Source organism: Perissodus microlepis, chromosome 3 (assembly GCF_051167445.1).
Source record: "Perissodus microlepis isolate ML-2025 ecotype Zambia chromosome 3, ASM5116744v1, whole genome shotgun sequence".
NCBI lineage: Eukaryota > Metazoa > Chordata > Actinopteri > Cichliformes > Cichlidae > Perissodus > Perissodus microlepis.
Window position 1 is genome coordinate 16943771 of NC_140463.1, and position 72089 is coordinate 17015859.

At 38.7% G+C, this 72089-nt stretch overlaps 3 protein-coding genes and 2 long non-coding RNA genes across 9 annotated transcripts in view; all 5 read right to left on the bottom strand.

The window, feature by feature from the left end:
- Nucleotides 1–3457: 3457 nt before the first annotated feature.
- Nucleotides 3458–34562, bottom strand: LOC146390220 (uncharacterized). 3 transcript variants are annotated; one of them, XM_084923270.1, is made up of 6 exons: nt 34353–34562; nt 34077–34218; nt 4713–5072; nt 3979–4065; nt 3782–3891; nt 3458–3699 (listed from the first exon to the last, which is right to left on the bottom strand). In XM_084923270.1, the coding sequence occupies exons 2-6, from the start codon at nt 34135–34137 to the stop codon at nt 3661–3663; spliced, it is 657 nt and encodes a 218-aa protein (XP_084779396.1). In that variant the 5' UTR covers nt 34138–34218; nt 34353–34562; the 3' UTR covers nt 3458–3660. The 3 variants fall into 3 exon arrangements, with proteins under 3 accessions (XP_084779396.1, XP_084779395.1, XP_084779394.1); XM_084923269.1 differs by lacking the exons at nt 34077–34218; nt 34353–34562 and adding exons at nt 5958–6085; nt 7916–8047 and having other exon boundaries at nt 3782–3888; XM_084923268.1 differs by lacking the exons at nt 34077–34218; nt 34353–34562 and adding exons at nt 5958–6085; nt 7916–8047.
- LOC146390221 (uncharacterized) lies at nt 15504–16795 on the bottom strand. The gene is made up of 3 exons (XR_014799808.1): nt 16689–16795; nt 15939–16292; nt 15504–15588 (listed from the first exon to the last, which is right to left on the bottom strand). It is a non-coding gene; the product is annotated as an uncharacterized LOC146390221 (long non-coding RNA).
- Nucleotides 34563–39659: 5097 nt separating the features above from the next.
- On the bottom strand, nt 39660–41928 carry LOC146390222 (uncharacterized). The gene is made up of 5 exons (XM_084923271.1): nt 41868–41928; nt 40185–40544; nt 39992–40069; nt 39786–39895; nt 39660–39707 (listed from the first exon to the last, which is right to left on the bottom strand). The coding sequence occupies exons 1-5, from the start codon at nt 41923–41925 to the stop codon at nt 39660–39662; spliced, it is 654 nt and encodes a 217-aa protein (XP_084779397.1). The 5' UTR covers nt 41926–41928.
- A 12892-nt stretch (nt 41929–54820) lies between these two features.
- On the bottom strand, nt 54821–63196 carry LOC146390223 (uncharacterized). Of its 2 annotated transcripts, XR_014799809.1 has the most exons (8): nt 62817–63196; nt 59036–59082; nt 58773–58868; nt 58531–58632; nt 57883–58236; nt 56806–56889; nt 56109–56209; nt 54821–55925 (listed from the first exon to the last, which is right to left on the bottom strand). It is a non-coding gene; the product is annotated as an uncharacterized LOC146390223 (long non-coding RNA). The 2 variants fall into 2 exon arrangements; XR_014799810.1 differs by lacking the exon at nt 59036–59082 and having other exon boundaries at nt 62817–63167.
- Nucleotides 63197–64152: 956 nt separating this feature from the next.
- LOC146390224 (butyrophilin-like protein 2) overlaps nt 64153–72089 on the bottom strand; it is an 8581-nt gene continuing 644 nt past the window's right edge. Inside the window, exons 3-10 of one of the 2 annotated variants that reach the window (XM_084923274.1) lie at nt 69119–69457; nt 68742–69023; nt 68236–68574; nt 67858–68139; nt 67352–67690; nt 66974–67255; nt 66726–66836; nt 64153–65106 (exon numbers count right to left, since the gene is read on the bottom strand). In XM_084923274.1, coding sequence (XP_084779400.1) covers nt 65078–65106; nt 66726–66836; nt 66974–67255; nt 67352–67690; nt 67858–68139; nt 68236–68574; nt 68742–69023; nt 69119–69457 — 2003 coding nt within the window. In that variant the 3' untranslated portion in view covers nt 64153–65077. Of the gene's footprint in view, nt 65107–66627; nt 66837–66973; nt 67256–67351; nt 67691–67857; nt 68140–68235; nt 68575–68741; nt 69024–69118; nt 69458–72089 lie in introns of those variants that run through there. The other variant, XM_084923272.1, reaches the window with a different exon arrangement.

A 72089-nucleotide genomic window follows, 5' to 3' on the forward strand; every position in this document is an offset into this window, starting at 1 on the left:
AGCTGCTGTCTCAATACCTCATTTCTCCAACTTATCAACCTGAACTATCTTCAGACCGTTTTTTTTTTTTTGTTTTTTTTTACTGCATATTGCACTTTTAGTCTCATCCAAGCTCAAAAATTTGACATTTTGTAAACACACTCTTTCGTTGTCAATAACAGAGGTGTCAGAGTGTTATATCATTATGTTGTTACCATGTTACATAGGGGAGACCAGGGATAGTTGTAACATTTTTGACATTTCTGTCTGTAAATTGGAGCTCTTTTAAGGTAGTGGATTCAAAATGTAATGCAAATGTCCCTACTATTAAATAGTGCAGCTATTTTCTCTGCAGCACAATTACCCATTGCATGGTATGGTCTCAAACACAAAGAGTGAAAGGTTACAATTAACCCCATAGTCTGGGTTAGTTGTAACATATCCTGGGGTGAAATGTAACACAATGAAATAAGGGTACTAACAAAACATTAACATGTAATCTTTGTTTATTCAACACATGAATGCACTTAGAGCCATTTATGTAGCTGTGTGTGTGTGACAGAATGCAGAAATCTAACTTTTGAACATATTCCAACCCCCCAAAAAAGACAAATTATGGAATTTTTGCAACTGAATATTTCATTAATTTTGGTTGGTCTTCCTTGAGTTTGGCCTCATTGGCTCAGTGGGCATTATAACCTACAACTCTTGCACCAACTTTTGAACATAACAATGAAGCTGAAAAAATGTAGTTGTTCACCAGCATCGCAATTCCATTACTTTTTATCATGTCTTACCTTGGTGTGGTTTGCAAAGTGCTTCAGAAAGATGAGGAAATCTGTTTTTTGCACCCATCCTGATTTATTTCCACTACCAGTACTTCCTACTGGTCCATCTCTGACACAGTTATCTGCATAATGTATGTGTGGGAACACAAACAGTGGGGGAATTGTGTTGCCAATGGCATTAACCGCATATATAAAAGCGACCAGTGAACCTCTCTCTGCTGATGTCGTTGCCCCAACTTGTTTAATATAAGTTAAAGTAATAGTGTGGTAAGTTGTAACATCTGCATTATTGTTACAACTAACCCAGACTGTTGCTGTTACAACTGAACCAGACTCCTATAGCCATGAACTAGCTAACATTACAGCCAACGGCTAAAAGATTAGCACTAAAGACCTACACAGAATATATCCCCATAGACATGCAAATAACACAATTTAAGTTTGATGAGTTTAACTGCAAAGCAGATAATGCTATTAGAAATTGAAATAAAGTAGAAAAACTTACTTTTTGGCATACAAATTACTTTTTTTCATGTTAAATTGTCTGTGTTTGACAAAATGTGCTGATTTTTCACATGTGATAGCAGAACTGAATTGGGCATGCACAGGATGAGTCACATCATTTGAAACTTAGCCCTGATTGGAGAAATTGGAAGTGTTACAACTGACCCACGTTACAACTATCCCCGGTCTCCCCTACTTATTTATTTGCTACTAAAATGTTTTGTTTTCAGTTTTTCAGTTTTTTTTTCAAATGATTCTTATGGGCAGAAATCTGTGCCATCAGAAACTGAATTTGAATAAGTTAAATTTGAATTTGAATTGCTCAGATTGGATCTGAATTGTAACTTGAATAAATGCTTTTGAAAACTGAATTTGAATTAGTCTAATTTGAAATTGAATTTATGGTTTGAAAATGATCATCACTAAATTGAAATTGAATTTTATATTTTGAAAATGAATTGATTTGCTTTGAAACTGCATTTTATCCTTTAAAAATTCAGCTCTCGAATAATTTCAGTTTCACTTCTCACCATTCAGTTTCAGTTCTACAATTCAATTTCAGTTCCAAAATTCAGTTTTTTGGAACTTACATCCGGTTCCGGTTCAAGCGCAGATTAATAGAACTACGTTTTACTAGCGGACCGAAAGTGTTACTGACGGGAATCTACAGCATCTTGAGCTGAATTAAGACTTCAGAAGTCATTCGTCATGTCGAATGACCAGCGGATAAACTCTCAGGTTGGTAATAAATGTATTACATGTATAAGAACAAGCGTCATGTTAACAAATGATAGCCGTAAGGTAACTTTTATGCTTATTGTAGCTGCTAGCTAAAAACGCTAATTTAGCGTAGTTTGCCCTGAATTCAGCTTTGACAAACAAATATGATCGACTGTTTCTAGTAGAATTCCAAAGTTGTCATCTTGGACCCTCTCAGAGCCCTGTATGCTTGCAGAGACCCCTACAGTAGGGAAACATGCAAAACGGTGTCCAAACCTTTGTATTTTAGCTTTATTTATGTCTTACACAGCATCCCAACTCTTTAGCTAACTTAATAACTTTAGCTAAAGTGAATAGTTAGTCTAATTCATTAGTGCAGCATTACTGGATCACCTCTGTTTGAAGTGATATAATATGATATACAACTATCACTGAAACAGCAAACTTTGTAAATAAGCAAACAACACTTCTCATTCTCTAAACGTTTGGCCACAGCTGTAGATTACACTATCAGTGCTTGTTCACTCTTGACAATAATAACATTTCTAAATTTACTTTGTGCATTTACAGGTAAACAATATCTAATATTTTATCTAAATGACTGCTTTGTCTTTGAAAAGGGTGAAGAGCCTGAGGCCGGTGACAGTCCAGTTCTACTCTAAGTACATCCTTACAGTGGCTCACAGGACAAGGCTACATTCCTGTCCTGCCAGAAGAGAAGAGAAACTTCAGAGTCTTCATGCAGTTCAACCACACCTGTCATATTCCATATGACAGGGGTCTCAAACTCCAGTCCTCAAGGGCCAGTGTCATGCAACTTTTCCATGCCCTCGAGGACTGGAGTTTGAGACCCCTGCCGTATGGTGTTCATGCTGTTTTCTACCCCACAGTTACAGCATGTCTGACTGCCTGTTCAGCATATGCAAAAATTTATGAGTTTAAGCATGTGATGACTAAGGCCTTCCATTATGGTGTTTGTCATCACATGTCACAGACATCTGGATGATCATTTGGAATAAACAAAAAACTAAAAACTTGTTACTTCATCTTTTATCTTTATTATTATTATTGTTCTTATTTTACACTTTTCATTGCTGTAGTGCATTTTAATATCCCTGAAACACAACAGATGTACAAAAACTACAAACAGAACTTTCATTCAGTACAATAACAAAAAAAACAACACTAAAAAAAAATTGGACTACCATCAGGCATAAATAAATAAAATACAACAACAGTAATAAAACATTATGATGTGATGACTACACTGATGGCACAACAAAGTTTATACAGACAAACAAAAGCAATAAATCAAGAAAAATCTTCATCTTCTAAATGCTTCTGTTAAAAGAAGGTGAATAAGCCAGGTTGTCAGTCAGTAAATAAACCAACTAAAAACATATTAAAAAAAATGATTATCACAAAAACTCAACCAAACAAAAATGATGCATAGAAAATTCTTGAAGTTTGGAGGAATCTGGTATTTAGCTCCCCGGTCCACAAAGTTGTAGGGTAGATTACATTAAATTCAAAAAAATAAATTAAATTTATTGCTGGACCTGAGTGTGGTTGCTGGTTTGAATCCCTGACCTGACTGCGAAGATCCAGCAAAGATAAATCTCTAACACTCTCAGCTCCATTAAGACCATTATTACTTTGAGTAAAGCAGCTAGACTTGTAGTGGTTGTGTCTCATCCTCTGGATGCTTCTGTTGAAAAATGTAGAGTAATGAGTCAGTCTGACAACACAAGAAGCAACAACATGTTTGTGTTTGTTTGTTTGTTTCTTACTTTTAGCTTCTGAAAAATGTGGCGAGAGAAATATGCAGCAAAACCAGCGAGAGCCACAACTGATAATAAGGTGATGACAGCGACGACCACAGGGACCCTGGATCGACCTGCTGATGTAGAAAACAAAAGAAGGTCACTACAAATACACAAAACCCCAAACAGGGATGACGCAGAAAAAAGTTAGACCGTCTTCTCACCATATCTCACGTCCTCAGGATCTGGAGTGTGGAGGCTTTGGGAAAGCAGCAGCGTTTCCATTGTCGAGGTTTCAGCAAAGTTTGCATCTAGACAAACACAAAAATCATTAGAGTCATAATCAGTTGATAAAAATATATGATGTAAGAACCAGAGTGTTTGAAATTTGATGTTTGAACTACAGAATGACATTGAAATGTCAAGTTGGTACTAATGTCTTTAATCAAATAGCATTCAGTTTATCAAAAGTCAATAAAAAGTTCAACAGGATGTGAATTTCTTTTTAAATTATCGTCACATTTTAAGTTCCTCACACAGTGACAGACACATGGCACAAACTTGCAGTGACAAGTAACAAGAAGATGCTTATTTTCCCACAGATCAAACTGATGATCTTTGAGTCTTTGTACAGTTTGTTTACTGAAGATCAAAATTAATTCAAACTTGTGCCCAACTCTTGTTTTAAAGTAATTAAAGACAAACGCTGTAGAGTTCAAAGAAACCATTTAAAAAATATATAATAATAATAATAATAAAGATAATAAAGCATTCACACTAATTACCATCAGATTCAAGCACATGATGACGAGTCAATGTAAACAAAGAACAAAGAAATATAACCCCTGGTACAGCTGTAAAACAAAACCAATAATCTTCTGTTTATTTGGTGTAACATTTACATATACATTCTTATCTCAAGTTCATTGATCACATGTGTATAAATGAATTGTCTTACCAGAGACGGTGAGTCTGCAGCTGTTGTAGCCGCGGCCATAACCTGTGTCCACCTCACACAGGTACAGACCCGAGTCCTCAGTCCTGAGTCTGGACAGCTGGAGTCTGAGTCGTCCTTCTCTGAGGGCGTCTTTGTCACTCTGGACTCGTCCTGAAAACTTTTTGTCCTGATCCTCTGAGAACTCGACACCATCAAAAAGATGATAAAAAGTCCAGTATTTATGGCCATTATTCAGGATACAGAAGACCTTCAGTGCTGAGATGGACGTGTCTGGTTTGGTGGTGAACGTCCACTCCAGTGTGATGTCGTGGTTCTCCTCTGCCTGATAGGAGCTCTGTGTCACATCCACTACAAATGATCCTGTTGAGGAGACAGAGAGGAGCAGACACACTCACAACTTTATACAACATCAGAACTTTTTTTCCTGACATGCTCCTGTCCATATTGTACATTACTGACATATATGTGAAATTTCAAACTAATTGAAAATCTTATTGTTTGCTGAGGATACAAACTTGGTTTGACTATAATAAATCAACATTGAAACTGAGTACAAACAAAATTGATAATATTTGGGAATCGCACATATTCGACCAATAGAAAAAAATAAAATAAAATATATATATATATATATATATATATATATATATATATACACACACACACACATACATGTACACACGCACGCGCACACATACACACACACACAGTATTGTCCCATTAGACTTCCTTGAATTATATATTGTGTAAGTGTGGGGAAACACATACATTCTGCAAAGAAGAGCAATAAGGATAATAAGTAAAACCACTTCAAGAGAACCAGCAAATCCACTTTTCCTTAAATGCAATATTCTTAAATTTAAAGACTTGGTTGACGTCAGAACTGCACAATGTACAAAGCAGCAAATAAATCTTTGTCCCACAACATCCAGAACTTGTTCCAAATAAGACCAAATACTCATGACCTGGTAGGAATGCTTATGTTAAGCAAGACAGTAGCAAGGACTAAATTAAAATATCCCAGCATTAAATTTGGTCTGCGAAATAAACCGTGCAGCTTGTGAATACAAAGCTGTGGAAGTATTGAGCTGCATTTCATTGCTTTCAATTCTTTGTAGGAAAATGTGAAATGGATGCAGTGATTTATTGAAATGTCTGCTAACATTCATGGAAATACAGTAAATAAGGTAAACACAGAGTCTGTGCAATACCAATGAACTAGAACGTAATAGAAACGTTATTTACCTTTAACAAAATCCAAGTAAAGAATTGAAGTCCACAGTGGGACCACAAGGAAAGGAATGAAATCCATGATGTCATCTTCTTAACAGTCTGTGGGGATCCAGATCTTCTTCTTCATCTTCACATTCAGGCTGCAGACAAAAATATAACTGTTACATCTCAACACACAGACATGCTGCATGTTCAGCAGCATGTCAGCCGCTACAATACTGACCAACTAGTAATGTTAGCTGGTGGCTGCGAGCAACAACAACAACAACCAACAGAAATCTACTAAGTTCAAGAGTGAGGGGAATCCTGAGCAACACCTAAAAATCTCTAAAACGATTGAAAACTAAACTGAAATCAGAAAAATACAACACAGTGAGCAGCATGCAGAGATAATTTACAGGAACATGCTTTAGAAATCCCCACAAAGCATCATAAATCTGTTTTTATTTATTCTGAACAGGAAAGTGTGGTCAAATCTGGCAAAATCAGACAAAAATCAAATGTTGCTGGATTAAAAAAAACTAAGTTTTTCTTTTCTAAATGAAATTCTGTGTAAGAAACTGACTGAACCTCTGTTACATGGAAACACCATCACGGTTTTCCAGCAGTGAAGATTTTACCAACTGTGTTTGCAGGAGCAGCTGACGTCTTCATCTCTGATAAACAGCACATTAGTGGGAAAAGCTTAAACAAATGGTTGGATTTCAGTTGAATCCAGTGACGTCTGTATAGATATTTATCTCTAGGACAGAAAAGTTACAAGCACCAAAACAGCAGTGAAGACTGAGGCATGCATCAATAATTTATAGTTCAGTTTGTTCAAGATTATGGGAGTTTGCTGGAGCTGAGACAGAGGCAGTATGGCAGTGAGTCAAACCAGACGCTCCGGTCTGATCAGTTTGTAAAAGCATTTGTTCTTCAGCACACTACAAACACAGGTGAGCTGATGCATGGCATCAGATCAGTACAGATTACAATAAGGTTAAAACCATTCTGAGATACCAATAACAGAGCAACAGCAGCCAACAGTATAACTCCTCATTCTATACTATAATTTACATAAATAGTTCATAGATGAATTCTTGGCCTCTCAGCAGAGAAAAAAAGAATGCTTCAGTGGGACAGAATGAGCCAAACATTAATCGTATCATATCAAGTTTGGTATCATAACTTTAGTTTCTGTGCTCTACATTCAGCACAAGTCTCTGGGGTGAGCAGTTCACATTGAAATAACTGCAAATGACCTGCAGCCTCTGTCTGTGTGGAAGATCGGGGTTTTCACAACTTTGTCGACACACAATCTACACTACAAGACACATCTGTCATTATTATTGCTTTTGAACAAAGATCCTCAGACTGAGGAAAGAAGAATGTAAGTTTTAAAACATCAGCTGTTGTCCAGAAATAATTCTGAGCAGATTTTATGTTTGCAGATTTATTTCCTTACGGTAATAAAAATATGTGTCTGAAATCTCTATTACATGATATTGGGATATAGACTGCAGCTCACTAAATCCTGTCTATCCATGTTATACTGTAGCTATATTTTATGTGTGTAATATCATTATTGTAACCAATGATAGTGACTGTAGCTGACTGAACTCTGGAAGTACATCACATTTTATAGTCTTGTTTTAGGGGTTGACTAACAGTATATGACTTTTTACCCGCAGTGGAAACCATAAATCATTTATTGGTCATTAATAATGTTTATGATTTAGCTACTGTAATATGTATTAACATCATAAATCGTGACACAGTCTTCTTCCACTCAAAGTGCATGGGCTGCTATTAGAAGTTAAAGGCGTCAGTAATATTTTGCAGCATAGCTGAGAATAGTTTAACTCTGGACCAACCTGCTGTGACAAACCAGCGATTATTTCACCCACTCCTTGCAGACACGACAGTCATAGTACCCACTAAAGTTAGCTTTAAGCTGAAAGCAGAGTTTAAGTAAAACATCGGTTTACCTTGAACAGGTGTGATTAAGAAAGCCGAGCACAAGATTAAAGTCCAGAGTGGAAAAGTGTAAGAAGACGAGCTGAGCCGGGACATAATAACAAGTGCAGAGACTGACAGGGCGACTCGGACTTCCTCCGCTCCTAAACGCGACTGCTGAGTGGCTGTCAGGGAGACGCTCTTATTAAGACGTCATGCGTAATTTTGGGGCGTGTCATTGGTCGCCATGAGGACACAACAAAAACATTCCCAGATCTCTTTTGGTTTATCCAGTTGCTAAAGTCCCACACCTCCTGTTTGCGGCTCTGGGACTGAGGTTTACTGGGTTTGCGCCCCGTGTCATGAAACAGTATGACTGAAGCTGTGTTGTAATCACCAGTGACATAGTAGCGTGTAGTATAGTCTAACAGAGTTAGAGAACAGCTTAATGAATTTCCTCAAAATTGATGTGGACAAATACCGCAACTCCATTGTTACTCCAGGTCCCAAATCGCTGCACAGTGCATGCCTCAGCAAAAGAAAATAATCCCAAGATGGAGAATTGAATGTGCAGTTGTATCACACACTGTTGATGACAACTGTGGGCTGTTATCTTTGTACCAGTTGCCAGAGTAAAGAGGGAACCCAGGTAATGTTCCCTCTAATTTTTCATGTATCTGAGCGAATACACAAACTCCCTGAGCGGTCCCTTGGACCACTGTGAGCAACAGCAGACGTGTGCACTGTGGTCACGCCAGCATCAAATCCATCCAGGTTACATGGTTTATTAAAATAATCAAATTACAGCATTTACATTTATGTTAGACTACTTTTAATTAACTGCTTTAGCCCACTTACAATGAAAATTAAAAAAAATCTTGTTCATGACCTGTGTAGTATGTTAACACTGTTGGAAGTAAAAATAACTTGAACTCCAATTTTGAAAACACGTGTTTAAAAAAAAAACGTGTTTAAAAAAAAACGTGTTTAAAAAAAACAAAAACAAAAAACTGTCATATGCTGTGGGAGTGTCTGAAACTGCAGTTCACTGAACAAAAGTTCAGTGAACTTTTGTTCACTGAACAAAAGTTCAGTGAACTTTTGTGCTGTCGCTCCCGTGTCGACCTTCTTCTCAGTTTTGGACTCATGCTCATGAGTTTTGCATTTGGGTCCTTATCTGCCTGCACAGAGCTAGTTCATGATAGAATCAGTGCAAAAAGGGCGTAAACACAAAGCGCGGACCCGCCAAAACATCAGAATCAGTGAGATGTCGCCTTTCTCACCCGACGGCACGGACACGATCAGGGCTGAAAGCCAACAGCTTTCCAAAACTGAGTCCAGAAATATACAAAAACAGTTCAAAACAAAAAAATGCTGGAGTCCAAGGAGGCAGTGTCCATGGAGATCAGAAGGTCGACGCGGGAGCGACAGCACAAAAGTTCACAGTTCTGTTCCTGGGTGGAAGACGGCGGTGACTCCACATCTCGTTGGCATTCAGATAAAGAGCTTTGTAGTCTTAAAAACTCAATGCACTAAAGCACTAAAACATCTTTGTGTAATAAACTTCATATTAAACCTTTGGGGTCCAGGGTCCAAAACAAAATATCCATCAAGGGCACAGGAGCACAGGGAACAGTCCAAAACCAAATGTCCACCAACAAGACAGGAGCTCAAGGAACAGTTCATTATAAGCTATTATAAGTTCAGGGGGTTGGCCCCCGGGGGCCGATGGCTCAATAGCTCATAATTGGTCTTCTGTAAATATATTGAAGGTCTTCACCCTCTCCACCAGAATCCCGCTGATGTATAATTGGGGGTCCTGGTGAAGAGCGTGTACAAGAGTGGACTGAGCACACAGCCTTGGGGAGTCGCTGTGCTCACTATCTTTGTACCTGATGTCATTGTACCAACTCTGACTGCCTGAGGTCTGCCTGTAAGGAAGTCAAGTCAAGTCAAGTCAAGTCAAGAAAGCCTACAGTGGCTTGCAAAAGTATTCGGCCCCCTTGAACTTTTCCACATTTTGTCACATTACAGCCACAAACATGAATCAATTTTATTGGAATTCCACATGAAAGACCAATACAAAGTGGTGTACACGTGAGAAGTGGAACGAAAATCATACATGATTCCAAACATTTTTTACAAATAAATAACTGCAAAGTGGGGTGTGCATAATTATTCAGCCCCCTGAGTCAATACTTTGTGGAACCACCTTTTGCTGCAATTACAGCTGCCAGTCTTTTGGGGTATGTCTCTACCAGCTTTGCACATCTAGAGACTGAAATCCTTGGCCAGTCTGATCAGCAGCTGAAGTTCATTCAGTAAACAGATGTGACAGAACAGCTGGATGTCTGTCAGTAATCAGCAGCTGATGTGAAACGTGAAGAAAAAAAAAAACTTAAATAATAACAAAAATAAAAAACTGAAATAATACAGACAGCATGAACATCTCTTCAATTTGTTATGAATACACTGTTACCATAAAACAATCTACAGCACAAAATATAAACCATTTAGAAATCATAATAAAAATCAAAGTTGGTGGAAGCAGGTCTTGATTTAGGAGATTGCTGCCATCTACTGGCTGATCTGCAGTTATGCTGTTTGATGAGACCCCTGAAGTTCTCAGAACATTTTATGTGCTGTCCAGTATCTGCTGCACCACCCATGGGAAGTATTTCAATCATCAGTGACTTCAAAGTTTGTCTCCTTCAGTCTCACAGAAACATAAAGGATCAACTAATTTAATTACTTTATATTAACAAGGTTAAATATATTGCATAGTTTAGAATATAACATATATTTAAACACTGTAGTCCAAAAAAACATATTCACCAATAGGGCTGCCGCAATTAGTCGACTATTAAAAATGTCGACAACTAATTTAATTGTCGACATGTCATTTGAAGCTTTGTAAAATCCTGAAAGACGCAGGAATAAGTAGTAGGATTTAAGAGTGTAATAACCAACTGAAACAGAAGAGGGCAGCACTGCATGTCCAGGGATGCCAGCTGTTAAACCCCAAAGAAGAAGAAGAAGCAGCGTCCGGTTTCATACCTGTGTCCAAATTTAGCGGCCTGGGTCGCTCAGACCCAGGGTCCCTGACAGAGACAATCTGAAAATTTCATTAAAAGTTTAATAAACTATCATCTTGTCTTTTTTTTAGTTAGCACATACCTTAAACACTTAAAGCTGTAAGCTAATGATAGTTACATAAGAGCAGATGCATGTTGGTGCAATAAGCTGTACGTTTTACGTCCAATGGATGATGATCTGATTAGTCGATTAATCGCAAAAATAATTGGTGACTAGTCGACTATCAAAATAATTGTTTAAGGCAGCCCTACTCACCAATAAAACATTTTCCAAAACACAAAATTGAAACTTTTTGTCATTGACATTGTGCACATGTGCAATGTTAAACACTGACCCTGGATCAGAGTCTATCGTTCAGTATTTAGTCAAACGTGTTGAGTTTGATGAGCAGCTCACAGCTGGAGCTCTGTGTGTTCAGTCTGAAGGTTTCAGGTAAACCAGCCTGTAGCTCCAGGTCGGCTGCACAGTTTGTGACAAACATCAGAGCTCCGTCTGTTCACATCAGGCTGCTCTCATCCTTCCTTCTACTACCACATTTATAAACAATATAATGAATGAGTGATTTTGTAAACTGTAAAGTTATTTTGTTTTTACCTTTGGTCTCTTCCTTCAGCTCTGGTGGTTGGAGACTTCCAGGTTGCTGAGTAGTTTCTGTCTTCCCAGGCCTTGATTCTAAGATAAAATAAAATAAAATAAAAATACTTTGTAATAAATTGAAAACTGATCTAATATTATGACAGTGAATTAAGTTGCTCACACAGTTTTATTTCTACCAAGTGGAAACTTACAAAACTGAAATATGAAACCAACAATGAAGAACCCAAAAACAAAAACAATGTTGTGATCAGAGGAACAGTTTGTAGCTCTTCAGTGTTGGTTTCATCACATGTCCTGATGAAGCTGCTCAGTAACAGTGTCACTGAGGTTGGACACTGTGGATTTCTGTGGTCGACTCAGACTCTGAGGCCTCCTTCAGGGATGTTACCTGGACCAGCAGCTCCATGAAGAATTAGCCTCACGTGTGTGTAAGCCACAAAGACTCTTGTGTTAAAAAGTCCAACTTAAAGCAGAAATGATCATGTTTACAGTCTTCTGCATGAACCAGTGTTGGTCTCCATGGATACTTTCATATCATCTATTCAATTCAATTCAATTCAATTTTATTTATATAGCGCCAAATCACAACAAAAGTCGCCTCAAGGCGCTTCATAGATACAGAGAAAAACCCAACAATCATATGACCCCCTATGAGCAAGCACTTTGGCGACAGTGGGAAGGAAAAACTCCCTTTTAACAGGAAGAAACCTCCGGCAGAACCAGGCTCAGGGAGGGGCGGCCATCTGCTGCGACCGGTTGGGGTGAGAGAAGGAAGACAGGATAAAAGACATGCTGCGGAAGAGAGACAGAGGTTAATAACAGATATGATTCAATGCAGAGAGGTCTATTAATACATAGTGAGTGAGAAAGGTGACTGGAAAGGAAAAACTCAATGCATCTTGGGAATCCCCCGGCAGCCTACGTCTATTGCAGCATAACTAAGGGAGGATTCAGGGTCACCTGGTCCAGCCCTAACTATATGCTTTAGCAAAAAGGAAAGTTCTCTGTGTAGACTTCCTATATGTCTGTGACTGTCTGTCTGTGTGATGCAGTTTATGGATGTAATTTAACTACACAGTTTTTCTGGTAATTCTATTAAAAATGCTCCAAAAGGAAACATCAGCTCTAGAACAGTGAAGAAGATCCAGTTCATGGACTCAAGTCAGTGAAAGTGGGGCTACAGCTGCTGGTGTCTGAAACTCCATCAGTCAAACAGGATATTTATAAAGACACTGTTGTTATGAAAGTGGAAACTAAAGATTTTTTTGAAAGCCTGTAACAATTATACACACCAATTTTATCTCAGGTTTGAACCATAATTAACGTTAACAGCTCACAGCGATCACATGTGTATAAATGAATTGTCTTACCAGAGACGGTGACTCTGCAGCTGTTGTAGCCGCGGCCATAACCTGTGTCCACCTCACACAGGTACAGACCCGAGTCCTCAGTCCTGAGTCTGGACAGCTGGAGTCTGATTCGTCCTTCTCTTTTTTTCCCCTTTTTTTTCCTCTTTTTTTCCTTTTTTTCCCCTTTCTTTCCTTTAGTTTTTATGCATCAAACACATGAACTGGTTTTATTGACCAAGTTTATTAAAATAAGGAAACTGTTTTTTTATTTGTCATCATACATGATACAAAATTCAAACAAGAAAAACATATATACAGACAGTGTACATACTAATATACATGTTTATACTCAGTGTTCGGGAGTAACGGAATACATGTACCGCCGTTACGTATTTAAAATACAAAATATGAGTAACTGTATTCCGTTACAGTTACCGTTTAAAAAGGTGGTATTTAGAATACAGTTACTTTGTTGAAATAAATGGATTACACGGCGGTACTTTCCTGTGTCATATTGTCGCAGGTCAGGACTGTTTGGGTTTTGTTTGACAGCTACGTTATGTTGTTCCAGGTGGCAGCGTTACGGTTGCCATGGTTACAGGGTGACGCTCTCTCTCTGCGTGTTTCCTGGGTGAGAGAGCGCCTTTTTGTTGTTGTTGTTGTGCTAAGCTAATAGGCAGAATGCTACAGACATAGCTCTAAAGAATGTAGCCTCATAGGCAGTGTAGTCCGTGCTGCAGGGAGAATGGACTGTCATACCCGTTATGTGTCTGTGAGCGAGGGAGGGAGAAAAAGGAAAAGTACGAGCTGTCATCGAGCAAAAACGGGAGCTGGAAGCATGTAAATATAATAATAACCACTGCAGCCAAAAAGAGTACCTGACGAGCCCAGTTGTAAGTGAGCTATTAAGACTCGACTGTACGCTGTGTTCGTGTTTTCCTCCGAAACAATAAGTTCCTTTGGAGCAACCTTTCAACGCCTCTCTTTGTCTCTGGCTAACAAAGTTGACCCAGATAACAAAGTAAAGCTAGTTTTCGGCCACGAGCCTGACACGGAACCCGCCGTATTAGCCAGAGGTCCCTTTACTACGGTTCAGAGCCGCGGACCGTCAGTAACAGTAATAAATCACAGCAATAGTACATTCACATAGTTGTAAACAGCATATATTAAGTAATCCAAAGTATTCAGAATACGTTACTCTCATCGAGTAACGTAACGGAATACGTTACAAAATACATTTTGGGGCATGTATTCTGTAATCTGTAATGGAATACATTTTAAAAGTAACCTTCCCAACACTGTTTATACTATAAATATAACAAGAATAACACTATGTGGGTAGATTTTACAGGATGCTGCCATCTACTGGCTGATCGGCAGAAATGCTGTTTGTCAGAAATCTGTTTTTTATGACATCACTGAAACCTCCAGTCAGAGTTTATATCGTGCTGTCCAGTTGATCTAGTCCTCCACTCATCATTCATAGCAAGTTTTTTAACCCACTTAAAGTGAATAATGTTAATGCTTTGGAAATCTTGTTCAACTCAATCCAGCTGGTTTATCTCAGAATGAGTTGGCAGATGAGTTGTTCAGCTTCAGATCAGACTGAAGCCCTGAATCTAACAGCATTGTTACCTTGTTCAGTGAGTTGGGTGTAATTTGTGTCTCAGCTGCAGGGGAAGGGCAGTGGGTTCAGGGGACCATGCCTAACCACGCCTTCCCTAATTCAGAAGCCTCTGAGGCCTGAAGAATCAGTGTGGGACCAGAGCTGAATGAAAGCCGATCAAAGACTTCAGCTCCAGACATTGTAAATAAAGTGAAATGTACAAACATGTTACAAGCCTCAAACTAGAAACTTCAAAACGGGTTTATCATCATGTTGTTGTGAAGAGTTTCTATTCACAGTCTGAGATCTGCAGCTTCCAGCTGTTGTTGTCAGTCCTGAGACTGGAGGCTAGGGTCCACCTACTGAAACCTTCATCAAGAACTCAGTGGTTGTGTGTGAGGAAGTCATCCTCTGTTTAAAATTGAAAGATAATTCAAAGATTGACTGAGTTATGCTAAATAAAATATAAGAAACTTTGAAATATGACTGAGAACAAACATACTGACAGAAACTGATATTTTATATTTACAGCACATAAAGAAAAATATTTTTTGTCTCTGACAGACTTACTCGTTTTAGACATTGCAGAAGAAGCCCACATCCACACAGGATCAGCAAGCCGCAGATAAATGAGACAATAATTACTCCCCACCCTGAAAAAAATTAATTCAACAGTTTCAACAACATTAAAAACATAATTCAGCGTTAATGATGAAAGCATTTTAAAGACAAGAAGTGGAATTAGAGAATAATCAGTTTTATTCTGAAAGGTCAAAACGAGACCTTATTTACACATTTGTGATAATCAGAAGGTCAGGATGTGTTTATGCATGATTTTAGTCTGTTTGGAGTATTTTTAAAGATGATTTTGGCAAAGATCACCTGTCTTATCTGTGCTGTACAGAGTGAATAAATGAGCTTCATATTTGTGTGATCTTTAAAGAATTAATTTGTTTGTTTGTTTTATTTTTACCTTTGACTGTGGTTTCTTTAGTCATGTATGGTGGTTGGATGCTTCCAGGTTGCTGAGTTGTTTCTGTTTTCTCAGACTTTGATTCTGAAATCAAAGAAAAATAAAAAATATTTCATATACAGTTGAAACTTTATGTAATATTTTGGCAGTGAATCAAGTTACTCTGATGCCATATATGATCCTCACAGAAAATTCAGATGTTTTTAGCATCCTGTTTTGGGACCCCATGTTGTCCACTCCATTAATCAAACAGGATATTTATAAAGCAACTGTTTATATGAAGGTGGAAACTTTGTAAAGAAACCAAAACTTTTTGTTTGTCTCTTCTAAAAACTAAATGTTAGATTTACAAAGGATCCTTATATGTTTGGATCCAGCCTTGATCTAGTTTAACAGCTGACAGTGATCACATGTGTATAAATGAATTGTCTTACCAGAGACGGTGACTCTGCAGCTGTTGTAGCCGCGGCCATAACCTGTGTCCACCTCACACAGGTACAGACCCGAGTCCTCAGTCCTGAGTCTGGAGAGCTGGAGTCTGATTCGTCCTTCTCTGAGGGCGTCTTTGTCACTCTGGACTCGTCCTGAAAACTCTTCATCCTCTGAGAACTCGACACCATCAAGCAGATAATACAGAGTTGAGGGTTTTTGATCAGTTATCAGGCTACAGCGGATCTTCAGTGCTGAGATGGACGTGTCTGGTTTGGTGGTGAACGTCCACTCCAGTGTGATGTTGTGGTTCTCCTCTGCCTAATAGGAGCTCTGTGTCACATCCACTACAAATGATCCTGTTGAGGAGACAGAGAGGAGCAGACACACTCACAACTTTATACAACATCAGACAGTAAAACACAGGAATAAATTAAATGTCATTTCTGTTATAAATCTAAAGAACTTCAAGGCCCCCACCACAGCCTGTCATATTTGTCCATTTATTCAGAACGCCATAATCTGCTCCTTGTTGTTTTGGCTACTGCTAAAGATGCTTTACGTTTCCAACATTTTGTTTCCAACAATCATGATGCCTAGAATCACATTTATTTTTTTTAACAATCGTTCCTTATTTGTTTACAGAAAGCAAAAAACAAACCGTACAAATTTAATAAATAATCATAAGTCATATACCCTGATCTGTGTCTGCTCTTAGCATAGATGAGTTTAAATGCTCAGCAGTTTTTGCTCACCTCTGCAGAGGACGAGTGTTAGAAGCAGCACAGCAGCAGAGAAGGCCGAGGGTCTGTGTGTGAAGATCACACTGATCTCCTGAAGAGCCATCACTCATTACTCTGAAAATCAACAAGCAAAACAAGCTTCCTGTTACTCTCTGCATCTCACAGCAAGCAGCCCAGCAGACTAATATAACATCATGTGTTTTATTCTAAATGTTAATGTTTCTGATCCTTTAACAACATTAAAGAAATCTTACCTCAAAGAAATATTTTAGTGACCACTGCAAATGAGTGCTGCCTTCTGAAAACTTTCAATTACAAGGAAAAGAGAACATTTATTTGAGGATTTTAAGTTCAGAGCTTCTCTGTGATGCGTTTAACATCTGTCTACTCTGAACAACATCTCCAGACTGCAGATCCTGTACTGTTGATCAATGAGTTCCTCCACTCTGTAACAATAACAGGAAAACAGGTTCAGTCCCAGTGAAGTCACATTCAAGAAGCTGTTTCAGTGTTTAGCTGTTAAGCGATTTCAAAATAGTTTATATGTAAAGAGACCTTTAGATCATCACTGATTACATAACAGAGGGTAATGATTTTAAATGTATTCTGGTCAGGCTTGTACTGAGACAAAAAAAATCAGCCTGGAAGTTTTTGTCCAGGCAGATCACCATCAAAAAAAAAAAAAAAAAAAGAATAAATAACTAATATATATTAATATATCTAGCTTTCAATGAGACGTGACATCATTCTCACTATAATCCATTTCTAACATACTGTAAAAAGAAAAGCTATGAAGCACATCCATTATTTGTAAGAAACTTTTTTTTTTTAATTTGCATGACAAATGGATTTTTTCAGTTTCTTTTTTATTCCTGTGACACAAAAAGTCCCCACACCCACAGATACTGTGAGATAGTGTATGTTTGTTTACAGTGTTTCTTGGCGCTTTTAGTCTGCTGACATGTCAGTTATTTAACATATTTTATTGCATTTATTTATTTTCAACTCCACCGTTTTTTTCTTTTTTCACTTATATCTGTGTTGCATACACATTCAATTCAGTTCAATTGAATTTAATTCAATTCAATTCAATTCAAAACAATAGAATTCATTTTATTTATATAGCGGCAAATCACAACAACAGTCGCCTCAAGACGCTTTATATTGTAAGGTAGACCCAACTGTCGCGGCCTTATACGTTCCAAACACCAAAAAAGTCCAAGAAAAGGCCGTGGGTGGCAACGGGAGGTTTGTTTTAGAACGCACTTCTGACTCCATTGTTTAAAAATCATATGCCGTTTATTTTGTGGAAAATTATAAACAGAAATCAGCCAAATAACTTCTTAAAACTTAAAATTAAACGAAAGTTAACTTAATTTGCTTTAACAACTTCAAAAGTGGTCAAAAAAATCATTTTCTAACCCTCCCGTCTTCCCATCTGACATTTGGCAAACAAAAAACCTCTTTACCACACCCATCCAGGGTGCTCTTAATCTCTTGATTAATGGGAGGGTCCATAAGCTAATAAACCAATCACTTTCCAAAAGCTTCTCCAATAAAATTACTTACAAATTTACATAACAAAACTAGGTCAGTATATTCTTACACCTTTAAAGAAAAAACAAAAAGGAATACAAATTGCATTTTATAAACATTCAACAAAAATGGCCACAACATTCCAGCCCCTAATTCCTGTGTAACATGAATTATATCTGTTATAACATTATATTATATCATCACAAAATGCAATACCAATAATTTTCTTCAGTAGTCCATATAGGTCTTCTTAAAAACCAAACAAAAGGAAAGGTCAATGTTCTATGATTTCAAGTCTGTTGTTCATGTGTTTGCTTTGTGTGTATTCAAAAAAGGTGTATGTTGCATAATGGAGTGTAGAGCAAAGTGAGTGTCAGTGTAAATGTAGAGCCAGAGGTTCCAGAACTTGGCTCAGTTGGAGGCAAACATTCATTGTTTCCTCTAGATGGCCTCCACCAGGAGACATATTTTGTTGATTGGCCTCTCCCGCTCATTTGTTCGTGTCTTAACTCTAACACGGCGAACTACTCCGTGTGCATCGGCCATGGTTTCAGTGATGTGGCCAATGGGCCAAGAATTTCTTGGTGCAGCTCCATCAACAACAAGCACAACATCACCAATGCAAAAGTTCCTACGAATCTTGTTCCATTTCTGTCGTTCCTGCAACATAGGAAGGTATTCTTTCACCCACCTTTTCCAGAATAGATCCACAATATACTGGGCTTGTTTCCATTGTCTTCGCAGATACAGATCCTCTTTTTTTAAATAAACCTGGTGGCAGCACAGGTTTGCCTTTTAACTGGAGCAAGTGATTTGGAGTAAGAGCTTCTACATCATTGGGATCGTCATAAGAAGGTGTGATTGGGCGGTCATTCAGTATAGCCTCCACTTCACAAAAAACTGTATGCAAGGTTTCATCATCTAGTACTTGCTGGTTTGTGATAGAGTATAATATTCTCTTTATTTCTTGCACCAAGCGCTCCCACACTCCACCATGATGGGCCCCATAGGGCGGGTTAAAGGTCCACTTTATGCCATCCTGTGCTAAACCTTTTTGGATTTTACTTTGGTTTAGCTCTAACATAGCTTGTTTTAACTCACGATTTGAGCTGACAAAGTTGGTTCCATTGTCTGACCGGATTTCTTTGACCTGTCCTCTGCGGCAGATGAGTCTCCTGATGGCATTAATGCAGGAGCCTGTATCAAGAGAATGTGCCACCTCAAGGTGGACTGCACGACAGGTTAGGCATGTGAAGAGAACTCCATACCTCTTAACAAGACTCCTGCCTCTCTTTACTTCTATTGGTCCAAAATAATCAACACCAACATAAGTAAATGGTGGAAGATCAGCTGAGATTCTGTCAATAGGAAGATCAGACATTTTCTGCTCACCTGGCTTTTGCCGTTGTCTTTGACACTATACAATCTCTGATTATTTTTCTAGCTGCTGAATTAGCATGAGGGATCCAGTATTGACGGCGAAGGGTTGAAAGCATGTGATTTCTTCCTCTGTGACCAATCTTTTTGTGAATATGCTGAAGAATAAGCTTTGAAACATGGCTTTCTTTTGGCAAAATTGCAGGATGTTTTGTTTCCTCAGGTAAATCCGCTTTGCTCAGTCTTCCACCCACTCTCAAGACACCATTAGCAAGTACAGGATCAAGCTTATACAGATGACTTGACTTCCTTACAGTGCCAGAGTTTAGGGCAGTCATTTCATCAGCAAAATGTTTTCTCTGCACAAAGCTCACTATAGCTTCCTCAGCCTTGGACAAATCCTCAGTTTTGAGCAGAGTGTTCCATTTATCATCTTGCTTAACACATATTTGACTTCCACAGTGCGTGTCCAGCAACTTCTGTCTTTTCCTTGTTTGCAGTTTAAGTCTTTCTTTTACTTTCAGGATCCATGCCACATACCTTTTTAATTTTGTCCAGCTGGAGAAGTACAACAGCAGCTTAGTAGTGGGACACACATCTTCTTTCAGCACAGCTGCACACATCAGGCCCTCCCTTTTATTTCTGGGTCAGCTTCCAAATGGAAAGATACACAATTCATGCCTACAGGCCAGTGAACAACAGGTTTACTGAGAAATTCTGGACCACTGATCCAGGTGGAAGATTTCAGGAAACAGCCAACTGTCATTCCTCGAGAGGCTGCATCAGCTGGATTCAGCTTTGAACTGATGTACCTCCACTGCTCAACTTTTGTCAAAGCATGAATGATGGAAACTCTATTAGCTACATACGTTTTGAACCGTGTGGTTGTGTTTGCAATGTACTGTAGCACAGTTGTGCTGTCAGACCAAAAGACTGACTCACTCATATTAAGATTAAGTTCAACTGATAGCATTTTGTCCAAGCGCACAGCTAAAACTGCAGCAGCCAGCTCAAGACGTGGGATGGTGACTTGTTTTAACGGCGCCACCCTTGCTTTACCAATAATAAAGGAAACACACTTCCTGCTTGCTATTAGACAGCCTAAGATATGATACAGCACCATACCCAGTTTCACTGGCATCACAAAAGTGATGCAGCTGTGCACTTTTTATCTCCCCAAATCCTTTGGGTGTGACACATTTACTAATACTAAACTTGTTAAGAAGAACTAAATCCTCAACCCATTTTTGCCATGTTTGTGCCATTTCTGCTGGTATTGTCTCGTCCCAGCCAAACCTCAGTTTACATAGATGTTGCAGAATTTGTTTTGCAGGCAGAATGACTGGAGCTAAGAAACCCAAAGGGTCGTAAATGGAGCTGACATTGGACAGAATACCACGTCTTGTAAGTGGTTTGTTCTTGTTCACAATACTGAATGTGAAAACATCATGTTCAATATCCCATTGCACACCGAGAGCTCTTTCTGTGGGTAGCTGATCCCGACTAGCATCTTTACACCTGTGGCTCTATTTTCCTCCGGGATCTGACAGAGGACAGAGCGATCACTACATACCCACTTATTGAGCTTAAATCCCCCCTTGGCACACACCTCAGTAAGCTGCTGAAGAAGTGAGATGGCCTGCTCAACAGACTGAGTAGATTTAAGACAGTCATCTACATAAAAACTATGCCTGATTGTATGTATAACCTCCTCTGGGTACAGATGTTGGTTGTCATCAGCAGTCTTTAGTAGTGCATAGGTGGCACAGCTGGGGGAGGATACTGCACCAAAAATGTGGACTAGCATTCTATGTTCCACCAGCTGTTTTGTGATGTCACCATCGGGCCACCAGAGAAAACGTAAAAAGTTTACGTGTTCCTCAGCTACTCTGACCTGATGAAACATCCCTTTAATGTCTGTCATAAGCGCTATTGGACCCTGCCGAAAGCGAATCAGCACACCTAATAAAGTGCTAGTCAGATCTGGGCCTTGTAATAGCTCTTTGTTCAGTGATGTTCCAGAAAATGTTGAAGCACAATCATACACAACACGCAGTGTTTTCTTGCGGGGGTGGTAGACCCCATGATGAGGTATATACCACACCTTTCCTTCCTCATTCTTCAAGTGTTCTTGTGGTATGATTTCTGAAAGTCCCTCCATACTAACATTGTGCATGAATTCTTTGTATTCTTCAAAGAATAACTGATCCTTCTGAAACCGTTTTAGCAGATATTGCACCCTCTGCTGAGCCACCTGCTTGTTGTTTGGCATTCTTACTTCAGGTTTACGAAAGGGTAATTTCAAGTAACAATGGCCATCTTTAAGTACAGCTGACTCTGACATTATGTTCATGAACTGTTTATCTTCTACAGACATTTCTGCACGCTCATTACACTGGTTCTCCACAAAATCTTGATTATACTGCTTAACCAGCATTTCCTCTAAACTACTTATAGAAATGCGGTTTACCTGGACAAAACTAGCATCATCCTCATCCTTTTCACTACCCTGATTGAGTGGCCCATTGACAACCCAACCAAGACGAGTTAGCACAGCATAGGGTCCATTACCCTCACTGTTAACGATTCTCCAAGGTTCCAGCGCTTTGGGAGAATTTACACCAATAAGCAGCCCAATGCCAGCATTTATCGGTGTCAACTCAACATCCTTTAAGTAAGGCCATTTTCTTAAGTTTTCTTCTTTAGGGATATTTTCTTTAGTGACAGGAATAAACTTTTGAGTGTACACATCAGGCAACCTCAAATACTCATTCTGTTTCAAAGCAGCTACTTCCATACCAAAAAGTTTATAGCTACTTACTGGCCTTTCCTGACCCATAGTCTTTAACATGATTTCCACTTTCTTTCCAGATGCATTTAACTGCATCATCAACGCCTCAGTGCAAAAAGTTGCAGAACTGCCGGGATCAAGAAAGGCGTACGTCTCCACAACCTTCGTCCCATTTTCCAACTTCACTTTTACTGGAACAACTGACAAGGCGCATTCATTAGACCCGGCCCCAGTATGGCTACCAAAGTTCAAAGAAACAAGAGCATTTGAGACTGATGATTCTATACATTCAGCTTTAGCTGCTTGCCACTGCCGTTCTTTTGAGTCTATGTGGAGAACAGTAGGGTGATTTTTGTTACAGGTGTGGCACGTCAAACGATGTGGACAAGCTTTACTCATGTGGCCTCTCTGTAAGCAACCAAAGCATAAACCTTTACTCTTAAGGAATGTCACCTTTTCTTTGTTGGCTTTTAGTTTGATTGAGTCACATACGTCCAAAAAATGAGTTTGGTCACAAAACAAGCACCGAGTTTGATCTAACCCTTTATCTTCATGGCTTATCTGAATCCGTTCCGGTTTGTGTTTGTCATTGTTCTGTTCTGAAACTACAGCAACAGAAGTAGCAAAGCTACTGCTTTTAGTTTTAAGCGGTGTTTTTGATGGTTTTGAAGCTCTCTTTTCTTTTGTGTTTTGACTCTCTCCAAAAACAGGATCTAATGCAGCTCTTGTTTGCTTTTCAAGAAAATCAAGAAGATCTTTAAATCCTGCTCTGCGATTGCACTTTTCTGTTATATCAACGATTATTAGTCGCCATTTATCACGAAGTCTAAAAGGCAACTTTGAAACAAGAATCCTCATATTGGTTGAATTTTTCAGCTCATCAAGAAACCCAGCTTCATCCATTGTGTTGAAGCAGCTTCTTAGAAAAAATGTGTAAGCTCGTAATGCTGAAGCATCATCAGACTTTAAAACTGACCAGTTAAGAGCCTTGTCTATAAATGCAGATGTTATCTTTGCTCTGTTACCAAAGTTCCACTCAAGCTGCTTTTTTGCCTCAACATAAGCTGTCTGTGGACTCATGTGCATGCAACTTCTCACTAAAATTCTGGGCTGTCCTGTAGTAAACTGTTCTAAATAATAAAGCCTATCCTGCATGTTATCAGTTTTAGTTTCTATTCCTTGCTCAAAAGCCTTAAGAAAGGATCTAAAACGCAAAGGATCACCACCAAAAACAGGAATTTCTATAGCTGGAAGCAGTGACAACCTCTGTTGTTTTACAAGCACCTGAGTAATCTCATTTTGCTTTCTCATAATCTCTGTTAGGGCACTGCTGTGAACACCAACCTGAGAAGAGATTGGCCTTGGGCTTTCCCCTTCTGGTTTAACCTTAGCAGGTGCATGTGTCTCTAGGGGCATTGGCAAAGGAGAATGAACTAAAGGGGCTTTCTTTGTTCTTGGAGCCTTTTGAGCTGTAGCAGCAGGTATGAACTCAGTAGATGTTCCAGAAGGAGCTGTAATCCTCCTTCTGGGTTCCTTCGGGTTTTTGAAAACAAGTCAACCAAATGGATGAATCAAACGGCGATTTACATTTCTCATGATGTCTTGGGCATTTACCGAATATATCTGTACATGATGTTCATCGATTTGTCAATATTTTTTGTCCTGCGCCTCAGAGCAAAAGAGAGAAAGGATTCAAATTTTACATTTCTCAGTATTTGTATAATCTTGAAGGTAAGTCACAACATACCCTTCATGAATACTAATATATAGAGACACTTACCAGCAATCATTTATTATTATTTTTTTTTTATATCCTGTGGCTTTTTATTCACGGTTTGTTGATATGCTGTGTAGGTGTGTACTTGAAATTTCTAGCTGATATCGACTTTACGGGGGAAACATCTGGCTTTGACTATTGTTCACCTGTAGTTTGAATTCTGGACATTTGCCTGTTTAAATCATAAGAACTGTCACTATACAGAGATGTGCTTCTGAATGTGGACGATGTGTCTTCTGATTTTGTGATGCAGATCTGCTTCTGTTGAGTGATGTAAACAACCAATCGATCTACACTCTTCAAATATCAAAATCGATCATTTGATTTTTTTTTTATGACACAGCAATGGTGACTGTTCCCACCTTCTGCTCTTTGTAACTTTTTTTTTTTTTTTTGTTTTTTTTTTGTGTCCCGTTTGGATCTTTAGCCATCAGAATTGTTGTCTTAAGGCCAAGAAAGACGCCAAGCGGATTTATTTTACCAAGTGGATCATCATGGCCTTGCCATATTGGTCCATTTGATTGACCTTTATTATAATTATGTATTTATTTTATTTTCGGTTCCTACAAACGGGACAGACGTGACTGGGGGATAGGACAGGGAGAAAGAATGAAAGAAAGAGAGGGAGAGAAAGAAAACCAAAGGGGAGAAGAGACGGTGAGAAGGGGGGGAAGAAAGGAAAAAACAAACAAACAAACAAACAAAACGCCTGGATCACCTGTATGGAGAAAAAAAACAGAAGAGAAAGCAAACAACAAAGAGCAACATAATAAAAACAGCACCATCACAATAAACTAGCTAGCAGTAGATAACAGTAGATACTAAATAATAAACGATATTGTGCAGCGCGCAAGATAGACAGCGCACAATGTGCTTTGAGGCAGCAGCCAAGAAAGGTGTAGTCCTGCTCTTTGTAACTTAATGCGATCTTTCTGTTTTTGTATTTTGGACATGATTTTGGAGTCCACCTTTGCAGTAGCGATTGACCGCAAAATAAAGCTACCGGAAATGTAAAACTCTACATTTGGTCTTAAAACAGGAAGTTAGCATTTTCTCGTGCACAGGGTTTATTAACACATAGTGAGTGAGAAAGGTGACTGAAGAAGAAATACTCAGTGCATGATGGGAATCCCCCAGCAACCCACGTCTATTGCAGCATAACTAAGGGGCGATTCAGGGTCACCTGATCCAGCCCTAACTATATGCTTTAGCAAAAAGGAAATTTTTAAGCCTAATCTTAAAAGTAGAGATAGTGTCTGTCTCCTGAATCCAAACTGGAAGCTGGAACAATAACCATGAGACACCAACACAACATTACTGGAATAAGTGATATAACATTGAGCATAAATGTCAGCATGAACCACAAGTCTTTGGCATAGTGCTCCCTCCCCTTGAGCCAAAATTATATTTTCTTTTGAACGTAGAAAAAGCGAGCTCTCTAGCTTTGATTGACAGAGAGCAGAACAAACCAGATGACTCAATGATGAATTTAACCAAACACCTCCAAACTTTAAGGATTATGTCTGAGGACCAAACTGACTCTGCCCCCAAACAGCTGAAAAGTCGTGTTAACTGATGATTGTCACAGTTCAACACAGACAGGTGAATGCTCAATTTAATCTTAGAATACGTTTTGTAACTTTAGTAAACATGCTTCATCTTTAGTCCTTTCAGACAGCTGGGCTCCTGAGTTTGTGCTAAAGAGTCATTTTCAAAGGAGAAACCGAAACAATCCATGTGATTTGACTCCACCCACTCTGTAAACAGCAGTAGTCTGTGTCTATGTAGCTGTCATAACAGAAAGAAACATGCCGCTGCAGTCAGCTCTGTGTTTTATCTTTATTTGGCAAATACATTAAAGAAAAGTGTTTAATGGTGGCCCATGAAACACTCACTGCACACAGGACAGGGACTATCAAAATAAAACAGGAAACACACGACAATCACAGACTTGACACTGAACAGAGGGAACACAGGACGGGAGTAACAAACTGCGTCATGAGACATGACTTACCCAAGAACTAGAAATCACAAAACAATAAAGAACCTGTCAGTATGTGCTGACATGTGTATGTGCTCACAGTTTGACTTCATTCAGAATTCATTCAGTAACATGTAGAAAAAAATCCCAGTTTTTCATCACAAATTTTAATGTTCTGTTATAAGGTTCTTGTTTGTTTGTCACCTGACTGAAAAAAAAAACAAAAAACAAAAACAAAACAACAAAAAACAAAAACAATACAGAAAAAGCAAACAAATAAAAAGAAGACTTACCACAGATAAAGACCCCAGACTCTGACACAGTGGTCCAAATGTCGCTGTCAAAGTTAAATGAGGTGCTGGGGCCGAGCAGGAAACAAAAACTGAGACAATGATTAACAAGTCACCAGACACTCCAGTCAGATCAGAGTCTGATGTTTATTGCTGCACATTCATTGGTCTATTTATCAGATAAACCCTGAGCATGACGAACGCAGACACAGCTGACCTTGATTGCATATTGATTCAGATCAGTACAGATCATGTGTAAATCAAAGAGGAGCTGAAAATGTTTTTGGTAGCATTTGCATTTCATTCTGTCCGTAAACACAACAGCTCTAAAGGTAAAGCAATAACCAGGCAGGCCAAACCAAGTAATGGAGGCCGCCGTCACTTAAGCAAAACCACTGCTCAGTTGAGTTACTCACAACAAGCTACGCATGGTGGGGCTGGTCACACACACACAGCAGGCCTTTTCCACACCTAGACCAGAAGCACACACTGACCAGCACAGTGGAAATCCACCAGAAGCCTCCCCCACACCCACACTGCTCTCCTCCAGCTTATATTGCCTCTGGAGGGTAATTGGTGATAAACGAGGGCAGATGAGCGCACTGTGTAATGTCAACATTGTCAAATATAGAGATTTAAATATCATATCACAACTGTCCTCTGATCTCTTCCTAAATTCAACAGATAAACCTGAAAGTCAAAATAATGGTATACAGAGCCGTTTATTTAAAACTATATCATTGCTGGTACTGACAGCATGTAGGGAACGATGTATGGGGATTGTACATATCAGGTTACTTTGGAACTCTGATGTCTTCGTCTTTATCAAACTTTCATAAAATGTATTTCATTTCATTCGTAAGATTAGTTTTAAAACACTTTAAAAGCGAGTGTGTGACATCATTGCATCCATCTTTTTTTTTATATAGTCTTTTATACAGGCCTGAAACACCTTCACCCACAGTAAGAACTCCCACTCTGACTGCAGCAGTCACACAGAGACATGTTTGTATGCTGGAAGCAGAGACTCACACTCATGTGTGGAACAAGTCAGTGTCAGTGTGTTTAATGTTTTGACACAGAAATTAAACAGTGACCTCTCGTGGCTTGTTCTGGTATTGCACCGAAAGGACACAGCACAGCTGGAGCTCTGTGTGTTCAGCCTTTGAAGTCTTCAGGTGAACCAGCGTGTAGCTCCAGGAGTTTCTGACCTCAAAAGACAAACATTAGAGGTCTTTGTGATCAGATCAGGATCTGTGTGTCCTTCCTTTCATTCCTGACTCTGACATCAGCTCACAGCTTCAAATGAGTGACTGGTGTTAAGATTAAAGCTGAAATCCAAACTTCCCAGTTCTTTGTATTTGTGCGCATGCTTTTCAGATAAGGATGATTCTGATAAAAGAGCTGCTTTTTTTTTTTTCACATTTGAACCTGTTATAATGTGATTCTGTGCAGTAAGTGCAGTCACAGGGCTCTGGCTGGACTCCCTGTAATGTTTCTCAGTCCTTTAACTATTTTAAATAACAGCTGCCACCAGTGGACTCAGACGTGTGATTCAGAAATATACAGGGACTCTATGTGAATGTGCTCTAACAAAGGCCTGACCAAAATGCTTCAGAAAAAAAGTCAAATATCTTCATCAGAAATAAAAATCTATGAATTTTAATCCTTCTTTCAGAACTCAGCTAAGAATCATGAAGATTTAATCTTGTTTCAGTGTCAGAGTCACTCTGAGCTGTCGTCACTTTCAGTGACCCTCTGTGAAGGAGTACTGCTAATAGTGAATTAAATTTAGCAAAAATCTAAATGAACTTTTGTGTAACAGCTACAATGAGTACATACCCCATTAGGAAAGTATGAATAAGGGACTAACAGAGTATTTAGATGCACATTTGTATTTGTAATGATTAAGATATGAACTCATTGTTTGTGAGTGTGTTAACAGAGCTTTGATTTCACAGTGTAATTCAGGCAGTTATTAGTTGTTAGTTAAGTATTTTGTGTGAGCTCGTTTAGAGTGAGGACTATTTTTGCCTTTTAAAGCATTTATAAATGAAAATGAAAGTACATCAAGACTCAAACAAGTCTCAGCTTCACAACAGAAAAATCACAAACAGATACAGAACGTACAAATATTTATTTCCAGATTCAAAAATAATTGTTTATGCATCACTTACTTTATAAATGATGCTATGAGATAATTATATATGAGATTTTTAATGAAGAATTATCATTTATATCTGTATTTATACATGGCATGCTAAAGAGGGGTAAAACTTTACAAATGGTGAATTAAGCACTTAATAATACCTTATTAATGCTAAATAGTCTGACATTATTATAATGTTACTGTATTCGTTCCTTCATCCTGCGGGAGCTGCCTTCATACTCTCTCCACATGAGGTCGACCATTGTCATCGTAGGGTCTGACAGCAGCTCCAATGACTTCCTCCGTGGCTGCCACTTTGACTATGGCAGTCAGGTGGTATTAAAGAGACTGTAGAGGTCTGTGTGTCCCTCCATGGACTGCCTGTAACATCATTCATGCTGAACGATTTTACAGACAGCACTGTGTTCTCCATGTGAGAAGCACAGGGCTTGTTGACCTGGCAGTTCTGGTATTCTGTGGCAAATGTCAGTCAGGCTCCACAGTGCTGGGCAGTGAGCACAGTGCCCACTAGAAACAGTCAGAAAAGATGACAAGGGAAAACTGTGAGTCGCCTCCACCTGTAAAACCATTGTTGTCCCTCTGCTGCTCCTGTTGCTCATTTCATCAACCTGCTCCGCTACTTCAGGGACCACATCAATATCCCAGACATTTCAATGACTTGATGCTACACTCTGATCAAAAAGTGTTACTTTACATTTTGACAATAACCTAACCTGAATTTTTTTAAAAAAAATGTGCATATTTACCTGAAACACACTCGCTTTTCACATCTGATGAAAACAAAAACTTCATCAAACGGATGCTGAATGGTACGTTGCTGCTTGCAGGCTCATTGGATAGGAGCGTTTTGTGAGTGGCTCAGAAGCCTGCGACAGATTTGGAGGTCAGAGGACAAAGTAGCTCAAGATTTGTGTTTCTCTGTTTCTAATTTCTTGGATTCATATCTCTACTCTAGAAACATTTTAGTGTGGGCCAGTGTACATGTGCTCAAGCAAAAAGATGAGAGAAGCTTCAGCATTCGAAAATCCCTTTTATGCAGCTTTTATGTGATGTCCAGTTTCTGCTGCACCACCCACAGGAAGTGTTTCATCCATCAGTGAAGCACCTTGAGGTGACTGTTGTTGTGATTTGGTGCTATATAGATACAATTGAATTGAATTGAATTGATATCAAAGTTTGTCTCCTTCAGTCTCAGAGAAACATAAAGGAAACTTTTAGAATATATATTTAAACATTGTAGTACAAAATAAATACTTTCACCAGTAAAACATCATTTTCCAAAACACTTTTGAAGCACAACTGAAACTCAAGTGTTTAGTTATCGACTCTGTGCACATGTGCAATGTTCATGCACTGACCCTGGATCAGTATTTAGTCAAACGTGTTGAGTTTGATGAGCAGCTCACAGCTGGAGCTCTGTGTGTTCAGTCTGAAGGTTTCAGGTAAACCAGCCTGTAGCTCCAGGCCGGCTGCACAAACATCAGAGCTCCGTCTGTTCACATCAGGCTGCTCTCGTCCTTCCTTCTACTCCCACATTTATACTGTGAGCAGCTCTGACTGACAACATGCTGTCACACTGAAAACTTCACATCTGCTTCTTCCTCCTCAACAATTCATCTTTACAGTCTGATCTGCAGCTTCAAGGACCTCTCTGCTCCTGACTCTGTGCTGCTTTCATTCACATTCAGACCTTCTTCCTGCAGTCATCACAGAGTGGCAGTAGGGGGCGCCAAATGTGACTGCAGGTGTTAGTTGATGAAGTGCTGATTTGTTTGCGCTGGAACAGTTTGTCAAATCTGCTTGTTAACGTCATGTTGATACAATTTATTTTTACAGACTAACATTTAGTTACATTTTGGATCATCAGTTGTCACTAGTGGTGATTCTGACATCTGAAAGGTGGTAAATGTGAGTGTAGACAGACAGGATGACAGCTTTTAGTAATATTTTGGAGTATTTCATCACATTGTGCCGTAGTTATAAAATTATAAAGCTGACATATTGATGAAACTGCACATCTTCTCTTAGCAGCACCCAGCAGTTTGTTTTCTAACCCTTTCTTATTTCCTGAGTTCAGTCTCTTAGAAAACAGAGATCGTATGATAGAGTTTACTAACAGATACAATAAAAATGCTGATTCTTTAAACGACACCACTTTTCCATGTTGAATCATTTAACCCACATCTTTCATACTGAGTTGTTGTCACAGCTGTGTGCACTACAGAGTTACAGGACACAAGAGGTAGAGCTGACCAATGAAAGACAAACTTATAGAGCTGCTCAGAAATAAACATATGAACACATCCAAGTGATGATAAATTCAGGCAACATCTAAAAATAAAAGAGAGAGAGAACAACAGAGATTTACAGGAGTATTTCTACACTGGACACTGATCGAGGGTTAGACACAGGAAATGGATTAGTTGCAGGTGAGAGCAGCTCTATCCTGGGAAAAACTTTGTTTTTTTTGACACTTCATCCCTCATCCCCAACCTTTTTATTTATAGTATTTTTATACCCATCCTATCACTGCAAACCATCAACAAAATGTTGGTTGTTTGCTTTTGCTAAACATTTTCTCTGTTATTTTTGTTTGTTCCCTCTGTTGGTTCTTGGCACCAACTTACTGAACATCTTGTTGCCTTGTTCAGTAAGCAGCAGTGTGGGACAGATCAGAATGAGAGTTGGTTGGAGCTACAGGGCCACACAGGAGCTGATCCGAGACCTCAGGTCCAAACACTGTAAATAAAGTGAACTCCAGCGTTACGCAGTGGTGGTGTCTAAGCTTTCTGATCACAGTCTGAGATCTTCCAGGTGTTGTCATGAAACTGCTGAATCCTTCTTCATCCTGAACTCACTGGTTATTTGTGAGAAAATTTTCCTCTGTTAAAAATTGAAAGACAATTCAAAGATTCACTGAGTTATACTGAATATAATGTAATAATGTAAATGTAAATATCACTGAGAACAATAATGCAGACAGAAACTGATATTTGAATATTTACAACACTTACAGAAAATTACATTTTCTCTCTGAAAGACTTACTAGTTTTAGATAATTCAGACGAAACACACATCCACCCAGGATCAGCCAGCCACAGATATAGGAAGCAAAAATTATTCCAGACCCAAAAAAAATCAATTCTATGGTTACAACAACATTAAAAACATAATTCAGTGTTAATGATGAAAAAAGCAGATTTTAAAGACAGGAAGTGGAATTAGGTGATAATCAGTTTTATTTTGAAAAGTCAACACAAGACTTTATTTACACATTTGTGATGATCAGAAGCTCAGGATGAGTTTATGGATGATTTTATTCAGTTTGATGTATTTTAAAAGATCACCTGCCTTATCTGTACTGAAAAGTGAATAAATGATTTTAACCCTCTCGGGCTCAAATCAAGTTTTAGTTGCTAATGCACAACCAAGTCCTGCAGTTGTACTTCTGAGTAAAAAACCTCATAAAATATGTATGTGGGGTAATCAGGTTGTTAGTGTTTAACTGTTGCAAATCGGCAACGCCTGCCTCGAGAGGGTTAATATTTAAGTGAGCTTTAAAGACTTCATATATTTGTGTGTTTTATTTTACCTGTGACTGTGGTTTCTTTATTCAGATCTGGTGGTTGGGATTGTCCAGGTTGCCGGTTTGTTTCTTTTTTCTCAGACTTTGATTCTGAAATAAAATAAAATAAAAATATTTCATCTACAGTTGAAATTTGATATAATATTTTGAATCAAGTTGCTCTGATGCCATATATGATCCTCACAGAAAATTCAGATGTTTTAATACAGCATCCTGTTCTGGGACCCAGTAGTGTCGACTCCATTACACAAGCAGGATATTTATAAAGAAACTGTTTATATGAAGATGGAAACCAACCAAAGAAACCAAAACCTTTATCTCTTTTTTTGCCTCTTGTGAAAATTAAATGTTAGATTTACAAATAATCATTTTATGTTTGGACCAAACCTTGATCTTCTTTAACAGCTCACAGTGATCACATGTGTATAAATGAATCATATTTCCAGAGACGGTGACTCTGCAGCTGTTGTAGCCGCGGCCATAACCTGTGTCCACCTCACACAGGTACCGACCCGAGTCCTCATTCCTGAGTCTGGACAGCTGGAGTCTGATTCGTCCTTCTCTGAGGGCGTCTTTGTCACTCTGGACTCGTCCTGAAAACTCTTCATCCTCTGAGAACTCGACACCATCATGAAGATGATACAGAGTTAAGTCATTATTCAGGCTACAGAGGATCTTCAGTGCTGAGATGCACATATCTGGTTTATACAACATCAGAACTCCTTTCACAGTGAGTCAGAGACAACACTGTCAAAAATCACTGCTTTGTTGGTTGATTTGTTCAAAAAGATCAAACACAAATAATCACAAAAAATCAGCAACAACAATCTGATGAAGTTCTGCTGTGACAAACATGGAAACAATAATTTTTCCTCAGCATGAAGGAAATAATGAAACCATCAGAGAGCTGTGCTGCAGGACGCCTTTATTAAGGCCGTGACATTAATAGAGTTCATTATTAGTTACTTATTAAAACAAAATCAACTAAATAAAACAATTATTGTGTCTCATTGTTCTGAGATCAGTTTCTGGTTCAGTTTTTAAACTTAAACTTGAATAAATCCACCTTGTTTCCACAGTCAGTGAAATGAAGGTGATCTCAGTACTGTCCAAGATAACTGTGATGATGATTTTGTTTCCATGACTTTCATCATGAATCTGTTGATCAGACTTATTCAGTATCTCTGCAGTCAGCACAGATAAGCAGCCACAGTTTGATCATCCACCAAAATCTAAAGTCAATTTAAACAGCTCACAGAAAACTTGATTCACTGAGAGGTTTTGAAATCATGAAGAAGAAACTGGATGGTTGTAATTTACATGTGAACACTGAAATGTCACATGTCACATTAGAAGGATTTCAGCCTGTAAACATCCACAGCAAACATCCACTCCCACTGAGATCTGCTACATGATCAATGTGAGAGAAACTAAACACTGATGACATTTTAACTGTGTCAAACTGTGGAGCTCAACATCAACTAATAACACAGATGTTACTTGAAACATTTATCAGCTCAGTTTGGAAACACAGAGACTCTGAAACAGTTTCAGGATTGTGCTGCTGGAGAAACAAAGCAAAACTCTTCACTGTGGACATGAAAATGGAAACTACTGTTTATGGTTTGATCAGGATTTTCACTTCTGCTGCTATGTGCATGCTGAGGGAGTTCACTGTTTCCTCTTACATGCATGATTGCTGAGGGTCTTTAGTTAAAGGAAGTTAAGTGTCTCACGGGAAACTTGCTATGCTTTTTTTAAACTAAAGAAATAAATGGTTTATAAATTACATGTGAGCATTAAAAAAGTCACACTGGAAACATTCAACACATGAAACCGAATCAACACTTAAAACCTACTCATCAGTTAATTATAGTTATTTAACAAATAACCTTTAACAAAACCCAAGCTGAGAATAAAAATCCACAGAGAAACAGAGTGAAACCAGTCCATGATGACTGCTCAGATGATGGACGAGAACGAGCCCACAGTCTGAAGCCTGAAGTCAGTACACGTCTCCTCTTCACAATCAGCCTGCAGACAGTTAATCACTCCATGAAATCTCAACACACTGATGTAAACCTCAAATTTCTAGAAATATTTTTGAAAATAAAATTCAATGTCAGTGTTAAACAGAATTAAGTTGTTCCTAAAAGTGCAGAACTTGCCTGAGAAACATCACGTTTTCAGCTCCTTTTAGCTCCGTTTAAGTGATTCACTGACAGCTGTCATCAGTGACACATCAAACAGCAAAGAAGAAATGTTCACAGTGAATTTAATTAATTTACCAACATGTGATTAAATCTAGTTGATCAGCTGTGATAGTCTATAATCTACACAGCTGCTAATGTGACTGAGAGTGATTCTAAATAAAAGCTGTTTACCTTGAAAGCAGAAGAGCAAGTTTAAGGACACGACACAGATCAGTACAAGAACATAATGACTGTAGGACGGAGCTTTGACTCTGGTACCAACCTGCAGTTTGTTGTTGAACAACTCCACCCACATTACTGCAACTGAGATTTTGGTGGTTTGAATGTGAGACTGAGTGGAGTCTACATTTCTTCAGTCCTGTTTTCTGGTTTCACTTAACCTGACGTCAGTAATGATGATGAGAAGTGGCATTAAGCTGGTCACTGGTGTCAGTGTAGCTGCAAACACATTTACATGAAGGAGGTGTAGCTGGCAGCATCTGACCAATCACAGACAAGAACATTAAAGTTGACAGCAGCGAGACAAAGAACATAAAACTGTAAAACTATAACAATATAAAGAGTTTACAAACACAACACAGACAGAGCAGCAGAGTGAGAGGAAAAGCTCTGCACAGTCAGCAGGTTAGTAGTAAACATGCTGTATGACTGTGTGAGGGTCAGTGAGGCTGGAAAAGAGTTTGTGTTCATCAGGAATGAAAACGTTACAGCCGCACATATTTTGTCTTGTTGATGTAGATGATCGAGGCCGCTGCTTTCTGTGTCATTTGCAGAAACAATTTTAAAGTTAAATGTCATCACTCTTTATCTCTCTGCAGGACCTTCTTGCTTTGATGCACTTACTAACCACTGACATAAAACAAAAGCTTTGGTGGAGGAAACTCCTCAAAGGTGTTTTACTGCTGGTGAAAAATGCTGGACTTTTATGTCCTGTGCAAATTATAATTAAAGATAATATAGATAATAAATAAAGAAAACTGCACAAAAACCTGCCAGTAGCATTTCAGGATGGCTGTCTCTATAATTTGCTGCCACAAATTTCAACATGTTTTTCTTGAATAGAAATTCTTCTGAGCCATGAGAAACTGTGCTCAGCATTTCATTTCACTTGGGTTTCTGAACCTGAACCATTCGGTTAATAATACCACTACTAATGATAAAAGTAATAACGTGGAATGTGGAAGAAGGTCCCATAATCAAAGACACCCAGCCACCTCCACCTAAGGTCCTGACTTCTAAAAAAAAAGAAAAGAAAAAGAAGAAAAAAAAGAAAAGTTATTAATATTTCCAAAACATGAAAACACTCCCTCTGTACTTAAGCCCACTGCAGAAACACCCCCACTCCCCCCACAAAGATTGAAGCAGACCTTTTTCTCCCTTGAGTGTTTTACTTCTAATACAATTTCTCTCCAAATGCCATCATTATATTTGCTGTCAAGAAAAATGGACTTGATTTAATAAAACCATGGTGACATCCAGTGATTGACACACTTTTGTGGCAAACTCCTTCTATAGTATAACCCAGAGAGCGATGAGGATGCTGCCGTAAAGCTAACAGCAGCCCACCCAGGTCCAGACTTCCTGTAATGCACAGTAAGAATGTTAATGTGGCAGCACGAGGTGGTGGAGAGTAATAAGGAAAAGAGCAAAGAACCAATGATGTCACACTCACACGTTAAAATGGCGGTGCGACAATTAGGAGCTCAAAACATTTACAATTCAATGAAAACCTGACAGTGTCACCCTGGGAATTTCAACCACAGAATACTGAGCTGAGACGATGTTAATTATGAAGAAGGCACACAGGTCAGTTATACTTGAGACAGACGTGGTTCAGTGTAAAATAAACATTTTGACAGCTGTTTAAAATACGAAATAAGTGAACCAAAGAATTGATTGTACATGCACAATTCCGAGCTGTGGATTACCAGATGAGAAGGTCCAGAAAGATCACCAACTCGTACATGCAGCTCACCTTCACACACTCAAACCAAGAGTGCATAAACAAGCACTGCGCACAGATGGTCCCACCACCAAGACACACAGTCACCTCCACTTTTGGCCTTCAGCTTCTGAATAAAAGAAACACAAGTTGTTAAAGTAATTAAACTCCAAAACAAATGCACCCTCTGTGGTTAACTGTACTGCAGAAACACACTGGTGATCTGCAGCTAGAAAAAGGGCCTCCTTCAGTCTTCAGTGGTGTCACACAAAAGAGAATCTACAAATCAAAACATTCAGAAAGCAAATGCACAAACAAAAAAAATTATTCCTTCAGTTTAGAGCAGATAGCTTCACTGAATCTAACTGAATAATTCAATACATTAACAGGCTTCCATACATTGCATGTAAGGCTCAACTGCTATTCTAAAACTTCCAACTTCCAGTGAGAAGGCTAAACAAAGCAAAAAGCACAAAGAAAAAGGCAAAAGTAAAATGAACACAAGGCAAAGAGGAATATTCTGTAAACGTAGCCCAGAGAAGCAGCGGCGGCCTCGCTATAAAGTTATCAGCTGCTCGCTCGGCCCCGACTTCCTGCAATGTATCATACAATTAGCATTTATAGCAAAAATACAATAATGGATGTAAGGCTAAGATCGTAACAAATCAAAGTTACATGCTGAACAAACAGCGTCGCAAAATTTGCAAACACACTTGTTTACCACCAAGTAAAATAATAAACGTACGGCACAAAATAAAAATATGTCAGCAGTCGATTGAAGACTTCAGGGAAATAATCTGCAGGTGATCTTTACAAAACATGAGTGGCACCAATCAACAAAAGTGTAGCCAATTCAGGCTGAGGCAGCAGCTACATGTAGGCAAGTCCTACCTGTGACAGCTGCGAAGTCAGGTGACCGAAGAGCTGGATGCGCATGGCAACAGGTGTGTGAGTCAGGGATGCTCAGATATCTAATGTGACTGGCTACTAACAGTGGCTAATAATGTAATATGGAAATTCAGTACTCATTCTGCTACATGAATATAAAATAAGACTTTAACAGAAGTAATGCTAATATCTCAACAAGTCAGAGTTACACACTGATCAAACTGTGATGCCCAAGTCTAGAAAAAAGAAGCAAATAGGTTTCTGCAGCTCCACCTGTAAACAAACCTAATACAGATCCATCCTGTTCCATCCTGAAGCTGTGGAGCCGAGTGAATTCTGCATCGTTAAGAAGATTTGTTTTGATGTTTATGAATGCAAACGCAAATTCAAGACTGTCAAAATTAAATCTCTGTCACTGAGTTTATATCAAACCACAATGACAGAGACATCACTTCATCCAAGAACTCTCCAAACTTTAGATCCTCAGGACTCGACTCTAAAAAAGAGAGAAGAGTCATTTTCTCTGTATTTTTTTTTAATTAGTTTCTGTCTGGTAATTTATTTTCCTCATGAGCAACAGATAAAAGGAGCATTTGATACAACATGATCTTCAGTTGGTAACGATAGTCCCATCAGAGTAAAGAACATGAGGACAGGCCTGCTTTACGGTAGGCTTAACTTGTGATTGACAGGGGACTGCTATATCTGTTGATGGTGATGGACAAAACACTCATTCAAAACACTTTAAAAGGAAGTTGATCACTGTAGCTCAGGGGTGTCGAACTCCAGGCCTCGACGGCTGTAGCTACTTTTAAAGTCTGTTTGTCGCCCCCTACAGGCCTGCAGGACATTAACAATAACTCCCACTGACTGCAGCAGTCACAGAGGCTGCAGAGACGTGTTTGTACGTAGGAAGCGTAGACTCACACTCATGTGTGGAACAAATCAGTGACAATGTTTACTGCTTTAAAACAGAAATCAGACGGTGGCCTCTAGTGTCCAGCTCTGGTATTGCACTGAAAAGATGAGTCAAAATTAAGGTTAACATCAACATTTCATCTCCAGTAAAACAAGTGAAGCTTTTATCATCTCTCATTTCATTTTATAATTTCTTACATCTTCTATCTTACATTCGGTAGTGAAAAACATCTCTACTTAATTACAGTGACACATAATGAACATGGAGCATTAAAGTTCCTGTTTGTCTGTTCAGCAACACAGTGAAGACACTGTAAATGTAAAACTTTAAGACTTAAAAATGAACCAAAGATTTAATAAAAATTAACAAATAAAACCGTTGGAACACTTTTACACCTGTAACTCTCAGCACTAAACTGAAAACACGATCACAAATCAGACTAAACTTTACAGACTGAACATCGAGTCCTGACCAGCAGGAAGTTTAACATTAAACTTAATGAATTATTTGTAGCTTTAAAAATCCAGAGATGTAAAATCTAAATCACCTTGTTTTGGATGTTTATAAAGTGCAGCAGATGATTAACGAAGGGTGTTTAAAGTAATCAGCTTATAGCTCAGGTTCTCTGAGACATTAAAGATGAAAGAAAGAAAACAAAAAACAATCAGAGCTCATCAGCTGTGGTAACATAGTCTGCTTTCATACAGTGAGATCAACAAAACAAAGGAGTTCTCCTTATGAGCTCCATAAATTCTCTTTCTATTACTTTAAAACTTGTTGGTGCTTTTCCAGTCTTCTGTGTCACCAACACAATTTTCAGGTGACTCCCCATCTTTCCACATGAACTGTGCTGGAAATATCCACTTCCATCTGTAATGAATGCAAATGGAATGGAAACGACTCCTTGTTTGGGAATGATCTATGTCAGCCCAGCACAGTGATGATCAGGGAGGATTTTAACCCTTTAATTAGTCCCTCAGAGACACTTTGAGGTCTCACTGAAAGGTTTAAGTTCACCTTAAACAAACAAACAAACAATCAAACAACCAGTAAGTAAATTCATTAAACACGCTGACAGTGAGGCAGAGGAGTGTTTCTTCTCCAGGCTGAACTTCACAGTTTTGTATTGAAGGAGGAAATCCATCAGTTTCACTGCTGTTTCCAAGCAGATCCTCCAGAGTCTGACAGCAGCCACTCTGACTGAAGACTTCTGTAAGAAATATTTCCTGTTTAGATCCTCTGATCTTCCACTCTGGGTTTTCTTGTATGACACTTTGTTTGTGTGAAAATGAGCTCGATAAATAAGCTGGATGAGGCTCGAGTCTTCAGCTGGGGTCAAAGTTCAAGTCAATCTTACATCCTTTTGTAGGAGTGACCTTATGATGATCTCAGTGCTGCTGGGCCCGAGTGTCACCCTGTGGTTGATGGTTTGAATCCAACATAAATGTGAAGATTCAGGAAAAATAAATCTCTCTCAGCTCCATTAACACCAACGCTCCTTTGAGTACAGCAGCTAGACTTGCAGTGGTTGGTTTTGTGTCTCATCATCCTCTGGATGCTTCTGCTGAAAGAAGTAGAATAATGAGTCAGTCTGACGGTGCAAGAAGCAACAACATGTTTGTGTTTGTTTGTTTCTTACTTTAAGTTTCTGCAACATGTGGAGAGAGAAATATGCAGCAAAACCAGCGAGAGCCACAACTAATGGTACGGTGATGACAACAATGACCACAGGGACCCAGGATCGACCTGCTGATGATGAATAAAGAAATAAACAAAGTCACCACAAATGGACCAAAAAATACTCTAGCAGGAATGATGTAGAGAAAAGTTGGAGCATTTTCTTACCGTTTGTTGGAGTCTTTTTCTGAGGAGCTGGATTTTGCAGTGACGTCTCTGTTGTTGAGGTTTTAGCAAAATCTGCATCTGGAAAAAAGAAAAACAACCAAAACAAACAAATAAAAATCTATGAAATTGGCATTTTTTTTAAATTTTTTTTTTTATACACAGTGATCACATGTGTATAAATGAATTGTCTTACCAGAGACGGTGACTCTGCAGCTGTTGTAGCCGCGGCCATAACCTGTGTCCACCTCACACAGGTACCGACCCGAGTCCTCAGTCCTGAGTCTGGACAGCTGGAGTCTGATTCGTCCTTCTCTGAGGGCATCTTTGTCACTCTGGACTCGTCCTGAAAACTCTTCATCCTGAACCTCTGAGAACTCGACACCATCATGAAGATAATACAGAGTTGAGGGTTTTTGATCAGTTATCAGTCTACAGCGGATCTTCATTGCTGAGAGGGACGTGTCTGGTTTGGTGGTGAACGTCCACTCCAGTGTGATGTTGTGGTTCTCCTCTGCCTGATAGGAGCTCTGTGTCACATCCACTACAAATGATCCTGTTGAGGAGACAGAGAGGAGCAGACACACTCACAACTTTAGACAACATCACAACTGTGAAGCACAACAAACAGTCTTTCTGACAGCCTCCCACAAGATAGTTTTTCATGTTCTTCCACCACAGTATAATTCCACATTTTACTCTCGTTTTGACTAATCTCTGATTATTCGAGACCTTGTATGTGATTAGAAGGATTTTCAATTCAAGTCTGGATTTAAAACAGGAGCCAATAAAGAGAAATCAGCATGGGAGAAACATGGTCTCACTTTCTAGTCCTTGTTTTTCAGATGGTACAGCATGGTGGATCAAAATGTGATGTTACTTTTCTTTGTTCATATTTCATCAGTTCGACAAGATCTCCATGAAATACAGCTAAACTCCATGCCAGAGCCTCCACCCTCCTACAGATGGCTGCAGATACTCAATACGCTGTACTGAGCTCCTCAAACACACTGATCTGAAACAAAGCTGAGACCATTTCTGATGAACTGGCCAGATGAATCTGTCAGATCCTGTGTCAGACCTTTGTTTTGTTTTGATTTTTCCTATTTCTTGAGGACGTGACTTTCAGATACTGTTCATCTGCTGTAGATAGTTTAAGCACACACTGGCCTCCATGCTGAGATAGCCCCAGTTTTCAGCTGATAGCTATTTGGGAATGATCTTGTTTGTGCAAAAACATTTTTATGTCCGTCAACGTGTTTGAGCTTTGGCATTTTTTTTATAGGCTCAACCAAAGAAATGGGAACAAACAATTTGTAACAAAGTGTCGAAAGAAACATTTTGAAATTGGTTCTTTGGTAAGTTGTCTGCTTTGTGCTAACACCGCACTGATTTAACCTTTAAGTTCGGTGACTAACTCAGCTTCAACCTGGTCCAGTTAATCTGTGAGCACGACATTGTCATATTAAAAGCTTTTCAACATTCACATCAAACATTCACTCCCTCTGAGGTTTGATAAATATGAAAACAAATTATATTGAAGACTGTCATTAAGATAACATTTTACTTCTTGAGATAAAAACATGATAAAACATATATTCAGCAATTCAGTATTTCACAACTGGACTTGCATGTTAAGCAGAGAGAAATGTGAAATTGTCTTTGTTTGCAGACTTCTGCTTCTTCTGAAACTGCAGCGTTTTAACGTGATGGTCTTGGCAGACCTGCTATAATTGGACACCTCCATTTCTAAATCATAAATAAAAATATATAACATGCAAAGAATGGATCAAGGCCTGCAGGTGACTTTAGCATTAGTTAAATATTGTTGGCTAAAATGGTCTAAAAGTAGAGTCTGTAATAGAAACACATTATTTACCTTTAACTGAACTCAGGTAGATGATCAGAGTCCACAGTGAGGCCACGAGGAAAGGCATGAAATCCACACTGACATCTTATTCACAGTCTGTGGGGATCCAGAGCTTCTTCCTCATTACACACAGAGACTGAAGACACAATGAATTCTGTTAAATCTCAACACAGACGGGCCAATCATGTCTTCAGAAGACATTACACTTTCTTTAAATAATGATATTTGACCTTTATTAAAAATAAAACTACAGGTGTTAAACGTCACAGGAGAAATGCTGCTCATGCTGAGTGCAAACCTTTTACAGTCATTTCCCCCATAACCCTGTAACAGGACAGTTATTTAAAGACAGCTGGGCATTAATGGGAATCTTCTGTGGAAATGAGAGAACCAACAGAGAACCTTTCAAATCAAAGCTTTTACCTTCAGCTTTTTAATAAGACATACATACAGACAGACAGAGATACGTGTGTATTGATAGCCGATGTCTCTCTTGGTTCTATTACACTTGCAGTCATTCTTTGACCCTGTTGCAGATCTGGACCTGGTGTCAACAAATCACTTTGTGCTATTTTTGACGTCCACCCTGTTGGTTTGTTTCTGAAATGTTCACAGTATCACTTCCTGCTTTTTTTTTCATGTAGCGATGGACTGATATTTGGCCTTGGCAGAATTTGGTAATAAAGCAATAAAAAAGTATTTACTGTTAGTGCAGATATTTGTTTTTTGTTTGAAATAAAAATTCTACTAGTATTTGTAGTATGTTATATGAAAATATTTGAGGAAGCTTGTTTGCCACCTTTTTGTGCACACACACTGATGACCATGTAGTCCCAGCTCCCACTGCTTCAACTAATAATATATAATTCTGTGGAAATACTATCACTGTTTTTAGGACCAAATTATTAGAGAATCTGTTACAGTTTTTCTCGATTGGTTTGGCTCATTTCTTGAAACCGAGATGACATTCCCAAAATAACATGGACAAATCTCCAAACCACCTTGCAATTGTTCACAACAGAATGTCATTTTTCATTGGTTTTATCAAATTGCAAATGCTTTAGTACATGTCTCAAGTGACTCTGTGCTTCTTTTCAAATGATTATGTACAAGGAGCTACAGTTAGCACAATGAGCCCACATTTAGCACATTTTCCAAATAAATAGATCTTGGCGATCTAAACTGATTAGTTGATTTTTCAGTGAAATGGTTACTCACTCCAAAACATATCAGCATGGTTTCATTGTGTAAGTCATCATATGCACAATTGTCTGTTCAACTGTCAAAATTAGTCAAAGATATAATACCATGAAAGAATATCTTGGAACATTTGATAAAGTTATGACAGTACTTGACAATCAATCAGGTGAAATTAGAACTAACGAAGGAGCAGTTTCCCACATCTCAGATGACCAATCAAACAGGTTGTTTAGATACCTGACAGGTGTTGTCTATGATTATGACTGCTGCCAAAAGTATATAGACAGAGCTTGGCCCGGGGCCAGTTTCATTTGCAGTGTGAACATGGAAGCACCTCGCCAAGTACAACAGCAACTTCCTGCTCGAGGAAGAGGAGGAGGAAGAAGAAGAGGAGGAGGAGTGAGAATGCGTGGAGGAATAGGGGGAAGAGGCCGAGGAGCACGGAGGCACCATGATGTCCCAGATGAAATCCGGGCCACCCTTATTGACCACGTTATAAACCATTGCCTCACAATGGCAGAGGCAGGTCGCCGAGTGCAGCCTAATGTGCCTCGGTCTACAGTCTCCTCCATCATCCAAACCTTTCGCAGGGAAAACAGGTACAGAACTATGCTATTGAACTATTCAGTGTTGGTGTGTGTGTAGGCCTAGAGTACTGTAATATCTTCATGTGATGTTATATGATACTATAAAAATGACAAAGGAAAAAAAATGGAGAAAATACTGTGAATAGTATTCCAGTCACTGTGCAGTGCATCACACTTTTAGTACCATAAAACAGCAGTACAATTACATTGGTAACTCATTTTGTAACAAATTTACAGTGTTGACCTTTGACTTGTATGTCTAGGATTGGACGACAGCCTCAAGTGGGTGGCAGAAGAAAACTTCTAAATGAACAACAAGAACGAGAAATATGCAACATGGTCATTGCAAATAATGCCATCACACTGAGACAGATTCGTAATGCAATCCTGCTAGACAATGTAATGTTCCAAAATATAAACTCTATCAGCATCTCCACAATAGACCGGGTATTGAAGAAACATCAGATGACCATGAAACAGATTTACAGGGTACCATTTGAGAGAAACTCTGACAGAGTGAAAGGGCTGCGGTACCAGTATGTGCATGTAAGTCAACTACTGGTTGTCTATCATTGTAACACTATTACAGTAAGACATGGTTACCACTGTTTTTTTGTTTTGCATTATCCTTTTTACCTTCAGAATCCAGCTTTGTGTGACTAGAGCATTTTGCCTAGAAATTGTCTTCAGTTTTCCACTCCCTGTTTTTACAGTACTTTAGATCCTCCCTGCAGTATCTGTCTCTACTTGACTGATTAGATATATTTCTATTCTATTGTAGAGAATAATGGCATTAGAAGGCAACGAAACCCCTCACATCCTAGTGTTCGTTGATGAAGCTGGCTTCAACCTGGCCAAAGGTCGAAGGCGTGGCCGTAACATCATTGGCCACCGAGCCACTGTGGATGTCCCAGGCCAGCAAGGAGCAAATATAACAATGTGTGCCGCTATATCAGAAAGAGGTGTGGCCACACACATTCCCAGTTTAGGGCCCTACAATACACAAAAGCTCCTCAATTTTTTGGACCACCTTTATACTGATCTGATCCCAGAAAATGAGAGAGGTGAAGAAGGACCTCAGCTACCACATTATGTCATTGTGTGGGATAATGTGAACTTCCACCGCGGCCCACGCATCAGAACCTGGTTCACCACCCATCCCCGGATGCTAATGGAGTTTCTTCCACCTTACTCTCCTTTCCTAAATCCAATTGAGGAGTTTTTTTCAGCTTGGAGGTGGAGGGTGTATGAGCATCAGGCTCAAGACCAGAGGGCCCTGCTGCATGCAATGGATGCTGCATGTGAGGACATCACAGGGGATCAATGTAGGGGATGGTTGAGACATTCACGCCGTTTCTTCCCTCGCTGCATCGCAAGAGAAAATATCCGTTGCGATGTGGATGAGAATTTATGGCCTGACAGAGAGCAGCGCGTCGATGGCCAGGGGGATGAGGATGGTGGCCAGGAAAGAGAGGGTGACAATGGCGACCACTGAAAATATTACTGTACTATAGTTCTGAAACTTTATTTACAGTATGGTAGGCTAGAGTTTTTTTTGTTTTTTTTGTTTTTTGTTTGTGTTTATAACTGTTCACATTTACAGAATCCTGTATATGTTTTCTTTTCACAGTATGTTCTCTAATGTTAACATTTCTTTGTACGAATAAAAATGTTTACAGTTTCCTTGAGTATGAGTGGTTTATTGGAGGCTGATTTTACTGTAAAATCTTTTAGTTTTATTCATAGTGGTATTCTGTTGCTAGACCTGTGCCTCAGTGACAAAACGTCTAAGCATTTTGACTTGCAGTGCTTAAACAATGCCGAAGGTATAATGCATTTTGGGGGCATTGACTATTTATATGAGAAGGATATTTAGTTTTGACACATGGATAAACTCTTTTGGGAGAGATATGAGCTTTTGCAGGGGATCCATGGTGTTGTGCTAAACCATCCAGGTTATTTTGACAAAAGCACTAAATGAATGCACATGTGCCAAGGCAATTGAGAAGGATCTGTGCTATTTTGACTGTACTGACCTTTTATATGGGAAAGGAATCTGCTTTTGAAGCATGGACGAAGAGTTTGGGGAAAGATATTTGATTTTGCTAGTGAGCTATAATGTTGGGCAGGACTGTAAGACTGTTTGGCCAAATGACCTTATGGTTTTGAGAATGTCATCTCGGTTTCAAGAAATGAGCCAAACCAATCGAGAAAAACTGTAATACAGTCAGGGAAAAATATCTGAGCCCATGCTGATTTTGTAAGTTGTAAGTAACTTTTTTGAAATGACTTTTTCTGAGTTGTTTTCTTTTTTTGTTGCTGTTCTGTCTCTCACTGTTCAAATAACCATACCACTGAAATCATAATCATTTCTGTGTTAGTGGCCAATCTTACAAAATCAGCATGGGTTGAAATAATTTGTTCCCTACTGTAAAAATCTATAGCATCAGTAGATACTGTAGAAATAGTTTCATGTAAAAAAAACACAGTAAAACTGTTAAATAAATTACAGTGAGGTTGCTGTAAGTTTTACAGTAACCTGCTGACGAATCCTGCTGCAAGGTTTTTACTAGAGTTTAGGGTTTTTCTTACAGTGCTCAACACTGTAAGAAATAACACAGGTGCTGATACCTGTTAACAATGCTGTTGTCATTATTCTCACACACTTCCGTGAGGATTGCCAGCCACAACTACAGGATACACTTTATATTATCGGCACGCAGCGTGGATGCCCACTCGTGCCACGCTGTCAGTGTGTCAGTCTAACCAGGTTAAGAGGCAACACACTTGCAGATGAATTTATTCTAATTAGATTTCAGCTGAAAAATTTCGGTTTTGTTTACAAGTTTTTGTATTTCTGCTTCAGAGTTTTGCTCCAACAGTGAAAGCAAGAATCAGCCATTTAATGCTCATTAAAATGTTTTTATATTTAGTATTTTGATGATGTATTCAGATCAGAGATCCGGGCACAGTCCTCCAACCAGGTAAGATGCTATTAAAAGGTAAAGGTTTCGATAATAGTGCATTTATTTGGTATCAGATCGATGTCAGATTTTTACGGCATTTAAGAGTCAAAGTTTTGGCCTTAAGCTGAGCTTAGAGTTGAAGTAAAACGTCGGTTTACCTTGAACGGGTGTGATTAAGACGAAGGCAGATCACAGGATTAAAGTCATGAGTAGAAAAGTGCAAGAAGGCTCCTTACAGAGCGAGCTGTACCCGCACATAGTAACAAGTGCAGAGACTGACAGAGCGACTCGGTCTCTTTTCTTCGAAGCGATTGCTGAGCTGCTCTCAGATGGCTCTTTTATACGCGTCACAACGCGCCATGCAACGTGCGTAATACTCTTCAGAAAAACTGTTTGGAAATACTTGTAACCGCAAAAATACCTGCGCTCTTCTTAATTTTAAATTATTTGCTTCTTGTTTGTCCAGTTTATGAAGTCCCACAGCTCCAGTTTGAGGCTGTGGGCACAGCATCTAGAAATTCGCTTTGATATCTTTGTAAATGTTTATAATTTTGTTCATTGTTAATGAACATTACACAACAAAATCAAAGTGGGCTCTATGCGCCTTGATCTAATAGCTTACGACAGCCACTGAAGGTAGAAAACAATCAGCGGCAAAGCTTGGAGGGTATAAAATTCCGAGAATAAAATACACAATTTTGACAATAAAGTGGCAAATTTATGGCAAATAAATACTTGTGATTTTTAGCTTAGTATCGCCACATTATCATAAAGATCCGGTGTTTATAAAGACGCGTTGAATTGGGTCTGTTCAGAAAACAACCAACTGATTTGGATGACGTGATAACCTTTGCACCAAGAACTATACAACGGAAAGATACCAGGACGTGGTAAGTCATATATCTATGTGAATGTTTGACGTGAATGTTGAAATCCGGTTAATATAAGAATGTTAAAATGAGCATTCTGCGTGGACCTGTTCCCTCCTGGCTGAAGATGACGTTGTCATAGTTATTTTTAGAGGATTTTGTTCTATTTTTAGCTTAGAGTTCATTATACTAACAAGTAGCATCAACGCTGGGCCAAAGTTCAGTACGTGGTTAAAGTTTGTAATCCAGCCGGGATGTAAATATCACTCAGCAGCCAGTCGTAGAGCTGAAGCAGGAAGCATCAACACATAAATCTACTCTACCCCGCTTAAACCACAAGACTACCTCTGACTGAAAAGCTGTAGATTTTTCTTGTTTGCACAAATTAATTCAGATTCACACTAATTCTGTTCACAGCTCCAACAAAATGAGGAAGAGGAGGGAGAAAAACAATTAGATTGAATTACAATTGGATGGAACTCAGGATCAGAATCAGAATCACAAAGACTTATTTATCCCCAAGGGGCAATTAACATACAACAGAGCAGCATGGCGTTGAAGATAAGGACAGGGCATAACCAGGCAATAAGAGTGAGATAATAAATACACAGAATATACAGTATATACACAAATTACACAGTTTTACAATTAAAGTGACTGAAAGGTGAATAAACAACTGTAAGTGAGTAAAGTGTCTGCAGTATAAAAAGACTGTAGTTTATGTTTCTGGTGTGGGGAATGGTCTCGACGACCTTGTAATTCACCTACGAAAATTACAATAAACCAATAATAAATGTCTATGTGTCTCGATGCATTCTCAATCATCCAGGAAAGTAAATCTCCAAAAGTTGATTCTGTTTATCTGGAAGTAGCGTTTTCAGTGGGAGAAACATTTCGTCACTCATCCAAGTGACTTCTTCAGTCTCAGCTGACTGCAGGTTTCCCCAATCTAATAAACAGTACATTTGCATAATGACTGAAACCAGCCCACTGAAGGAACAATGGGCAATTGTTTCTTGATGGTTCTTTGGGGCACCTTTAAAGGTTCTTCTATGGCAGACCTTCCCAAAGTGTGGGGCCCGCCTCCTACGGGGGGCGCAGAGCCATTGCAGGGGGGAGCGCGGAATGAAAAGGGGGAGAAAAAAAACAAAATGCTTGGACACTGCTAGCACGGGGCGGCCACAGAAACGCAAAGCAGGAGATGAAGCATAGCTGAATATGTTTCCAAACCAACTTCATTCTAAGCCAAAGACTAGAAAATATGGTGAAGCATATCTGCCCTTTGGTTTCACCTGCACAAGTGCCGAGGTAGGTCTCCCCTGCAAAATTGGTTTTCCTGGGTTGTGCAAAATCCCAGAAAAAAAAGTATACAAACCAAATCTGTGCACTAAGGTGTAGGTCTGTTGGGTTATGTTGTGGTGATTCTCAGGTTGGGGGATGGGTGCTGATACTGGAGTGCAAAATTGAAACCAGTGGAAGATGGGCAAGAAAAGCATAAAGCCATCAGGGATAAACCTGCAGGCCTGACAGAAGGTGTTTCACTGCGCCTGTTTCCCACCTGGATAAAGTGTTTACATTGTAGTCTGCCTTTGTGACATTCATTAGTACCCTCACTGACACACAAAACAGAACAACGAATACACTACCCACTAACTACACAAGACAACACAACACACAAAGTATACACTCTATGATAAATGTCTCTCTCGTTCGTTCGCTCTATCTTGCTGCCGACACTCCCAAAACTTTCCCCTCTTCCTAAACAACCAAATCACTTTAATGTGGGTCATAAAGGTGATACTTCAAGAGCCATATATTTTATGAGGTGGTACTCATTGTGAAAAGTTTAAGAAGCACTGCACTATGCAATATATTCAATTTTAGAATTTATATTCAGTGTTAACTGTAGCTAAGCTCAACGTGGTAATGCGCTTTAAGCTAATGCTAATCTTATATTAATAAACTACACTGTCATATGCAAAAAGGTGGCACTAGGGGTGGCAAGAGATGCCACCCTTCTAGATCCGCCCCTGTGCAGAACAAACCTGATGACTTGTTGATGAATGTAACCATAATAGTCTTAACTAAAAAAGCTAAAAAAAAATTGTGTAACTGATGATTGTCACAATTCAGCACAGACAGGTCCATACTCAGTTAAATCTTAGAATTATGTTTCATAAATTCAGTAAACGTGCTTCATCTTCTGTCATTTCAGACAGCTGGGCTCCTGAGTTTGTGTCAATGAGTCTTTTTTAATGTAGCTGTCATGACAGAAAGAAAATCTGAAAAAAAAAACCCTTGCTGCTGCAGTCAGCTGTGTTTTATCTCTATGTGGCAAATACAATAAAGAAAAGTGTTTAATGGTGAATAATGAAACACTCACCAGGAACATCAATCAGCTCATACACCACTAAACACCAGCATCCAAAATAATTAGGTTACACTTCTTTTTCTAAAGCATCAGATACAATGTTCACTTGTTTGAATGATGATCGTGAGATTAGTCAGCAGGGTTAGAGTTATGTTATGATCTTTTATTTTGAAATTACAGTCCTCCATATCAGTGTGACTTAAGCACATAACTGAAACTGAAAGCTCAGAGTTTCTTTTAAGTCATCTCAATGAGACAAAGTCCTGCAGGTCTCTGCATGATTCCAAGAACAGTTCTTTATAAAGATAAATATAGATTTTTCTCACACTTTGCTGCTACATTTGGAGCTTTGTGGGAGATTTATTATCTGACTCAAAAACAAAACAACCCCCCCCCCCCACCACCACCACCACCACCAAATAAATAAAAAGAAGTCTTACCACAGATAAAGAGCCCATATTCCGACACAGTGATCCAAACTGTTGTTGTCAAAGTGAAATGTGTCACTGGAGCTGAGCAGGTAACAAACTGAAACAAGGATTAACGAGTCACTGCAGGTCTCTAACATTCCATGATCTATTTATCAGGTAAACACTGAGCATGAGGGACGCAGGAACGGCTGACCTTGATTACATCACAGCAAACACATTAATGTGTCTTCACCTTCTCAACCACACTAACACCACTTTAATGTATCATGATTTTGCAGTATTTTATATATTGTATTTTTGTCATTCTCCAGGTCTGACTTGCCATTTCTGTCTTTCTGTCCTCCTCAAGCTCTCCCTCTCTCCCTTCACTATCTGTGTGTCTTTCTGTGTGTGTGTGTGTGTGTGTCTTTGTGTGTGCACATTCCGGTGTTCTCGTCTTTGTGCAGCATCAGGACTTTGAGGACTTTGAGCTTCAGTTTCTGGGCTGCACGTTCCTGCCTTTGATGATCTGGTTAAGAGCCAATATTCAAGTTGTAGTCAGCGCTGGGTTGTTGTATAACAAACAGACAGTCGGTTGTTGTATAACAAACAGACAGTCTTGTTATGTGAGAATTACTTACCTGTGTTCTCCTATGGAGTGGAGATGGAGAAAGCTCAGAGACTCTTTGTAAATTGGAGGAGCTGTGGATGGAGTGTTTTTGTACGTGGAGCATCGCACTGAGAGCTGGGATTACACTGCTGTGGACGTCAAATTTTTGGAACGGTTGTTTTTGTACCATTTTCACAGTAAATTCACTGTCTCTGCTAAAGAAGTCCTGCAATTGAGTCCTGCTTTTCTGGAAAGTGGCAAACCCTTTAGTGCGCTTATCTGTTTTTTTTAATACTACAATATATTTGTAGTATATATTGTAGTATATAGGTGGTGGTCACGGTTGTGCCAGATAAATGAGCTTATAATAGATTATACTTACATTGTAAAGTGACTGAAGCCAGACAAACGACACTTGCACCAACACAAAATCATCTTAAACATCACACCACTGCAACAAGAATGCACTGATGTTTGCATAGGTGACATTACTATCATTGCTTTTAGCTCACAGACACATACTCAGTAGCACGCGTTCATTATGCAACACTACTTGACTCTCAGTGACTCAATACTTCTGACCAGAGCTCATCAACTGGCACAGCAGTCTCAGTTAGTCACACTCAATACCACACAAACGAACAATAAGTGTTATAACACTGTAACTATACACATGAACGCCAGCGTGAACCATGAGTCTAGTGCCCTCTGCCCTTCAGCACTACAAGATTTTCCTTTGAAAGTAGAAAAAGTGAGCTCTCTGGCTCTGATTGAGTGCAGAACAAAGCTGATTAGTCTAAACCTCAAAATCAACCAAACACCTCCAAAATTAGTTTATACTTACTTTTTTTTAAAAGAAGCATTAATTAAAAATGTTCAGTTATTTAAGTGATCATCTTTACCTAAGATTTGATTGGTCAGTAAGGTTAGGTTATGACCTTTGATTTTGAAGCTAACTTAATACTGAAAGTACATGTCATGGTCTGTGTGTAGGCAGGCAGGAAAAAGGACCCAAGTGCAGGACTTGTGGAGGCAGAAAAATACAGAGGCAAACACACTGGGAACAAGGACCAGAAGGGGAACACAGCTGATACAAATTAACTGAAGGGACCAGGTGGACGCAAAAGAGGAAACATCAACATAAGACACACACCTTCAAAGTAAAACAGGAAATTCATTGACAAAACTCAAAGGCACCAAACCAAACTCATATTAAGCACTAAAGAATAACAAACCATAAAAATAATACAACACTGGGTCACAGACAGTTCAGAGCTTCAAGTCAAGTCTTGCTCCAAGAACAGTTCTTTACAAACATAGATGCAGGTTCTTGTCTGTTGAGTTCTCTGACACCAAAACAAACAAACAAATAAATAAAAAGAAGACTTAGCACAGATGAAGACCCCAGACTCTGACACAGTGATCCAAACTGTCGATGTCAAAGTGAAATGAGTCACTGGAGCCAAACAGGTAACAAATTGAGACAAGGTTTAATGTGTCACTCCAAACCAGAAACTCTTGTCTGATCAGTTTCTAAGGGCCATTGCTGCACATTTAATGGTGTATTTATCAGTAAACAGTGAGCACTACAAACACAGGGACAGCTTCACAAAGAGGAGCTCAAAATGGTTTCTGCAGAAAAGCATTAAAACTTAGATATGATGATTCTTGCTAGTGTGCTGTGTAAGGTCAACATTTAGAAAGTAGGATACCAAGATTTAAAATATATTTTAAAAAAAGACCCCTTTGACCTCTGACCTTTCACCTCTGTTGACAGTTAGTCAACAGATTAACCTGTAAGTCAAAGTTATGCTAAGTCTCGTCTTGGTCATTATTTATGCGTTTATTACAGAATAATGATAGAAGAAAAAGACAATCACTGATTATGATACACATGATGTCCAACATGATGTATGTACTGACATGCTGTCACAGCTGGGCTCACACACTGAAGAGCAACGAGAGACGGGAAGAGGCTCAAACTCGGGAAACAACTATTTATTTACAATAACAGAAACATCTGTTTATGAATTAATCAGCCGTCTGATTCAGCTGAAAGACAAACTTCAGCTCTCAGATTGATGTTATTTTTTGGTGAGTGGGTCCTCATCCTCAGTATATTATGAAGACACTGTTACCATAAAACAATCTAGAGCACAAAATATAAACAATCAAAGTGCTGATGTGTGAGATGATGGAAGCAGATGTTAGTTCATGAGAGCGCTGCCCTCTACTGGCTCATGTGGAGTAATACTGCTCTCGTCCTTCCTTCTACTCCCACATTTATACTGTGAGCAGCTCTGACTGACAACATGCTGTCACACTGAAAACTTCACATCTGCTTCTTCCTCCTCAACAATTCATCTTTACAGTGTGATCTGCAGCTTCAACGACCTCTCTGCTCCTGACTCTGTGCTGCTTTCATTCACAGTTAGACCTTCTTCCTGCAGTTATTACAGAGTGACAGTAGGGGGCACCAAATGTGACTGCAGGTGTTAGTTGGTGCTGAAAGTGCTGATTTGTTTGCGCTGTAACAGTTTGTCAAACTTGCTTGTTAACTTTATGCTGATCAGTGTTGTATCATCAGTGATCAGTGATCAGTAACTAATTACTGATTACTAACATAAAGACAGTATAAACAGTGTACTGTCAGTATAAAGGATGGAAATCAGCCAGGACAACTCATGAAATATCTGCTTACGTCTGGTTGAATTAAGTTGTGTAAATCCACAAAGAGCAGCAGGTCGGATGATCACAGCCTGTACATGACGAAAATCTACTGAAGCTCACAGCAGTAATTATTCTGAGTCCTGATTTGTTTGCCCACTGAGCCACTACAACCAATTTTAGGGTTCCTCCACCTGCTGAATCCACTTTAACCCCTGACTGTAATCATTTTCCTGTTTAGAGGCAAAATCACCGTCTACAATGTAGACAACAGAAATATGTCAGAGCTAGTACTTTCTCACTTTTACTTGAGTAAAGAAGTTAAGTCAGTACTTCAACTTTTACTAAAGCAGTGGTTCTCAAACTTTTCGCAATGAGTACCACCTCATAAAATATATGGCTCTTGAAGTACCCTTATGACTGTCATTAAAGTACGGTAGTATAGGCCTATTTAACACCACATACAGTTTACATGAGACAATTTCATTTCTTATATGACTGTTTTTCTTGTTTTAACTGTCATAAACAGGATGTGACAAGTGATAATAATAACAACTGTACTGCATTAAAACATTCACAACAGGGGGTTATCCGGTCTTTAAGTGATGACATGATGAAAGCTGCTTCCAAACTACTCTGCATTTATTAAGGCGGTTGTGTTTCTAACATGTTTTAATGCTTTGTATCTTGTTCTATTTAATCTGAACAAGCCCCTGAAAAAAGTCAGTGATCACTGTCAGCCTCTCACAGTTTTTATCATCACTTTTCATTTTAAAGCTCAGTTTTTAAAACCTTACAATGTAACTACAGCGCAGCCCATGCAGCATTACGTTATTATATATATTATATGTATAAATGACTAACCACATATTGCAGTTGTTCTCCTGACTGAAGTTTGGTCCGTTTACAGCATCCTGCCATGTGACTGTATTTGTTCCTAACAATCGGGAAGGCCTAGGGAAACAAGCCCTCCAGCGCTCTGTAGGTTTTGGTTCTTATGAAAAAAAACAAGCTTTTTTTTTCAATCTTCTAAAGCTGTTTAACTTCTAGAGAGAATCGCAGCAACTACACGATGAAGCTTTCAACTCCAAGACAAACTAAGACAGTTTTCATGTAGTATGAGTATGAGGGTGTGACACAGGCCCTGTGTATTTTTTACGTTGCAGTATTTTATATATTTTATAATATTTCTGAGTATTCCATCATATTATGCTTTACTTATGTTAAGATTATAAAGCTGAAACAATGATTAGAAACTTTTCTGTTAGCAGCACCCAGCAGTTTGTCTTCTAACCCTTTCTTGTTTCCTGATCCCAGCGTCAGATACAATTAAAATGCTGATTCTTTAAATGGCATCACTTTTCCATGTTGAATCCCTCTTTCATACTGAGTTATTGTCACAGCTGTGTGGAGTGTGGAGATACAGGACACAATACACAAGAGCTTTCCAATGAAAGACAAACTTTAACATCTGCTCAGAAATAAACACATGAACACATCTAAGTGATGGCAAATTCAGGCAACGGAGTAGAAATAAACATTTTAAAAAGAGGGGAAAAAAAACAAAAAAAAAAGCAGATTTATGTACAAGACAAGAAAAGCAGTATTTCTACACAGGACACTGATCGGGGGTTAGACACAGCTGCAGCTGTAGGTGAGAGCAGCTCTATCCTGGGAAAAACTTTGGATTGGGAACATAAACCTGACCAAGATCTTGGAGTCTTTGTGAGAGGAACAGTTCACTGATGAGCTGACACTGAAAAATCCAAGAAAACAAAATCCAGTTTCTCCCATAAAACACACATTTATAACAGAATCTGCAGCTGTGCTGATTAGTTGTATTCTGAACGTCACAAACTGATGAATCTTTATGTGAGTCAGAGTTCTTCTCACTGAGGTTTCTGCTGTTTTGATGTTGCATTAAAAAGAGACACGAGTGTAAATATCAGTCCAACTACTTTTCTTATTTTGCTTTTTTTAGCACACATGAACAAATAAGAAGTACAGAAACAATTTTACTGTCAACAAAAGTGATAAAAAAAAGTTTATTAAACATGAAACATGAAGCTCCATCCTGTTAATGCTGTTTGTGTTTTACCTGAAATGATCCTGTTTTTATTTTAACCTCTCAGTATATTTATAGTTCAAATGAGTTGAAGGATAATAATATTGGACTGAAGTCCTGAATTTAAATCTTTTCTCTGTTGTTTGTGTTGTTTTTTATTCTCTCCAATGGTTCTCAGCACCAACTTACTGAACAGCATCAAACTGAAAACCTTAAATTTCGTTTTTCCTCATGATGTTATAAGTAGTTTCTATTCACAGTCCGAGATCTGCGGCTTCCAGCTGATGTTGTCATCATGAATCTGAACTAGAAGGTCTGTTTTCTGTTTAAAATGAAAGACAATTCAAAGATTCACTGAGTTATACTGAACACGACAAGTTTAAGAAACTTTAAACTGTGACAGAGAAAATGATATTCTGACACAAACCATGTGTCAAAAAATGTGTTTTGATAATTTTATATTTACAAAACTTACAAGAAAATCCTGTTTTTCTGACAGACTTACAGGTTCTTTACAATTCTGATAAACAATAAATCCCGATGAGACCAGAGAGATACAGATGTATACAGCCACGACGATTGCTAACCAGAGTGCCAGGAAAAATTCTAAGGTACAAAAACAGGAAAAACATAATTTAGTGTTAATGATGTAAACAAGCACATTTTAAAAACAGGAAGTGGAATTAACCATTAAATAACCAGTATTACTGTGAGAGGTGAACACCAGACTTTATTTACATGTTTCTGATGCACAGAGAATTTCATTTATCACCACTTACAGTCTGGTGACCTCCAGGTTACATCGGGCCTTTTGCCCAATGACAGCCAGGAAAGACTCGAGCCCCCGAAACCCAGAACTGTATAAAACTGATATTTGACATTTTGAATCAGAACCTCAGTATGTTTACCTGAAAGAGCTGCAGGTTTATGGGAGGATTTTACTTTGTTGTTCATATAGACTCAATTTCACTTATGAAGACCGAGCCTAGTCTTAGACTCTCTTTAGTTTGAGACTAAACTAAATCCATTTCTAGAAAACTGGATGGGACTGTTTTCTGTTCCAAGTAAATTAATACAGTTCTCAGATTTGGCCCATATCTCCTGACTGTACTGTATATAAACAATATAACAAATGAATGATTTTAGTGTTTTTGTTAACTGTAAAGTTATTTATTTATTTTTTTTAATATATATATATTTACCTATGCCTTTGGTCACATCATTCAAATCTGGCCTCTGGAAATTTCCAGGTTGCTGAGTTGTTTCGGTCTTCCCAGATTTTGATTCTGAAATAAAGTAAATAACATATTTTTTTAATTTCGGCTCAGGTGGTAGAGCAGGTCACTTACTAATCAAAAGGTCGGTAGTTCGATCCCAGTCTGCATGCTCAATATTTTTTTGTCAAGATACTAACTCTATGTTGCTCTCTGATGCATCATCACAGTATGAATGTGTGTGAATGTTAAACACTGTGAACATGTGAGACAGTATAGACGAAAAAGGGCTCGTGTCAATGGGTGAATGTACAAGTTGTGTAAAGCACAATGAAGAACCAAAAAACAAAAACACTGTTGTGATGACAGAAACAGTTTGTAGCTCTTCAGTGTTGGTTTCCTCACATGTCCTGATGAAGCTGCTCAGTAACAGTGTCACTGAGGTTGGACACTGTGGATTTCTGTGGTCGACTCAGGCTCTGAGGCCTCCTTCAGGGATGTTACCTGGACCAGCAGCTCCATGAAGAATTAGCCTCACGTGTGTGTAAGCCACAAAGACTCTTGTGTTAAAAAGTCCAACTTAAAGCAGAAATGATCATGTTTACAGTCTTCTGCGTGAACCAGTGTTGGTCTCCATGGATACTTTTACCATCATATCATCTCTGTGGTTTGTTTCTTACAGCTCTGTTACTGTACTCAGCACTAATTAGCAGGTGTGCGTCTGTGTGATGCAGTTTATGGATGTAATTTTCTAACTACACAGTTTTTCTGGTAATTCTATTAAAATGCTCCAAAAGGAAACATCAGCTCTAGAACTTTGAAGGAGATCCAGTTCATGGACTCGAGTCAGTGAAAGTGGGGCTACAGCTGCTGGTGTCTGAAACTCCATCAATCAAACAGGATATTTATAAAGACACTGTTGTTATGAAAGTGGAAACTAAAGATTTGTGTTCATCATTTCTGAAAGCCTGTAACAATTATACACACCAATTGTATCTCTGGTTTAAACCATGATTAACTTTAACAGCTCCCAGTGATCACATGTGTATAAATGAATTGTCTTACCAGAGACGGTGACTCTGCAGCTGTTGGAGCCGCGGCCATAACCTGTGTTCACCTCACACAGGTACAGACCCGAGTCCTCAGTCCTGAGTCTGGACAGCTGGAGTCTGATTCGTCCTTCTCTGAGGGCGTCTTTGTCACTCTGGACTCGCCCTGAAAACTCTTCATCCTCTGAGAACTCGACACCATCAAGCAGATAATACAGAGTTGAGTATGTTTGATCAGTATTCAGGTAACAGGAGATCTTCAGTGCTGAGATGGACGTGTCTGGTTTGGTGGTGAACGTCCACTCCAGTGTGATGTTGTGGTTCTCCTCTGCCTGTTAGGAGCTCTGTGTCACATCCACTACAAATGATCCTGTTGAGGAGACAGAGAGGAGCAGACACACTCACAACTTTATACAACATCAGAACTGTGAAACACAGGAATAAACGAAGTATCATTTCTGTTATAAATCCAAAGAATTACAAGGCCCCCACACCACAGCCAGCCATGTTCATTCGTTCATTCATTTATAACTCTATATTGTCCTCCTGGTCGTTCAGGCTAGTTTCCAACAATTGTGAATTTGAGAACCATTTTTTTAATGTTTAAACAAAACAACCAAAAATGAGCATAGATGAGTTTAAATGCTCAGCAGTTTTTGCTCACCTCTGCAGAGGACGAGTGTTAGAAGCAGCACAGCAGCAGAGAAGGCCGAGGGTCTGTGTGTGAAGATCACACTGATCTCCTGAACAGCCATCACTCATTACTCTGAAAATCAACAAGCAAATCAAGCTTCCTGTTACTCTCTGCATCTCACAGCAAGCAGCCCAGCAGACTAATATAACATCATGTGTTTCATTCTAAATGTAAATTTTTCTGATTTTTTAACAACATTAAAGAAATCTTACCTCAAGGTTCTCTGTGGCGCGTTTCTTCATTTGTCTACTCTGAACAACATCTCCAGACTGCAGATCCTCTACTGTTGATCAATAAGTTCCTCCACTCTGTAACATCAACAGGAAAACAGGTTCAGTCCCAGTGAAATTGTCACGGACCTAGGTCTGAAGGACCCAGGGTCTTTGAATAAGTATGGACGTGTATTTTTTGTGCTGCTGTCCTGTTTCCTAATGTTTGTGTATAGCTGGGTGTGTATGTGGGTGTAGCAGAGCACCTCTTCCTCAGCCCTGGTGGGGGTGTCAGCCAGGAGCCTGGCCACACCTGAGGACGAGAAACGCACACACACCTGAAGTTGATCAAGCCTCCTCTGGGAGCTATTTAATAGTTTGTCCGAGCGTTCCTTGACGCTGGACTGTTGCGTGAGACTCCACATTAGTGTTGTTAGTGTCAAGTATAGTGAGTGTATGCCCACAGTAGTTGAGTGATAGCTGCTTCTATCGTTTTTTGCAGGAAGAGTGTGGAAAGCCAGAGAGCAGCGAGCACGTGAGTGCAGACACACGGGAGCGGAGAGCACGAGGCATGGACTTTTTGGGGAAGAAGACACGGCACGGGAGTCAGTGGAATGCATCGGGATTGTTTGTGTGAATATTTACTGCACTGTAAATAAACGCACTGTTCACCGCAGCATTTGGATCCTCCTTTGCCCAGGCAAACCGTGACAGAAGTCACATTCAAGAAGCTGTTTCAGTGTTTAGCTATTAAGCAGTTTCAAAATAGTTTATATGTAAACAGACCATTAGATCATCACTGATTCAATAACAGAGAGCGATGATTTTAAATATTCTGGTCAGGCTTGTACTGGGAGAAAAGATCAGCCTGGACCAAAACGTCCAGGCTGATCTTTGTAGTAAAAGATCACCATTATGTGTCAAAAATAAGTCAATAAATAAATGAATAGATACATTTTACATAAAAATCTAATATATCTAATTATTAATATCTAATTAAAAACTGCCATCCTCACTGTAATCCATCACTAACATGCTGTAAAAAGAGAAGCAACCATTTTTAAAAAAAAATAATTTTAATGACAAGTTGAATTTTTTTGTTTCTTTTTTTAATTCCTTTGACACAAAAAGACCCCACACCCACAGATGCTGTGAGGCACTGTTTGTTTGCAGTGTTTCTCTAAACTTTTCAGTCTGTGCAGGCTTCCAGCTGCTCACCAAAGCACACAAACCTTCTCTGTAGCACACATGCGTTGAATGTTTTAGTGTTGTTGTTGGTATTAATATTGGTGGTGCAGCTGCTGAAATGTGAATTATTGGACATATTTTACTGCATTTACCCAGCATAACTAAGGGAGGATTCAGGGTCACCTAGTCCAGCCCTAACTATGCTTTAGCAAAAAGGAATGTTTTAAGCCTAATCTTGAAAGTAGAGATAGTGTCTGTCTCCTGAATCCAAACTGGAAGCTGGTTCCACAGAAGAGGGACTGACACAGCATCTGTTGTGCTGACCAGAGCTCATATGCACAGCAGTCTCAAACTAGAAAAATAGCTGAAAATCACATTACAAATGAACAATAACTATGAGACACCAACACATTACTGGAATAAGTGATATAACACTGAACATCAACGTCAGCATGAGGCACGAGTCTTTGGCATAGTGCTTCCTCTTGAATCGTTACTATATCTTCTTCTCTAACTTTGACTGACAGAGAGCAGAACAAATCTGATGATTTGATGATGAATTTAACCAAACACCTTCAAACTTTAAGGATTATTTCTGAGGAAGCTGACTCTGCCTCCAAACAGCTGAAAAGTCATGTTAACTGATGATTGTCACAGTTCAACACCAGGCACGTGCAGAGGGGGGGCTAGAGGGGCTTGAGCACCCGCCCCTTTCATGATGAGTGCCCAAAGTGCCCTTTTGTTGAGGCAACTTTTAAAAAAATTTTTTTTTTATTTATTTAGTTTTTTTATGTGTGTGGGCGTGCAGAGTCCTGTCAGTGCCCCTCAACAATAATATTTAACTATTAATCACAGTTTTGCTAAATAAAAGGATCTGGCTTGCATCAGTCACATGATCACATTTAACCAATGACGACAGAACGCGCTGGTTACGAGCCGGGAACAAGCTCACAAAGAGCACGCGCATTTTTTGCGGTCCGGAGCTGTAGGAGAAACACACATTAACTCAGAGACACAGACTGATGCGACAAAACCAGTAAGTAGGTGTACAGCGTACACTGTAGTGTATAGCACACAGGAGTATTAGCTTATTACGTACACGTTGGTAAGTTGTCTTGTGGCAACTGACGAAGTGAAACAAACGAGCGTGCTGTGTGTGCAACAACGCGACAAACATTACCTGTCCTTTTATTAACTGCACAAGTAGTGCTGGTCATAGCTGCTGGCTACCTGTGTAAGGCTGTCATGGGTCTGTAGCTCTGTCCACCGTTTTAGGGAACATATTTAGTTTTAAAGTAAGTTTTCGGGCTTTTCCTGCCTTTCTGGAGGGATTATATTTCACTAAAAAACGATCTAATATGCATGTCCACATAATTATGCATTATTATAATTATAATATATTAAAAAACACGCTGTATTTTAAAGAACATACATTAAGAAGCAGATTATATTAGATTTATATTTTAAATAAGACAAAATTTGGATTTTACAGCAGTAAAATTATTGTATCTCTACAGTTTAAAAATGTAATAAGCTTTGCCCCTGCACAGAGTGGATAGTGAAACAAATGGAATCATCATAATGACATTATTTCATATTTATTACTTCCCCCTCCTCATTGCTTTATTATTGTTGCTCTAGTAATAAATAATAACATTTTTCTGTCATCATTTTATTATAGATTAAGTGCAAGAGTTGTTAGGTGTGGATAATTAGATTATAGTTTATTGCAATAGCAAGTTGTGCCTTATTCTCAGATAGACAACAAGTGGAGAGTGATATATGAAATGATGGGATGGAAGGAAGAAGAGAAGCAAAGAGTGATTCACAGGCAGAGCCTAAATTATTTCTCACAGTTTTTGTTGCCTTATGGTTCCAAGCGCTGTCACCAATCTTTGCATTTTGTTATTATCTCATGATACTTGTTTAATCAGCTCCCATCTCTATGGACTTTTTAATGTCTACAGTCTCAGATCAACACACCCCTGCCCTCCAGCACTATCAGCAGCAGGAGCAGCAGAAACCCCTCAACAGCAACATTGTACCCATCAGGTAAAACATCGGCTACGTTTGCTTTGCCTTGTTGCCCATATTAGATTCTTGATGAATGTGTGTTGTTGTTATTCAGCCTGGTTCAATGTGCCCCTTTTTAACTTTGAGCACCCGCCCCTTTAAACGTCTCTGCACGGCCCTGGTGAACACAGACAGGTGCAAACTCAATTTAATCTACGCAAATTCAACAAATGTGCTTCATCTTCAGTCGTCTCAGACAGCTGGGCTCCTGAGTTTGTATCAGCATGGTGGTCCGTGAAACACTCATCAGAAACATCGATCAGCTGATACAGAACAAAATACTAACATCCAAAATAATTAGGTTACATTTATTTTTCTAAAGAAGCAGATACTGTGATACTGTGCTCACTTGTTAAAATGATCATCTTTAACTGAGATTATTCAGCAGGGTTGGGGTTAGGTTATGGCCTTTTATTTTGAAATTAACCCCTTTCCATATCAGTGTAACTTAAGCACATAACCATAACTGAAAGCTCAGAGTTCCTTTTAAGTCACCTCGATAAGTCCAAAGTCTTTATAAACATAAATACAGCTTTTCTCACACTTTGCTGCTACATTTGGAGCTTTGCGTGAACAACTGACAGAGACATTTATCATCTTGTATGTGCTCACAGTTTGACAGAGAAACAACAGTCTGACTTTATTCGGTAACATGTAGAAAAAAATCCCTTTGTTTTTCCATCACACATTTTTTTTCTTCATTATTAGTTTCTTGTTTTTTGAGTTCTCCAATTAAAAAAAAAAAACAAAAAACAAGCAAACAAGGAAATAAACACAAAGACTTACCACAGATAAAGACCCCAGACTCGGACACAGTGATCCAAACTGTTGCTGTCAAAGTGAAACGAGTTTGTTCGAGCCAGTTAGGTAACAGGAACTTACACAAGGATAAACATGTCACTGCAAACCAGACGCTCAGGTCGGAGCAGTTTCTAACGCTTCTTGATGCAAGGCTTATTCATCAGGTAAACACTGATCATGACAAACACAGGGAAGGTTTCACTTTATTACATACTGCGTCAGATCAGTACAGATCATGTGTAAACCAAAAATTAGCTTAAAATGGTTTCAGCAGTTTCTTCTCATCTTCAACAAAAAGCTCATGTTTTTCGTAGCATTTGCATTTCATTCTGTCTGTAAACACAACAGCTCTGAAAGTTTTGAATGTATTCTGATAAAACTCTGTAGGCTGTAGCAGGATCATGTTATAATGATCCAATAAAGTTTGATTTACATCCACCGAGGTCTTCATGGTCAACTTTATGACTTGCTGTTAAAAAATTGACAAAAAGCCTCCTTAAAAGTGCACTGTGTAATGTCAACATTTATACGTATAAAGATTTAAAACATCATGTCACATTTTACCTCTGAACTCTCCCTAAGGCCAATAGATCAACCTGAAAGTCAAAGCAATTATATATAAAACTGTTTATTTAAAACTATATTTCTTACTGTGTTTGCTGGTGAAAGATACAGGCATGTAGGGAAGATACATGTGGATTGTAAATATCAGGTTTCTTTTTAATCCGACCTCGTCATTAGGGTCAAATATGGTCAAACTTTCATAAAATGTATTTTTATCTGTAATTCATTTTCTGCTGCCTCTATATCGGTGACATTTTTGCATGACTTTGTTTTCCATGTGCATTACTGTAATGCACGAAACAAAGATATTTATAAACAGAAGTTGATATGAATTTTTCTTAAAATCAAATGAATTCTGCACAGAAAGGACACAGCACAGCTGGAGCTCTGTGTGTTCAGCCTCCGAAGTCTGCAGGTGAACCAGCCTGTAGCTCCAGGTCAGCTGCAGAGTTTCTGACCTCAAACAACAAACATCATCTAATGAGTGACTGGTGTTGAGATTAAAGCTGAAATCCAAATTTCTGCTTAATAAGAAATGTACAGATCTTCTCTTCAGCAGCTTCAAGGAAGATGGTGACCTGACCTGCAGTCAGCTGAGACTGAAGAAGTCACACTTAGATGAGTGGCGAAACGTTTCTTCCACTGAAAACGCTTCATCCAGATGAACAGAATCAACTCTTGGAGATTTACTTACCTGGATGATTGAGAATGCATCAAGACGACATAAGCAGTTATGACACGGTATGATTTTCTCACCCAATAAAGAAATATTTAATATATCAGTCTACTCTTTATTCTATCAGAAACAGTTATCACAGCTCGTACATTGTCTCTTATATAGAACACATCTATATATATACTGTTAAAGATTAGATTTTAAGGTAATGGGAAATATAAATGACTGCCACTTCACTCTTCAATGAAGCTCAGTATTTGGCACAGAGTTCAAGCTCACTGCTGTAATAACTAATAATGATTAATATAATAATAACTTTAATATTGGCCATATTATATTTACATTACCAAAGTGAGATGACTTTAGTCTCATGAACAACATAAGCTAATTGTTATTTACTAGCTAATCTTAAAATGACTGTTCAGCACAGAAATGAAACCCAACAATCATGTTTTACAGCCCCAGTCAAATTCAGTCTGTTTGATAGAGCACTGATTTAAAAACGTCAGAGATAAAAAGAAATTGATATACAAACCAACGAAATGCAAAACAATAAAAACAACAATAAATATAAGGTGAGAAGACATCACTCATTCAAAGTTAAAAGCAAGAGACTAAAAATGATTTTATTACTATTTTATAAAACATGCATTGAGGGGTCATCTCAACATAGTTTGGGGCTACAACTGAAAAAGTCGTTCTGATCATTCAGTCGAGACTTTGGAAACACTGGAATCAGCTGATCCAGTAAACAGTAGTCCATACAGTCACATGCTCAACACTGACTACTAACATCAGTTGTGAACAACTAAACTTTAGACACCATGTAGGATTTAAACATTTAGCTGTTAGATCCCAATGCAAAAAACATAAGTGGTGTTCTTTTTTAATTTGCTCAATTTCTCTGATTTCCTCACTCGTACCAGCTCTTCTTACATTCCAACAGTCCCTTTGTTGATGTTACTGTTTCTCTCATCCAGGATCAGAGGTCATCAGAGTTACTTTATTATTTTCTTCTTCTGTCTGTCCTGTGGACTACAAATACAAATAAACGACAGAGTTACCATTCTTGTAATTATTTGCTATACTTGGATATCGTTTGCTGCAATCTGAAAATTAAGTCTAAATAACTTTTTTCATTATGAGCATAAAAATGAATAGGAGAAAATGAAAAGTGTATTATTTCATTTGACATTTCCACTGAAATAATAAACACATTTGTGGAAAATTCTTCCTTTTTTTAATCCTTACATGAGATTTTCCAGTAAAACACTTTTCTCCACTACTCCTGCCAATGATACTTTAACGTTTGCTGAAATCATGTTTGTTTGGGTTTGTTCCTCACACCTGTGATGGCAGATTTCTTTTCTCATGTATTAATCACATATTTAATCATATCACATTAGTTATAGTAATATCACTTTCTCACTTTACTATAGTAAGAGCACTCCTGTCACTAGTTTACATGCATGTGGAATGTTAACACAGTGAGGCCATTGTAATGGGGGACATTATTAGTATAGTATTGGTATTCTATTTTATTCTATTGTATATATTATTCTATTTTTATTCTATTGTATATAGTATTTTATTTTTACTTTATTTTATTGCATTCCAGTGTTTTCTAATTTCTGCTGCATAACTTTGCACTTTTGCTGTAACAAAACAAATTTCCCACCTGTGGGACTAATAAAGGTCATCTTTATCTTTATCTTAATCTTTAAACAGATAGTGAAACTCCTTCGGCTTATCAGGGATGTAAATCCTTAGGTGATGGGCACTCAGAAAACAAGGTCATAATTCTCTCTGTAAGGGAGGAGGTATAGCCCCCTAGCATGATGTCGGCGTAAATTCGCTGTGTTCCGACCGATGAAATTGAGCATTGCGTGGCACATCTGACATATTGTGGTACTTTTGTCCATGTAGAGTAGAGTCATACTTCACATGAAAACCAAAATAGTTCCAAACGCCAGATCTGAATGACGGTGGAGGAGGTTCAATTTCGGGTAGCAATGAGGCAGTTGCCATGCTAACTTGAGTAAATGCATATGGGCGGCACTCAGTGGATCTGCGCTCGACAGTGCAGCCTAGGCGGGGTAATCAAACACAGATCCACTGAGCCCTCAACACAGACGGCATCATCAGAAGAAAAGTTGATCAAATAAATTAAAAATTTTGTATCGTTCAATACATATGTGTACCGAACCAAAAGCACTGTATCGCACGGTTCAATACAGATACATGTATTGTTGCACCCCTAATAGATGCACTTATGAATCAGGCTTTAGTCACAGCCAGGTTTAACAGGAGCTACAAAGATCCTGTTATTAGTGATGTGCGAGACCACTGATTTCCTTTCCAATCTGATACCAAGTAAAATTCAGGGTGGTACCGACGATACTGAGCTGATACCGATACTCTGTAAAAAAACTTAATGTTTCATTGTATTTCATAATACAGTATATAATTGTATCATGTAATTGTAATAATAATATAAAGATATAGCTTCATAATGATTAAAGGACATCAGACTACTTGTTGTTATTGCTTAATAATGCAGAATAACCTTCTAACTATGAGCTAAAACATGAGGGCACCGCATCAAACAGTGCAGTGTAATACTGGCAATAAAAAATTATTAATTTCTGACTCACCACTTTGCTTTTGCTTCAGTTTCCATGTAACAAACATCACTATAATACACACCAAGAAAGCTGCTTGAACATTGATACAGATGGGTAATGTAGAGTCACTGATGTGTTCACCTTAAATGACAAAACAAACCAAACATATACTGGATTAGAGGAAGATGTGATTTTACCACTAGAGTGAAAAATGTAAGTGACAAACATTTTTTTAAGTCAAAATAATGGCATAGTTTGTGAATGTGAGTCATTATTACCTGGAACATGTATGTGTGTCTCTCTGCTCTGGTTGGTGTTCCTCTGTTGGACTCTGCAGGTGATGTTGTTGCTGTGTCTCTTCTCCACAGTCACTCTGCTGCTGACAGTATAGAGGTCATCAGGACCTCTGAGGGTCTCTGTAGGTCCAGCAGAGAGGAGGTTTCCCTCACCGTCCAACCACAGCAGCTCAGGCTCTGGATACCAGCCTGCAGACTCACACTGTAACACCATCCTGCTGCTGTCATTTGACATCACCTTTATGACGGGTATAGATGCTGAAGCTGATGAAGGGGGAAGAAGGCATTGTAAACTCTTTTCCACTGATTATAAAGCTTCTTTATACTTTAAATCAGGTTTGTTTAAATGTTTAGACTCACCAACAGTGAGAACAATGGAAGCTTCTTCACGTATCCAGGGAATGGAGCATCTGTACGTTCCTTCATCAGAGAGTTTCACTTTGAATATTTTGAGCGAGACGTTCCCTTTGATCAGTTCATCCTCAAAGACTCGTGTACGAAAGTGATAAGTTGGATTTTGGTTCTCAAACACGATCTGTCCATCTTTATGAAGGTGGACAACATTTGGGTCCAGACCAGGTTTGATCCAGTTCACAGTCTCAGCGTTAGTATCAACAGCAAGTTTAAGCTGACATGGAAGAACAACATCATCACCCATCATGGCTACAACCTGAGATGGACACACCAGATGAGATTTTCCTGTAAAGAAACATAAGAAAACAGTAGAAGTAGATGATATTGTTACGTAAATATTTTGTGTTCCAAAACAAAAACAACAAAAGTTGCTGTTGTTGTTTTGGTTCAAACTGCACATGATGAGGGTGAAATAATAAAATAGTTTGTTTCTGACTGTGAGTCATTATTACCTGGAACATGTATGTGTGTCTCTCTGCTCTGGTTGGTGTTCCTCTGTTGGACTCTGCAGGTGATGTTGTTGCTGTGTCTCTTCTCCACAGTCACTCTGCTGCTGACAGTATAGAGGTCATCAGGACCTCTGAGGGTCTCTGTAGGTCCAGCAGAGAGGAGGTTTCCCTCACCGTCCAACCACAGCAGCTCAGGCTCTGGATACCAGCCTGCAGACTCACACTGTAACACCATCCTGCTGCTGTCATTTGACATCACCTTTATGACGGGTATAGATGCTGAAGCTGATGAAGGGGGAAGAAGGCATTGTAAACTCTTTTCCACTGATTATAAAGCTTCTTTATACTTTAAATCAGGTTTGTTTAAATGTTTAGACTCACCAACAGTGAGAACAATGGAAGCTTCTTCACGTATCCAGGGAATGGAGCATCTGTACGTTCCTTCATCAGAGAGTTTCACTTTGAATATTTTGAGCGAGACGTTCCCTTTGATCAGTTCATCCTCAAAGACTCGTGTACGAAAGTGATAAGTTGGATTTTGGTTCTCAAACACGATCTGTCCATCTTTATGAAGGTGGACAACATTTGGGTCCAGACCAGGTTTGATCCAGTTCACAGTCTCAGCGTTAGTATCAACAGCAAGTTTAAGCTGACATGGAAGAACAACATCATCACCCATCATGGCTACAACCTGAGATGGACACACCAGATGAGATTTTCCTGTAAAGAAACATAAGAAAACAGTAGAAGTAGATGATATTGTTACGTAAATATTTTGTGTTCCAAAACAAAAACAACAAAAGTTGCTGTTGTTGTTTTGGTTCAAACTGCACATGATGAGGGTGAAATAATAAAATAGTTTGTTTCTGACTGTGAGTCATTATTACCTGGAACATGTATGTGTGTCTCTCTGCTCTGGTTGGTGTTCCTCTGTTGGACTCTGCAGGTGATGTTGTTGCTGTGTCTCTTCTCCACAGTCACTCTGCTGCTGACAGTATAGAGGTCATCAGGACCTCTGAGGGTCTCTGTAGGTCCAGCAGAGAGGAGGTTTCCCTCACCGTCCAACCACAGCAGCTCAGGCTCTGGATACCAGCCTGCAGATTCACACTGTAACACCACCCTGCTGCTGACAATTGACATCACCTCTATGATGGGTGTAGATGCTGACCCTGATAAGGACGAAGAAGGCATTGTAAACTCTTTTCCAATCATCATACAGCGTCTTTATACTTTAAATCAGGCTAGTTTAAATGTTTTGACTCACCAACAATCAGCTGGATGGAAGCTTCTTCACGTATCATGAGAATGGAGCATCTGTACGTTCCTTCATCAGAGAGTTTCACTTTGAATATTTTAAGGGAGACATTCCCTTTGATCAGTTCATCCTCAAAGACTCGAGCACGAAAGTGATAAGATGGGTTTTGGTTCTCAAACACGATCTGTCCATCTTTATAAAGGTGGACAACATTTGGGTCCAGACCAGGTTTGATCCAGTTCACAGTCTCAGAGTTTGTATCAACAGCAAGTTTAAGCTGACATGGAAGAACAACATCATCACCCATCATGGCTACAACCTGAGATGGACACACCAGATGAGATTTTCCTGCAAGGAAAAAAAACCCACCAGAAGTAGATGATATTGTTGCTTGAATATTTTTTATTCCAAAACAACAACAGCAAAAAAAAAAAAAAAAAAAAAATCTTGTTCACATGGACAACCTGATTTTTCAAAACACAGACAGTTGATGCTGTCTTCAGCTTACCGGGTAAACCCATCACATGACCAATTTAAGATGACACCAAGAGGCAACAAGATGCTACCTAAGTCAACCTTGAGTCTCCACTTGTGTTAAAAGTGCAGACTTCAAACTATATACCAGTTTTTACATCGTGTTGTTTGGCCATGCAAACCAGAAGATGAAACAATGGAAATTGTGTTTTGTAGTGAGTGCTACACCTTCTGCTTTCAGGCCTGTGGGTATCAGGCTTGTGATGTTCTCCTTTATCTTACAGTGTGCAGAAATTATTTTTTGGAGTGGCACAAATAATTTCTGTGGCATCTTATTTGATGCAGTTTGAAATGGTTATTAAAAAAACATCTTGGCTGCATTTTTAGGTAAATAGTTGCATATAATTTTGTTGTTTCCAATACTTGTGCAAAGATTTTTTTTTTAATTTACAATTTCTATTTGCTTTTCAAGTTATGAAAATGATTTGTTAAACATGTTTGTGGTTCTTACAATAAAACAATTATACCTTTTTTCTACTGGGATTTTATGTTTTTTGTCTGATTTCAGATCAATTGTGATAATACAGTATGTCAAAATGAAAACATAACTGTAAAAGTTACTAATTCTGTTACTTTTTTGAAGAAGTAACTTGTAATTATAACTAATTACTTTTTCAAAGTGACTTGCGCAACACTGCAGATGACACTGTGTCAGTGTCGAAGTACAGACACTTTCATTACATTATAGGAGCTCTGTGTCACATCCACTACAAATGATCCTGTTGAGGAGACAGAGAGGAGCAGACACACTCACAACTTTATACAACATCAGAACTCCTTTCACAGTGAGTCAGAGACAACGCTGACAAAAATCACTGCTTTGTTGGTTGATTTGTTCCAAAAGATCAAACACACATCTACAAACTACAAAATCAACAACAACAATCTGATGAAGTTCTGCTGTGACAAACATGGAAACAATGATTTTTCCTCAGCATGAAGGAAATAATGAAACCATCAGAGAGCTGTGCTGCAGGACGCCTTTATTAAGGCCGTGACATTAATAGAGTTCATTATTAGTTCCTTATTAAAACAAGATCAGCTAAATAAAACAATTATTGTGTCTCATTGTTCTGAGATCAGTTTCTGTTTCTGGTTTTTAACTAACGAGCTACTTAAACTTGAATAAATCCACTTTGTTTCCACAGTCAGTGAAATGAAGGTGATCTCAGTACTGACCAAGATAACTGTGATGATGATTTTGTTTCCATGACTTTCATCATGAATCTGTTGATCAGACTTATTCAGTATCTCTGCAGTCAGCACAGATAAGCAGCCACAGTTTGACCATCCACCAAAATCTAAAGTCAATTTAAACAGCTCACAGAAAACTTGATTCACTGAGAGGTTTTGAAATCATGAAGAAGAAACTGGATGGTTGTAATTTACATGTGAGCACTGAAAACATGTCACATTAGAAGGATTTCAGCCTGTAAACATCCACAGCAAACATCCACTCCCACTGAGATCTGCTACATGATCAATGTGAGAGAAACTAAACACTGATGACATTTTAACTGTGTCCCTCCTGCAGATGGAGCTCAACATCAACTAATAACACAGATGTTACTTTAAACATTTATCAGCTCAGTTTGGAAACACAGAGACTCTGAAACTGTTTCAGGATTGTGCTGCTGGAGAAACAAAGCAAAACTCTTCACTGTGAACATGAAAAATGGAAACTGCTGTTTATGGTTTGATCAGGATTTTCACTTCTGCTGCTATGTGCATGCTGAGGGAGTTCACAGTTTTACATCTCCCCTATAAAATGCTGTGTTTGCCCATATCTAGTGTCTCCTTCCTCAGCTTCAGTGTACCAGACTTACAGACAACAGTAAAAGTAAGTTAATTTAGGAGTACAAAACCTGCTGTAACCTGAGCTCAGTGAAACAGAGCGAAACGACTCCATGCAGGTAAACAGTAAATGAACTGGTTCTTATATAGTATTTTTTATATAGTATTTTTCTACCCTTCCTGGTAGAAGATGCATATAAATACTTTAAAAACGGGCAGGTATCTGTATCTGTGGGGACCTGAACAAATGTGAACAGAAACATTTCTCACCATTGAATCAACGTCTAACTTGAACTCTGACAGCACCGTCCAATAAAAATGTTCAGAGACCTGACATGTACAGTTTACTGTTTAAATATTCCCTAAAAAGACAGTTTTCCTCTATTTGACTCACAATTGTGAATCTAAAATCCACCTCAATAGATAAAGGGCCAAATTCGACCAAGAACAGCCTCAGTGTATAAAATGTTAATATTTCTATCTGTGCATATTTTGTTTCTTTGTGAAACAAATTTAAGGCTAAAATTAGACATTTCTGGAATTTTTACTGCTTCAAATATCAAAATAGGCTAAATTTTTTTGATCTTGTTTTATATTTCACTGTTAATTTTGTTGTTTTATTTATGTATTCATCATGAGAGCAAGCATTAAC

What these genes read in the sequence shown, in the direction of transcription:
- LOC146390220 (XM_084923268.1), bottom strand. Translation starts at nt 6,024, where the DNA reads ATGGATTTCATTCCTTTCCTTGTGGTCCCACTGTGGACTTCAATTCTT. An exon ending in CTGCAGACTCACCGTCTCTG is followed by an intron (nt 4,066 to 4,712) that starts GTAAGACAATTC and finishes GTGTTTGTCTAG; the next exon opens with ATGCAAACTTTGCTGAAACC. An exon ending in ACATTTTTCAGAAGCTAAAA is followed by an intron (nt 3,700 to 3,781) that starts GTAAGAAACAAA and finishes ATTTTTCAACAG; the next exon opens with AAGCATCCAGAGGATGAGAC.
- LOC146390222 (XM_084923271.1), bottom strand. Translation starts at nt 41,925, where the DNA reads ATGCCTTTCCTCGTGGCCTCACTGTGGACTCTGATCATCTACCTGAGT. An exon ending in CTACCTGAGTTCAGTTAAAG is followed by an intron (nt 40,545 to 41,867) that starts GTAAATAATGTG and finishes TCTCCTCAACAG; the next exon opens with GATCATTTGTAGTGGATGTG. An exon ending in CTGCAGAGTCACCGTCTCTG is followed by an intron (nt 40,070 to 40,184) that starts GTAAGACAATTC and finishes TCTTTTTTCCAG; the next exon opens with ATGCAGATTTTGCTAAAACC.